Consider the following 69,380-nt stretch of genomic DNA (forward strand, 5'->3'; position numbering starts at 1 on the left):
AGTTCTCCGTGTCATCAACTTCAGCTCCATGTGTCGTGTTGATTCTGAGAGGCTGCTGGGGGCTCGTCCCTGGTCTGCGCCGTCGCTACGAATAATTATCATTATTATTTCCCTTTGTAGATCTGAAGAGCAGAGAAGAGAATTTCGGGGATCCGGGCGCAATGCTGAGTTCTCTAATCTGATTAGCTGATTGCAGTCCCGGGAGAGAATCCAATGAAGTTGCAGTGCTCCAAGAGGAAAAATTTCGAGTGGTTGAGATGGCCGCACCAGGGAAGTACTCGGCTTGGGAAGAACGGGGTTCAACGATGTCGGCGCGGAGCCTGGGGGACCCCATAAGGAGTCAGATCGATTGCGTTAGATGTCCTTGGTCAAGCTCCCCGGCGTCGCGTCGATCTTGAAATGGAGGATACTGGAGCCTCGTTTTGAGGGCCCTTTCTCGAGGGTCCTCTTCGTGACGCAGCTTCTGAAAACCCGTAGAATTTTCAACTTTCACAGTATTGTTGCAGTGAAATTCAGCTGAGGCAATCTGAAATTCCCGGGATCGCGGTCCGGAGCCGTGGCAAAGATCTGGCAGACGAATTCATTCAGATAGAAAGACTTCGGCCTGCATTGAGCTTCTGCGGAAGTATCGCTTCTCCGGGGGCTCTCCGCTGAGCGGAACTGCAAGGAGAATCATTATCGGACAATGACGATATTCTCAATTCCACGGCTTGACCGTGTCTCACTGCGATAATTTCTGCGTTTCTTCACATTTTCGTTTCTACATCGACGCCAAGAATGCGCTTCTTTCCAACGCGAGAATCGGGATTGCGCTCCGCTCAGGCAGAATGCGCGCAGTAACTCTCTGGCAAACATTTTTCGGGGAGGCGCTCCCGGAAACGTGCGAAACAGGTCGCTGGTCCTCGAGTTGTCGGGCTCGGCCAAGCGCCCGGTTTCGGATGAGAGAGGATCCAGGAGCGTTGCGCGGTTTCGGATAAGTCTAGATAGCGTTCTGTAAACAAATGAGGACCCTGTTGTGAATTCTGTGTGCGTAATTCATTGCGTGGGAGCTGATGAGTTCTCTATCGTTCGTACAAAAGCTCCTGCTTACATGATGAGTGAAGTTTCGCGTAGAGCGTCACCGCAGGGAAGTCTCAGCAAAATCATCAGGGGAACTTCCTCTCCAAATCTATTCGAGAGGAAAAGATAGACGGTCCGCAATCTGTTTCCGGACGCTGTCAGGTTTCCCGCCGCGTCGTCTGTGACGTAGGCTTGACGTCCTCATGAGCTCCGCCGTCAACAGTCGCATGTTCAGTGTCAGATGTTGGAAAATCCATATGGCGTAAGAGACCATGCCCGACTGCCAGCGATACGCTGCCGCTCAAAGATTCTCAAATCGTCGCGGAAACTGCTCGATGTGTCTCTCATCAACCGCAGATTTCTGTTCGACGTCGTGCCCGCTCTAACGATCCACGGACCTTTTCCCGAGATTCAGCGGGGGCATTACGCGAGCGGGAGGCTCACAGTCTGCTGCCGCGAATAGAAAAATTCTCGAAGCGAGGAATATCGCGGGCCGAAATCGCAGCGAGATTCACATTTCTGTGAAATGGTTCCGTCCCTTCTGCGTTTCGAAAACTCCCAATCTGCAGTTGGAGATCGATCCTAAACGAGCCGATAGCTCTCAGGACAAACATTTGAGAGAAGAAAACAAGATAAGCATCATTCCAAAAATTACGTCGCCTGTCACAGAAACTTCTCCGTCCTTGATGGAGATCTCTCATCCCATTCGAGATTAAGGACTTGTCGGGAGAAGTCGGAAGAGAGGCGTGTCTGTTCGTTCGTCTGCTCTCTTGCTCAGAGGCTCCATTTACCATCAAGAAGCTTCTTCGAATGTTCCTGTTTATCTCCAAGAAAGGGATGGATCGCTTCTGCTCGGGCTCCGGCTCGTGGTAAATACCCGCTCTCAGGAATTTCATGGTGGAGAGCATTCCGGGGGAGACGTGAATTCTGGGCGTAAACGCCGGAGAAGCTTGCGACTCGGCCGATCGAGGAACGGCATCTCCGGTCTGCATCTAATTTTGCCGCTGTGTCTGCTTCACTGCATGGACTCGAACAAACTGCCCTGGAAAAGAGAAATCCCGGACGTAGCGACACAACTCGGATGACATCAACCGGGAATCTCTTGAGCCCCGGGATCCGGATAGCAGGCAATCTTGGCCCGGATTAAGGCGCCGAGACTAGCCATCACCGTTTTTGACCTAGGTCCTCAGGTACCGGATCCGGCTCCGGCTGATATTCACTCGCTAATCCCGGTTTTGCGGCATAGAAGCTATGGTTGACATTGGGCCTCGAATTCCACTGCTGCCGGGCACGGCAGCGTTGTGCATTTTGAATACAAACATCTCCCCGCCGGCCCGGGAAAATTAAGCGAAAAAAAATTGCGCGAGCTGTGAATACGATGCCCGAGAGCTGACACAATGTGAGCGGACCCCCTCCCTTCCTCCCCGGAAATCGGCAGGGGAAGAGATCAGTCTGGTTGCGTGGTTTAGAAGGCCGTCATTCAATTGGATGATTCACGGTGCTCGGCGGGTGGGATTTATTGTATGTGGGTGCTTCGTTCAAACCGGACAATTCCCTGTCTCGAGACCCGTTTTGTTGAGATAGACGAGGGGAGCAATGTGAGCTGTCGGGGGTCGGGCCTCCGACGACTGCGGAATGAATCCCGAGATTACTCAGGAGTAGTTCGACCTCTCAGGGGGAAATCGACTCCGAGCTATTAGAGGGCCTACCCACTCAGCACTCCGTTCAATAAAAATCGATCGAGAACCACGAGCCTCCAGACTTATTTGTGCTTGATACAAAACTCACTGCTTCGGAAAGAAACTTCGAGCACATTTTTCCAGTCGCGATAAGTTTTGATGAGGTCCGATCACTTTACTTAGCAGAGCGGAAAATCCATCTCGATCAGGGTTCACCGTTTGAAGTTTGATACAACGCCCACGTGAGAACGCGAGTGATGTTCCCTTAGATTGCGGTGGCTCCGCGACTCGAGGGCAACGCGGAGATAAAAATGAGCCAGAGCCTTTTGTCGTCTTCGTTCGAGCGAGCGGACCTGCTTTGCATTTGAATATCGTAGCTTGAAAAGCCGGTCGCATCGGATGCTTCCTCGGGTGTAGTCTTCTTACGCACTCCGAATCCACAAAAGGAATCGGCCGATGTTAATGAACACATGTCAGGAAAGAGAAATCTACGCACTACGGATTTAATGTGACTGTTTTCCTCTATTCATGATTCGCTAAATGTCAACGAGCGGATCAACTGAGAGCGGTGATCAACTCGCGCCACTGGAGCGAAAGAAAGTACTGGATTTCCGTTCATTCGTCCTAGTTACCAGAGCTCCTCCCTAGTGCCTCCATTCATCTCTGCAAATGACAACGATACTCGCTCGAGACAAGAGAGATATGCGAACGATGAACCGGAGAAAAATGAGATGAAACGAAGATACAAGCCGCTAGACGAGTGAGACATAGCACTCCGCCGGCCGGCTAGAATGTGACATGTATGCGAGGCTACTCGCTTGCGAGCGACGAAGATATATAGCGATTCATATTCAAACGATTGTATATGGACGATACGCGCGATAAGATTAGATTTACGGACGAGTGTATTTCGGGGGAGCGCTTCCGTGGACGTATCGGGTGGATAGATGCGCAAACGACGACGGACGCGGCGTCAAGGGGCCGGCTTTGACAAGAGCCAGTACACTTGTCCGACGAGGAGACCGACCGACTGACTAATGTTTCCTCATCGTGAGATTGAGTGAAAAATTCTGCCCACGGATTGGAATGCTGTCATCGAGTGGATAGAGTCTTCGACATCGGACGAATCAACTGCCCATAGAGAACCCCAGCCGCGGGCAATCTCCGATCGAGGCACATAAAATTGCGATACGCCTCTCGCTGGTTTACCGAGGATGAGATTCTGCGGCTTTTTACGTGCTCTGGGTATAATCCTATTAAGCGCGCATCAAAACACGCTGAGAATCCAGACGGGAATAGATTCCCTGTCGGCTTGTTTTCGCAGAGCTAGCTTGATCTTCAGATCCCCCCTCCGTGTAATATTCGGATAAGCCACGAAGCAGAGATTTTTTAGCGAAATCCAGACACACTGGGAATCGGAGAGCCGCTCCCTGGATCCGGCCGCTCCTTTATTGGCGCTGAGATTCAAATTTGAAGATGGGGGCAGACAGTCCGCGTGGAATCTCGAACGAGACTTGCCTCCGCTGAGCTTGTTGCATTTTGAGCACCTTATTCTCATGATACATTCTGAGAATAACTGGTTTGGAGCCGCACGCGAGTTCGCAGCAGCCTGTGAGCAGGGCTCAAACATTCACTCCACAAGCACTCTGGGTAGGGAGAGGAACGAGATTGTCAGAAAATGCGCAGAGATCTCGGCTCCTTGCCGACAAGGCCCCATGTCCAGGAAAAGATTACAGCTGTTGAGTTTTTCATCCTGCTCGGACTTTGAGCCACTGTCTTGCTGCCGCTGTGTTATTTCTGTTTCGTCCTTCCCTGCCCCTAACAAAGCATTTTTCCCCGTCGAGTCGTCGGAGACCCTTGCCATCTCGGTAAGCTGGACGCTTCCGGGACGAGTCGAGTGCACTGAGGAATGAGCCGAAAACGTCTAATTGTCGTTCACTGAAACTGATTCGCGGCGTTGCGATCCTCGTAGCGTGAAAACACCTAACTCTTCATTCATTCATGCATTTGATCACCGTAGGAAATGAGCTACCTCATCTCAGCGGACTTTTGTTTCACCTGAGAGAAAGAAAAACAATAAGATTCAAGACATTCTAGGGTGTGTCCGTGGCCGTGGAATATCATTCCATGTGCGATAGGGTATCCTTCCTTGCCGGGAATACTCATGACCCGGGCCCCGTGGAACCATAAGGTCACACCTGGCGGGCAACGAAGGGACTGACGTCACGTCGCAGCCTCAGCGGTGCCTGGTGAAGGCTCCGATTCCAAAAGTAAATCCTAAAGGGAGTAGAGCAATAAGTTCCGTCGTGACGCCCTTCGGAACTTGTCGATCGCGAACGATATCGCCTGAGATCCTTTGCGGTGGATGTCGGTCGGGAGCAAAGGTACAGCGCGATATATGCCTTCACGAGAATCATCTCCTTCCCCGCGCTCAAGTCAATCATGGACGCCGTGCCGTTTGTTTTTCGAGGCACTTCGCTCTCAGAGCTTTCAATACACGCAGCTGTCCTAGTTCTCCCGGAACTGTCAGTCCCGATCCGCGACGGGCTTCGAGCTTATCGAGAACAGTCTGTACGAGGTTTCGTACACGAAAGCAGGCTTCCCAACCGGCTCTGTCGCTAATTAGAAGTATTGGGAATCGATGCTGAGTGCGGAATGATTCGATGTTTCGAGTAGGATCCTGTCTTCTGATACGTGTTCGATGTTTTTATCGGTCCCCTCAACCCGACATGTCATCGAAACCTAGATCCGATATCTCAATTCCATTGAGCTATTCTGTCCTCGAATCGTCGCAGCGATCGAGAACCAATTCGACAACAAGGAGGCCCCTCGGGGAGGCATTCGGCACCGGAATGAGTCAGGCATACTCAGAAGTTATAGCTCAAAATTGATTAGTGTTTCGAAAAGCAACAGAAGTTCCCCTCTGAAATCGACTTCGGAACACACTTCGTGTCCGCTCTTCCCCCGATGCATCGGCGCCTTCGTTCGTATTGCGCGTTTCCCGCAGGTCATAGACCTCATCCAGTCGGAGCCGCAGAAATGAAGTCCGTGCTATAAGGAAAATTCCGCTCCATACCGAAAAAGGACAACCGGTCCATACCGAAAAGGACAACCGCTCCATACAACGTTGTGAAGCATTCTGAAATCGGTCCCGAACGTTTTGTTGATACCGCAATATCACCCAGTAGTCGAGATCCACCGAAGGTCGAATGTCAAAATAATTAGTCTGCAGAACACAGCTCAATAGACTCCCCAGAAGGAGTCTTTTTTGTGCTGGCTGCAGAGAACATTCTCGTCTCTGGCCAGCGAAGAAAGAAAACGAGAGCAGAATCTCAATCGTTAACCAGCCGAACCCGGGAAGGTCGGAGTGGAGCTCGGCCGCTTAAGTAGGTGAAGCTCTCTGAGATTCGCTGACGCGTTAGCTGACGTAATTACGCTCGAGATCGAGGCTCAATCACCTCCTCAAAAAGTTGCTCCGTCTGTGGTAAAGGTCGAGCGAACAAGGGATCAGCCTACTTGGAGCAGCAATCTTAAACTGTGCAGAATTCATTCGCCGCGCCGCCGCCGGCCGGCCCTGCCAGCGGATTTGCGGTGGCCTCGACGACGACGACTGTTGTTCGCCGGCTCGAATCCACAGGGAGAATGTGCGAGAAAACAGCGTTCTCTCAACAAAGCGGCTTAGGGTTCTTTTTTCTTCGCTGAATCGTTGACGCGTAGTTTCTCCCAGTGACTTCGCTCCGCAGCTTTTCGATGACGGGAGTTTTTCCCCCTCGCAGTTTCGGACGGATCGTGTTCGATTTCAACATCTTATGTTGTGTGTCCCGCTTGATCCTGTTCCTGTCCCTCGTTTGTTCCGTGTTCTTGAGCCGGATCGGCGGCGTTAAGGCGGCTTGGTCTCCTCGTCAGGAATTGTAAACAATAGGATCCTGTATGGGGGAAGTTCGAAATTTCTCCGGTGCCTCAAGCTGACTCTCCACACGGAGTCTCTGGGTCTCTCGGAGTCTCGGAATCTTCATTCGTCGGCCGCACTTATTCAACCGTGGCGTAAAAAAATATTGCCTCTGCGCCGTGAGTTGGCTGTCGCCAAATCATCGTTCATCGTTAGCGTCCATGATTTCGAGGATCAGAGTCTTTCGAAAAACTGGTTTATTCCTGTACGGGTAAAAATAGCGTCGGGGATAACACGACGGAGCTGTGACAATCCTGGAGCCGGAAGATCGGGTCCAGAAATGACCCGTTCGACCCCAGCGCTCCAGGAGTAATCTCTGAGCATCCCCTGCCGAGAGGAATCGACCAGCGGCGGACGGTCGAATGTGGGAGCAGCAAGTAACGCCGAGGGAATAATCGATACCATTCTGTTACAGATGCCTCAGGCAGACCGCCAGCTGAACCCTCTTCGTCGCTCGACGTACTGTTGCCCGGCCCAGATGCCGGGCGTTGTACCTAAGCATACAAGCAGACGTACCTCTCTTCCCGTTATCACGCTTGGCGGCCAGCCGGGACTCATGGTAAGTGAGATTGATGCAACAAATCTACACAACAAATTCCGCGGCACACTCCCACTTACCGCGGACACAGACACCCTCGACACCGTCAGAGTGCGGCTTGCTCCGTAGTGAAGGTAAAATTGCCACTGCGTAAGGCCCGAGCGAGCGACTATGGATCCAGCATACCGACGAGCATAAGTACGCGGCAACAGACCCTCAAACGCAAACATGCAGACCTACACATGAGGCGTTCGTCGGTTCTCCGTCAGATCGGATCCCATTTCGTTCTGAATCAGGCTCTTTCATATCTGAAAAAGTCTGGGGCTACCAGGTTGTCTCCGGTACGACCCGCTTCAACTGTTTGCTGGAGGCGAATGTGAGCCAGATGCCTTGTTGCTATAGAGCTGAAACTCGCTGAAGCAGCCATTGAGCTCGCTGAATGAATACGGGAGCTTTTATTACCGTCTCGATATTACGGCCTGTCCTCCACGAGCTCTCTGAGGCAACAGAAGCAGCAGACGGGCTGGAGGACTTTTCCGCCGCCCGCGCGAAATTCCCGGGCACCTGCACGAGGCTTTCGGCGGAACAGCTTCAACTCAGCTAGGAGGAAGGTTCATGGGGAATAGCGCTGCTATCCTACTAGGGGTCAATCTCTGACTGAGCATGATGTACATAGATGTCAAGGCCTATATCTGTCGGGTAAATCGACGGCATTCGTCGGGATCTTGAAGTTTTCGACGAAGAATGAGCTGGAGAAGCTTTCAGAGTATGGCGACCGTGATAGGCATTTATTTGCATCGTTCTCACCTGCGGATCGACCGCGCCAGCGATTATTGGCGATTCCCGAGGTGCATGGCTCCAGATCCAAAGAACGGTGGAACAGGTGGCCATGCTCCGTAAATTATGGAAAACGTCGGTTTGGTCGATGGAGCATGCTGTGGGCTCCCTACGCAAGTAGCCATTGGTATCGTCGAAAATTTACCGGGATCCCGCGACCCAGAGATCGAGACCATGGATGGGTCTAAGGATCGATAAAGGTATTCCCCCACGGGGGAAAAGATCCATGGATTCGGGAGGAAAATTTCGAGATGGGTCGAGGAGAGTTAAACACGGAGCTTGAGGAGGGCTCCGAAACCCACTCGACCTCCGGGTCCCGAGATATCCTGATCGACAGCTACTTCTTCGACACTTACGGCATGTTTTGCATGCCCTGCCATTCATGTTTACCGCAGACTTTGTAGTGGGTACCACCGATCCCCTTGACATTGTTTGCGTTATGGCGACAGATGTTCCTCTCGAAAAACTCCCTCCCAGGAACCGCGAGAGAATATTCTTCCCGGGGAAGACGTCTAGTTTGCGTATAAACTTGAACAGTAGATTACCCTCTGAGGTAACTGACACCTCGTGAAGAGGTTCTCATCGACGATTATGACCGGAAGGGTGTGGTTTTAGCGGAGAAACAGCCAGGACACGCAACCTTTGGAGCCATGGGTGCGGACTTCCCCTCTACAGCATCGGTCAGGAATAACGGTGAAGGGCTCAATACAAGCCTGTCAGATCAAGCGACCGACCTTGCAGAGTTCCCGCCCTGCCGTTCCCTCCCCAAAGCCTCTAAGGAGTCTTTCGGCCAACCTGCGAGCTTGTTATCAAGCCTTGAGGTTGGCCCGCACACTTTAAATACAAGCGATCCAAGCTGGAGAAGATGATGATGATAACGATGATGATTCTGCAGATGATGACGCCGAGCAAGCTGCGGATGACGCAAAGCTCCTCGTCGGCGAGTGTATGTACCGAACGTTCGATCGCACTTGCCCATCCTCCTCGCGGAGCTCTAGTCTAAATGGTCTTAAAATAAAGACCACAACCACCATCCGGCGCGGAGGAGCTCTGCGGTAGGGGTGGCGCCAGCAGCGAGCTCCTTGGCAAAACTCTCTCTGAGGTAGGCCGGCCGTGATGTTGGTCCGGAGCCGAGTCGACGACTGCTTCTAAAACTACCTCCTCTCGAAAATCGCAGCCTTCGAGATCATTCCGCTGTCTTCGTTCACGCGAGCAAAATATTCCTATCTGGCTCTTCGCTTGGCGTTCGGCCCTGCTTTCCGGAACGTACCTACCTACCTACCGACGGACGGAGCTCTCCTTTTGATCCACCGACTGAGAGTAGTAGGTAGGCAAACGAGCTCGCGCGCCAAGACACCGCGATCTATCGAGTCCCCAAGCGAATCGTTTCCTTCCTCTCGCTCATAGGGTAATTTTCGTCATCCGAAATTAGCAGCGGCGGCGGCGGCGAGACGACGATGGCGACGGCGGATGCGAGCACGCGGGAGGTCGTTGTTGGCCAGCGCGTAGGAGTTTGACTCGCGACTCGTTGATTGCTTATGCAAATGAAAAACATCGTATTTTCGCTACACACCTGATTCATTCTGCAATCAGCGGCGAGCTTCTCTAATGCTGTCGGAGCAAACTAGAATCGCTGCCTTCGGTGGAAATTCTCACCGTCTGAGTCGTACCGAAGGGTAAATGATGGGAAACATAAACACGAACACAACGAGACGGCTTTCATTTCGTATTCCTCTCCTCCACCTGCTGTTGTTCGCCGTAAGCAGCTTCCACTACGAACACGTTCTCTCGGCCTGCTCAAAAGAACTATAAATACATACGCTTGGGACGAGGGGCGACCGACGATACCGTTTCGTCTGCGCTCGGCTTCGAACGCTGCCTTTTTCCGTGGAACGGAATCGTTTCTCCTTTCTCCTTAGGGCGTTTGTCGGTCCAAATCAAGTGATTGGAGAAGAAAACGGCGAGTAGCGTCTAATCTAATTGTGAATGAGAGCGTCGGCTCGCTTCTGTGAGCACACTCGTATCCGCTGAGAATTGAATCCGGATTCCCGCTTGCAGAATAATGCAATCGACGTACATAAGTTCCAGTCCTAATGTTTATGGGAGATTTTTTTTCTTACTCCTGCATTTGGATAATGAATAGTATTTCCCCAAAAAAAAACGTACATCCGATTGAACACTTGACGGTGAAAATCGCGGAGTTTGAGCTCACCCAGCACATCCGACCGCAACCCCACTCCGGAGTCCCGTCGAATCGATGCGATCCCAGCGGAAGACTCCATCGGGTAAATCCCTTGCGTACGCACGGAGCCGAGATCTCCGAAAGAAATGTCATTCATTCTATTTGCGAAAGATAGCTCGGTGCAGCCGCCGTGAGATCTTGTTTGAGGTTGAGCTCGGTCGTGAGAGCTCCAGTCAGCGGCCACCTGTGGGCTCGCCTGTTGTTATTTTGGGCCCTCGCCCGCCCTTCCTTTCTGGGGTCCACTCTTTCGTCTTTCCGCTCCAACATGGCGTACCCCTGTGTTTTTATTGTGCCAAAGCTGTCTCTGATGCGACCGTAACCTTCGAAATAGGCCTATTTGCCGTCGATTCGTAGTTGGCTAGACGTCCCGGGAAGTGGTCGAGGGAAGCCGCGTGGTCAGTTCCCTGCAGCGGGCGTCTCGGCCCCGCAGGAGGACGCCTGACGTCACAGCCGCTGAGACCCTCGCTTCCTCCATCAGCTCCTTGTAGCAAGCAGCTCGGTTTAGATTCCTCTCCTCTACATATAGCGGATTAGGGATCTTGTGGTGACGGTTTCTGAAGGCTGACCGCACCGGAATTCGCGCTGGTGCAAACCTCGGTCGAGAAGGACAGAGACGCAGCCGCGACGGGTCGGCCACTCGTTCTGTGAACCACGAAACCCGACGAACGAACAGACGGGACTCGCACGCTCGGCGGAAAAACGGACCGACCGAACGAACGAGCGGAAAAACAAAAAGACTGCTCTACAGAGAACGAGCCAGAAAAGTTGCCCCAACGCACGCTGCCAACTTGACGATCGGAGTGTTCTTGTGTGTACTCGTGGGCTCGCAGCCCGCTGCCATTGTTGGCTGTCGCCAGCCGCCGTTTCCCGAGGTAGAACGTTTGTGGATAGACAACGAGTGCAATCATCATCAAGTCGGAGTACCCCGTGTCGTGGCCGCTGTTGTTCAAGCAATTCCACACTCCGCTCGGTCCCCACGGGTTGCCAAGTCAAGCCGAGTGTTTGCCGACGCGCTTCGTGAATACTCGGGGAGCCACAGGACGGCCCTGGTACCGGCTGGGGCTGCCGCACGAGCACAGGTTCTCTAGGTAGAGTTTCATAGAAAGTAGTCGGGACGTCTGCGTGAGTGCCGCCCTGGAACCCGGAGGTTCCTGACCGTCGTTGTTGTTGTTGTCGACGTGCGTCGCGTCGCAGTTCCCGCCAATGTGACCGATCAAAGTGATTCTGATCGAATCTATCGTCCTCCGACGGGAGCTCTAAACTCACTCGAACGTCATCGACGCCGCGTGGTTGCGGAGTCGAGGTTCTGCGAAAGCGAGTTCCTGGATCTGCAAATCGCGCAAACCATGCTCATCATTTGCGCACGTTTTTCGGCAGACGGTCGACGTGAGCCGTGACGCGACGCTGAGGCGTCGATGCCATCAGCGCCATCGTAGTCGTCGTCGTCGTCGTCGTCTTCTTCTTCTTGTCCTCGGGAAAAGTCCGGGTCGTCTTCGTCGGAACTCGGAGCTCGGAACCTCGGAGATTTTCCATCTTGATCATCGTCACCTTTTGGTTGTGCTTGGATCGAAATTCGGGTGCGCCCATCGTTGGACGACGGCCGCCCTCGGGGCATCATCGCCATCACCATCATCATCATCGGATCGAATCATCAGCGAAGCGACGACAATTCTGCGCAACAGAAAAAGTCGCGGCACGATCGCATCGTGTCGAGGTTGCGAACGTAGTCGGTGTGAACGGGGTCTCTCGTGCGAAACTCGCTCAGCTCAAGCAAGTACAAAACATGCCAAATCGTACATAGCCGAGGCATCCCAGGCGTCAGCGGTCCTCAATCGAAGAAGATACTCTCGGAATGGATTTCTTGTGAACTTGTTGCCTCCTCTCTATCCGCCACCGTCGAACTCCCAGAGCAGCAGCAATAGATCAGCCGGGCCTCCGAGTCCTGTCTTGATCTTGGTTTTCCAAGAGACATGGGAGCTAACCAGGGCAGAGTCAAAGTCTACGGTGCTCAGTCCTCGTCGCTCAAAGTAAGATTTCGGAATTCCTCGCGGGGGAGGGAAGGCGCCCGGCTTGAGATTTATAGAGAGAGCGAGAGACATGGGGAAATTCGATAAATATGGGAATCTCTCCGGGAACGCATTCGATTCGGTATGAGCTCAGACGCGTGACAGTAACTCGGCGGATGTTGGCAATCCACAGAACCTGCGTAGCCAGAAGGACAAACGGTCCCCTCGGCCCTGCCAGAGGGGGTCCTCGGCTCCCTCGTCGACAAGTCAGGTCCCAAATGATCTGGCGAACCAGAGCGAGGGACCCAGTAGGGGCCTCCAGTCAGGGACGACGACCCACAAGAGTTACCAGGTAGCGAACATAATGTGGTGATCGAAACTTTAGGATCGGACCTCTACAGAGAACGCTGACGCACACAGGAACACAGTGACAGCAGACAATTTCGAATAGGCTTTTTAGCGTTAAGAAATTGATTTCTTGATCGCGATAATTTTCTTTCTTCATGTCAATGATGTCTCAATTCGAGGGTTTGAGATCGAGACCGATGTTCTAAATCAAATTTCAACCTTTCCAGAGTCTCGGGCCCAGCCTGGACCAAGCGCTGTTGACGGAGGCGCATGGGCTGATCACAGATATGCTCCAGGACCCACTGTTACCTCCACACATAACATGTGGACTCCGAGCCTTAAGCAGTCTGCTCTGCCCTTCGGGAGGTCCCCCCAAGCAGCGGGGGAGCCAGGGAGGGTCCCTGGCAGTCGAACTGAGACCAACTTGCGATCCACAAGAAGAGGATCTCCCTTACACCGGGGAGAAACCTTCTGCCATTCCTAAGGTTAGTCGCTTTATCCCTGCCTGAGGCGTCCCTCACGATTTTCTCGGTTCCCTCAGCCGACAATAGGAACCCCTAAACCCGAGAATCGACCCGTTAGCTCAGGGAAAATTGATGAACAGGAGGCGAGATGAAATCTTCTGCATGGAGTTGCGGAAAAACACCTGCGAGGCTAAGATGGGATCTGAAATTTGAGAATTGATCGAGGGCAACGGTATGACTGTTGCGAGTCGACGAACGCTTCTCCATGGAGCAGGAAGGAACAGTCCAGTCTCTCCCACCTGTAACGTGACTCATGTAATCAACTCGCGAAGGGCAACACCTGCACTTAGAGTCACCGCATTAGGAGCTCGGCGAGGCTTCTTCCCAGCCGGACGCGCTCTCTCCGGTCGAGATAATATTTATTAGGCTCTCCCCGGCTCTGTTTCGCCGGACTCGATTCGCGGGGGTTGCGGATAAAATAATAATAATGATACGGGTATTGTATGCCTCCGGAGGGATCCGATTCTGCCTGTTAGACAGAATTCGCGGAACCCTGCTCTGCTCAGGAGCAGGATTCACCTTCGGGTCGGAGGGCCTGTGTTTTCCCGCTTCGGTCGTTGACTGAGTCGGTCGACGTGTTCTCTCGTCGACTGCTTTGCTGTATGGATGCGTCACGTTTTCCAATCGCAACGAGTACCCTTGCACAAGAGAGCAGACTGGAATTGGTCGGTCAATGCGGTGCCCGTTAGAGCGTACAGGGAACGATTACGAATTGCGTAATGTCCCGTTCGATCGAAGAACTTTTGATCGCTGTTCTCCCGGAGACGCTCCTAAGGGTCCTCGATTTAGAAGATGTCGACAACAAATCCACTTCGATGACCGCTCACACAGGGTCCAAGTTCCGAGGGGGGATCCTTGCAAGCAGCCGCTGACCTCCGATTGCTGAAAACGATCGGTTGGATTGCGCATGCGATGTGATGAACAATAATCACTGCTCCGAGAATATTCGTATCTATCGCTTGGCAGAAGACTTTTTCGAGCGGAGCAAGCCGCCCGAGCCTCATCGAATGCCAATCGAAGGGAGATCGCGATCGGGGCAGGAACATTCGGTCGCTCCGCTCCATCGGAATTTTCCGTGGAATTGTAACCTGGGAGCGGGAGCGTACATGAAGGAGGGAGGCAAACCCTCGAACTTCCCGTTCGCTAAGCGTAGGGATCTGGGACGTCTTCATCATTTTTGAGACCTTGCCGACATTCCTACCGGCAGCGTATCCCTCCCCCCTCTTTGACTGGACCGCAGATTTCGCCCCATCCTGACGTATCGTTTGCACTGTTTTCGGTATCCCTCGGCTCATGATCTCTCTCGAACATGCCAGAGCTCAGGTTTGCGTTTAATTCCACAGCTACGGCGGCACCTACCGCCTTCACTTCTGCGGAGAATGTCAACTTCAACATGGACTACAACGACCTCCGCCACGGGGATGCCGACGCTAGAGCCAGAGCCTTCTCGCAAGAGAAGCACTAGCTTTAGGTGAGTCTTTCGGACTTCTCCAAGGAGTCGCTGTGCTTGGTGCCGGTCGAGGTCTATACCGGTGAATGCTCACTTCGGTTTGATTCCCTAATTCCGGAACGTGGAATGCTCATGGGTAGATCACGTGATTGTAGAAGCTTGCGGTGCGCTCTCATAGAATTCTCATAGGCGGAGCCGGATACGTTTCCGCCACCATACTTACGCTATTCCTGAAAATTCGGAAAAGTGCTCGAAATCGTGTTTGAGAACTTTTCGGGTATCTCTGGAGTCATGATCCACGTGGGATCCAATGCTGGGGGATCCAAGCGGGATCCAATGCTGAAGGACTCCCGACGTCGATTTGCTGCTTATTCCATCCGCCTCATACTCCACAATTCTTCATTCACGATTTTTCACCCAACAAACCCGGACTTCATTTTCTTTTTCCGATTTTTCGAAACTTCTATCTGCATGATCTGACTCTTGTCATTGGGCTCGTGAAGAACTAACTACTATGCCTCCTGATTGCGAATTGCGCCCTATAATACACATGCTGCGATTTTGGGTGGAGTACGGAACGACAGAATGGTCATCAGGGAATGCTTTACGGTCGAGAGGAGGTGTCACCGATACCTTCGGATGAGATCGACTTCCCGGGTCCGAGAGGAAATTAATGGGAAAATACCTGTTCTTCTCTTTTAGTGCTGCGCTGCGTTCGCCCTCATCTTCGCTATGTCCTCCGGGTGATAGAAATTCGTTAAGTTTAGAACCAGGGTGAGTTCCACGTCCACTCTCAGCTATTTGACCTCTGTCCTCTTGTACCTGAATTCCCTCGTTTCTCTTGCTCGAAACAACGAGCTCCCGGCATTCCCGAGCGTGGTCGCTGCTCGTTCGGTGAGGGTCGGCGGTCATTACGGATTGAGAACCGCAGATCGCATCAGTATGTATCGATCTATAAAATGCTTTCCGACGTGACTCGCATCCTCCGGCTACCGACAGCTCCGGGAAAGATTTGCTAGTGCGCGTTGGCAGCTGCGGTTTCGTGGGTTAAGAGTCAGAGGCTGTTGCTGGCTTTGTCTGTCATTAGGATGCCGTCTGTGTTTCGCTCTGAGGTCTCCGACGGAAGTTACGTGCTTCGATTCCAAGAAGTGATGATTCGCCATAAGCGCCGGTCCAGATTGCCTTGATTTAAGTAATCGAGAACTCCCCTTTCTCTCGAAACCGTAGAATCATTGTTCGACACTGTCGGTGCCTTCAAAAGCGACTATTTGTTTACCGGATCACTGACCCTCGGTCTCGTTACGCTCGCCCCGGCCCCTTTGAAATTCAGCGGAGCTTCAGAGCTTTCATCGAGTAAACGTCATCGATATCGTTCTATGGTTTTCAATACCGGTCGATGTTTGGACGGTGCTCCGCTATGCTCGGGGCAGCTCACGGCGGCAATGGATTCTCTTTATACCTATCAGCGGGCATGCCGGGTCGGACGGAACCGTCGGTCTGGTGATGTGATGAATCATAATATTGAAATGTCTCCTCGAAAATTGAAGGAGTAACGACGAGGCCGAATCTCCCTCGAGTATTCCGGAGGGCGCGGTTGAATGTCGACAGGATCGACTTCGATCTGAGGGACAGCTCAACTTATTAGAGACTGTGAAACGTGATTCACTGACTCCCGACGGACACGAAAGAGATCGTTTTCGACTAGACCGAAGATCCGAGAGCCAACGATCAGACATAATCTGCAGCCACTGCGGTCGGAGAAGCAGCTTTAGTCAAACAATTCCAGAAGAGCCCCCAATCAAACAGGTAAATAAATCATCATAGCGACCGTCAACAAGTGCACCTCCGAGCGGAATTCACCCTCAAGTGTTGAATTCTGAGACTCGAAACAGAACTTGAGGTACTCGAGTACCCGGGGGCATGCCCACTGAACTTTCGCGCTCGTTCGTTTCAGAACAAACCGCCAGAAATTTCCTCGCCGTCACCGGGCGTATTCCATATCAACGGACAAGTATTCGATGTGATGTCCATTCGGAACGATCCGCTATTGGCCACTTTAGGCGATTGGGATTTTCAGATATTTGATCTCAGTGAAAAAGATCCCAACACCATATTGAGCAAGGTACGTGTCCCCGCAGACATAGAGCGGGAGCTCTCCTCCTGACCGTATCGCCGAATCGGATTCTGTTTTGAAAAGCCGTTCGATCGAGTTTCCGTTCCCCGTGAGATATTCCATAACATTATTCCGCTCGATAGATTTGAAAGGCTCATGAAGTCATGAGTCCATTCAAAAGATCGAGGCTTGCCAGACATGGCAGCGCTCGAGTCGGCCACTCGATCGCTCCGGTCCATCAACAGTGGTTCCTTATACGAATTAGTCTGGTTCTTTTCCCAGTGCCCGGGCGAGGCAGCCGTCGAAGTCTAACAAGATGATTCTCTGACCGTTTACAGATGTGCTACAGAATCTTCCACGACACCGGCCTTTTCGAGTCGTTTAAAATTCCGGAGAAACAGTTTTTAGCGTTTCTGCATGCGGTCGAAAACGGCTACAGAGATAAGCCGTATCACAATCGAATGCACGCGGCAGATGTTCTGCACGGAGTAAGTCTCGATGAATCGTAGAGGTTTCAACTGTTGCTCATTATTCTTCGTAGAGAGCAGCTCCGAGCCGGAATAAGGAAACCGTCATTATTTGAACCCTGATGATCCTTCTCCTGTCAGACATTCGCGAGAGCGGTTTCCTCGTTCGGCCGGTTGAGCCGCGAGGGAAAATGTTCATTTGAACATGTTCCGTCTCGCGTTAATTTCGAATGACATCTATCTTGGGGAGCTTCTAGAGGCTTCGGAGGCGATAATTAATTACTTACGGAGAGTTCTCCACGCTAGGTGTATCACCTGACATCTCAGCCAATCCCAGGTCTGGAGCAAGTTCCAGTCTCCGATTCCAGTCAGCCATCCACCGGTCAAGATTCCCCTCTACATCAAACCTACTTCGGTGAGTGAGTCATGGATATCTATTGATTTATTTAGGTGAATTGATTGACTCGGACCACACGGTTGATTCCGAATGGACTCCTCCTCCTACATGTGCCTGGATTTTTTCCCTCGATTCGCATAGTTCATTGAGCCCCGCTTTTACAGCGCAAAGTTGTCCCAGCGAAGGGAATCTACCTTACGGAATCATGGGCATAAATTTCCCGGCCTTGGAGCTCATGGCTCTGTATCTGGCCGCGGCCATGCACGATTTCGACCATCCAGGTCGGACGAACGCTTTTCTCGTGACAACTCACGCCCCACAAGCCATCCTCTACAATGACAGGTACGTGCGGTCGTCCATCGTGCAATCGGCTTCCCCGTCCATCGAGTCAACAAGCTCTCTCAGGGGATGACACCGTCCTGACCCGGTCAACGGAAACGTCTGCCGTTCCAGTGCAAGGTCTCCCCACTTCTCTTGAGGTCCGCCTACGCGGCCGCAGGACTCAATCAGCCTTTCTTTGAATTACTCATTCCACCCGAGAGAGTTGAAATGCGACGAATCTTCCTGATACCTACTATACTAGTTCCGGGCTCTTCCTTGTAGGTCCGTCCTGGAGAATCATCACGCGGCGGCAGCATGGTCGCTTCTGATGAGTCATTCCGAGTACGATTTTCTGTGTAATCTCGACAAAGCAGAGTTCAAGAGACTGCGATATCTCGTCATAGAGTGCGTTCTAGCCACAGATCTGAAACGTCACTTCGAAATTCTCGCAGAGTTCAGCGCGAAAGTGAGTTCTGCTCGCAATGGAGGGCAGGATGACATTCCACCCCCCAATTCATGGAGATTGATATTGGCCGAGAATTTCCGAAGATAATACTCATCTCGTCCCTAGATGAATATTACGGACGGGAGCGGTCTCGATTGGACGAACGAGGCCGATCGTCTTCTTGTCAGCGAGATGGCCATCAAACTTTCCGATATCAATGGGCCGTGTAAAAAGCGAGATATTCACGTTCGGTGGACGCATCGTATAGTTGAAGAGTTCTATGAACAAGGTAAGCAGAGGGCATGCGCTCGCATTGAGACAACAAGCCACCCCTCGCAGTTTACCCCATCAGTCGGTTCAATCTTATCATTGGAATGCGTCCCCGCAGGCGATGAGGAGCAACGACTCGGTCTCCCAGTATCGCCGTTTATGGACCGATCTCGACCTCAGCTTGCCAAACTTCAAGAATCGTTCATCAAGCATCTCGTCGCACCCCTTTGCAATGCATATGGCCAGGCCGGGCTCCTGCCTGGAGAATGGGTCCTCGTGGATGGTGATCCTCAAATTCTCAACGATAAATCGGGTGGTGAGTTAGAAAAAAGAGAGACTTCGGAGAGCTCATTCCATCCCGTCGCTCAATCCGTTTCCCGAAACTGTCGGAGAGAGCTCCTCAGTTGTAGAGACTCAGGCCAAACCCTTTACAGACGATGATGCTTCGTCGAGTGACACCAACCTCGACGATGATGAAAACCGAGAATACGGGAAGCCCAATCCAAGAAGAGCGAGCCAAGTTTTCTGCGTCCAAACCCAACACCTACAGGTGACTTTCCAACATCCCCCGGTAGCACTTTCTCACAAATTTCCTCTCGATTTCCGCTGGTGCCCGTTCCAGACTCGCGATGTTCTCTTTAATTGACTTGCAGGACAATTACGCGCATTGGATCAAGGTCATCGAGAAGGAACAGGAATCGACGTCGAGTCTCCAAGAAGGCGAAGAGGGCGAAGGGGACGAGCCTTAATCTAAGCCATTTCTCATTGTGAAGTGATCCATTCCGAAAAGAACACCTCACGCCCCTTCGGAAAAATCTGAAGCACACTGAGAGACTCCCTCCGTTTTCACCGTCTCTCGACAATCCGATAGGTGGATAGCGATTCAGAGGAGAAATCGGATTCGTGTGAAAGTTCATCGATGACAACACTGATAGAGACGGCGTCGAGAGCGGGGAGCTCGAATCCCTCAGTCGAAACACGAGGGAAGTGTGATATCGCCATACTGTTTTACGCTTTGGCAGCGGAAGGACCAAGAAGAGAATATTGTCAGCGGGAGCGATTATCAGACGCTGGAAGTCACCGACGTGTACGCAGTCAATCATCAACGGACGGACCTTGGAGCGTGATTGTCTTCGTCATTTGTCTGCAAGAATTCAATGCTTAGGAGTTCGCTTTTGATACGCAAGGAATTGGAACGTGCCACAGGAGACAAAGGGATGCTACCACGCTTGCGGGGGCTGATTGTGGGGGCCTTGAGAGAGAGTAGGGGAACAAATATTGCTCTGAGTCGATGGGGAAAATCTAGAAAGGCCAAACATCAGGCTCGTCTGTTGAACAGTCACTCAGACAGTCAGTCGGCCAGCCCGACCATAGCACGGCTCTTGGAACGTTGGATGGATAGAGAGCAACGATGACAAAGAAAAGTTTTGGGTAGCGAGTTGATCGTATTCCTTCGAGACCGTCTTTCTCATTAAGGTCTCGATCGTTGAAAATGAGCCTGACGGCTGCACAGGCGATTTTGAAAAATCTCAGCCGGAGGGCGGCGTCAAACGAAACTTTGTAAAAAGAGCCCGACGGAACACTAGGTAGAGATAATAAAGTTAACGCGCAGCGTCTCCTCGGTAGCGTTGCACGGATGAATCGTCGAATTTTTCTCACGAAAACTTTGATCACAATTTAAGAGGTTGCTCCCGAAGCGGGCGACATTTCGAAGAGAAGAAGAGCTGAACATTCATAGAAACTAATGAGGGCGGAAGAGCGATTTCGGACCCTTGGATCGTGATAGGAAAACACTGACGTGAAACGAGAAGGAAGGTACAGTTGCGCAAAAATCAAAATATTCACATCATACTAGAAGACGACCGACAGAGCACAACTTCTGGAGGCCAACCGCAATTGTTCAGTCCGAGTCTTCTTATTGTACCAGATAGAGGAGAGGAAAGACTGGAAGAGAGAGAACTATAAGAGAAAATGTCACTGAACATGGTCATTGATATTGATAATAATTATCGGTATACTTATATGAATGAAGAGGATGATAATGATGATGGATCGAATCCCACAAACCCAGAAGCAAATCAAGCGACGGAAAGTGGTACGACGACTTCCGGGCACACTCGGGCTCGATGAAGTTCTGCTCTGTATAGAAAAACAAGATGCTCCGCGGTTCTTCTCTTAGTTTTGATCCCGTCCTTGGAAATCGCATCGTGATTCCGAATTTCTAATCAGTATCAGGATCCGCCAATCGAGCTCTGACGGGCCTGTTCCCAGAGAGGAAGGGTGGTCGATTCCGAGCTACCCGGTCTGCTGGTTTTGGGATCTAACGATGCGAATTATTGAGCAAAAGAAATTATTCGAAGAAGAACTTTTGATAGGACCACACGACACACGACCGAATCGATGTAACCTGTTTTATACTGTTGAATCGATGGAAATTTTCCACCGGCCCTGGAACGATGGAATCGGAGCGGATAGACGAACTCAAATCGAAGGATTCGAGGAGACTTTCCGAGAAATGACGAGTGAATACGACTCGTCTACTGAGCACTGTTAATAATTTTTTGAGGAACCGAAGGGACTTTGGAGTAACTGCGACCGTTATCGTTGATCAGTTGGAACACAGTTTTTTAGACCAGCTCAGAGAAAAAATGAAACTATCATCAAATTATTTGAAGGGTATCAGATGAGCAACACTAACCGGACTATCTGATCTCTGTCGAAAGCGAAGAGAAAGGAAGCGAATAGATACCCATGTGAAACTATCATGTAATGTGTGATGGGGATGTTGAGACAGGAACAAATATCGAAGCATCCTTATGACAGACGAACTTCTTAATTAAGAGAATTCATTAAAACAAATTGAACTGTTTGTCGACTGTAAAGCCAGGGCTTTTCTCTTCCTCTTCTTGTAAGCAGATTTAGATATGGCCCGCAATATTCGACGGCGGGGAAATGCGAGGGCAGTACGAAGCAGAAGACGATGAGCGATCTTATTTTTCCATACAAACACCAATCCAAGTATTTATTCTTCATCATCATCATCATTTCCATTATCATTGTGATGGTCGTCACCATCACCATTCAAGTTCGAGTCTGGATCCTCAATCGAAATGTTTCATAGTAAAAATCTCATTGAATCTACGATTGCCGGCAGAATCAGTCAGATCCGTGACAGAGTTCGTCGAAAACAGAGTCTTTCTCCGACTTTTCCTTCGTTCTAACTTGGCAACTCCGGGAGAGAAAAGACACGATTCCTCATGTGTTCCATTAACGAGGGGATGAGAAGGATGAAACATTCAGGGATGGTTATCGAGATAATGAAATGATTCAGAGAAAGATACTCTCGCAGTTTTTTCTTTCCGCTTCCCATCGAGAGAAGTTTCAGCTTTCATTTCGGGAGAACGACCGGGACAATTTGGTTCCTCAAGGGGAGAAATCTTCTGGTTTTTAGCGGATTCGCGAGAACCATCTTAGTCGACGAGACGCCTCATAAAGATAGAAAGAGCGAGTGAAGAAGTCCAGAAAGACCGTCCGATGGTGAGCATCAGAAAGAGAAGATGTCCAAGAGATTGCGGAAGTGGACGAGGAATTTTTTGGAGGAGTCTCAAAAAATCCTCAGCTGCTTCACCTTCCAGCTGCTTGGAAAAGTCTAAATCCCTACTGTCGTGTTTGTTGTGTTGTCTTTAACTCATACAGTATCGTAGATCGCGGTTTTCGCCGGTGTATGCGAAAGCACTGATCAGACCAGTGTCTATCGATTCGTACATTACCATCATCATATTTCGACAAAATTTATTACACTATTTTTCACATATCAGCTCGCCTAAGCGGAATCCTCTCGACAGCGGCGCTTCCGACGCGGCGTGGCGCGTTCGGGATTTCGTTGCCGGTCACGCAATGTCACGCAATAACACGTATCAAAGCGGAGTCCCGAGAAAAAAAAACATATACAGTAATATTACCATTTCACAACAAGAGTTGATCCTCAGATTCAACATCCACACATTGTGCTCCTCGTTCATTCAGGCACGACCTCTTCCGATTCAATTCTCCCTCGTTCTTCTCGCGCATCGAGAAGTTCACTGAGATTCCCGAATCGTGAACTCTTCGGCTATCTCTGCAATTTCCCATTTCAGTTTCGCGACGGTCGGCATTTCTCTTCATGGAATGATTCGAATCGGCGACAATGATTTCACGGAACTCGAGCGTGACCGATGCTTTCGTCGACCGTGCTAGTAATTGTTTCTGTTGTTTCTGTTACATCTTGAACTGTTTTCGGTCCCTGTGCCTTCCTCGGGCACCGTTCGCCGATTCCCTATTCTGACCCCAGTCGCCGGCAGAGAACTGAGCTGACACCCTCCCTTGACACCGAGATCGCGACGAGGCCGAGTTGGCAACAAGTTTTTCCTCGTGAGGAACTTCCGCTTCGAAGAGAGAGTCGCTGGCGAACAACGAAGAAACACATGGGTGGATGAAAATATGCAGTAGGAGAAAAACCACGCTTCGTCTACACCACGGCAGCATTGTCAACCTTCTGGTACCGGGACCCTCGTGGCTGAGACATTGACAGCTGGTGGAGACGATGCAGTGTCGAGAATCGACTTGTGGCTCCAACGATGCCCGATCGGCACTTGAACAAGGTGAGATGTCCGTTCTCCCGATGGATAGCTCATCCTTTACTGCATCGTTAAAATCATTTCCTCTAAAACTCCTCCGAAAACAGAACTCTCACTGGCCCCGTGTCCGGCCCTTATGGTTGCCTGTGTGGATTTTGTATTCTCTTGTGTAAATGCCTCAGGTAGATTGGACACCGTTCCGCCGTCGCCTGATCATCTATCAATGTACATTTACGGGAGCGAGTCGCGTACGAATCTCCCGTAGCTGGCTTGGTTTGTGTTTGTGGTCACCGTTTTGATGTAGCTATCGTCGTTTTCATCGTCGTCCTCGACGTCGTCATCATCATCGTGTGCACAATTTCGACGAGAGGGACGACGATTGAATTTTACACATCTCTAACACTATATTATACGGATGCAGTCCGGTTACCATCAGCGGGTAGGGCGGCCCACCAGACTTGGGTAAGCTCCACCAGCGATCGACGATAGCGCCGCTGTAACGCCCAATGGTGCACCTCCCATCGCTTGTCCCACTCCGATGATTTGACCCGTCGACGTGGTGGGGAAACCCGACGCTAGTCCCCTCGATGACATCTGCCTCTGTTCCTCGGCTGAATGTATTGCGGCAGAACTGCTCCCGACCATTGCACCTGCGGACGGCGGAAGAAAAAAAACATGTTAGATACCATGGTCACACGATGAGTGTTTGGAGGGGAGGAGCGATGGATATCCCGGACTATTATTCTGAGATGAGATGATGATCACGGTTTCCGAATGCGTGGACAGGACAAGACTTTTCAGGTTAAGAGGGAACATTCAATTTTTCTATTCGCTCCACCCAGAGCGATATCGATGAAATATTCAATCAAGACCGTGATGACCCTCTCCAATCGTTTCCACATTGATCGTGGCAATCGTGCTATTCGAGCTCGAGATGCATCGGAAGAAAGTCACTCAAACGGACTGATAAGATACGCTAGGCGCAATCATATGGAGCCGTGCAGCGTGTGCACCGGCAGAAGGCGAATCGGAATCTTCAACTTTTCTGGAAATTTAGTGGATGTGGAGCTCTGCATTGATTGTGGACGCCAGGCGAGCTGTAATCGAGCTGATAGTTCTTGGTTGTCCGCAACAGCGAACGCCTGTGGTTTCTTCGAGCTGAATTCTTATTTACGTTAAAAAACCAAAGAAGATCTTCGCCGTGGAACGCGTCACGAGGTTTCGGAACAGGTCTCTGTAGAATATTCCGCAGAGACTGGCGATGGACATCAACTACGTTCCCCCAACGAGCAAGCCGACTGAACAGGACTTGGGGAACGAAGTACCCTACAACGAGTCGGGTCCAAGGGATCATAGAAACGTCGGGCGAGCTCAGCAGAAGTTTTCGCTTCAATCATTCCTGTCATTCCCCTCCGAACTCCTAACATCGAGTACATACGACCGATAAGTCTATGTAATTGAAAGCTCCAATCGGATGTGCTTGGTAAGGAAGGGTGCTGTCGAGAAAAAACTGTGAGCCCTCGAGTCAGAATATATTCAACTGAGCCGACGACGCAAGTAGCCGCCGGGCCGAACAAATGAACGAGCGAACGAACGAACGAGCCGGCGAGCGGACGACGATCGCTTCGCACACCCAGGCAGCGATACGCACAGTAAAGAGAAGGAGGGTCGACAACCCTCTTGGACATCTGCCCGGTGCCGCTTGTGGCGGCAGCGATTGTGGTGAACAACAACAGGAATGAGGATTTTTCTCAACTCTACAAGTTCCCCTCGAGAACCGAAAGCTACGAGTACACAGCAGCTCGAGAAAATTTTCAGAGTAACTTCTGACGACCGGGTCTCCGGACGAGCGATTCCTCTGGGGGTTTCGACCGTCGCTATCGCCTCAGCCTGCAGGACAACGGAAGACGTCCGTGTCAACAGACGAATCTACGTAAACAGATCCACGGACAATGGGATGAAGAACCATTCGAAGAGGAATTCGAAGAGTCCTTCGGAATCGCAGTATCGCTAGTTACGAAATCCGGGATGAAGCGGGCATTCGTCGCAGATTTCGTGGGTGATAGTCCGCGGCGCATACTGCTGAAAAACTGTCTCGCCGTTGTTGTTGGAACGCCCCGATCACGGGGTATTCCGCTGCGTCGCGACGTTTCCAAACAACTTCACTGATGTTTCGTGCCCGTCGAATTCGATACGAGAAGCGAAGTTTGCTCGAGCAGAACACAACAGTCGAGAAGGAATGGAGGAAATTCCGACCGGAATCCGGCACCAGAGATACTGAGCGAAGTCAGAACTCCTCAACCTCGAAGTTCACAGAGCTCACTGGAATTCCACGAACTTTTTCATGGGGAAATCAAGCGACCTCCAACCGATTCCTGAACGTCGTCACAATAGGAAAATGAATGGAGACCATTTAGAGAGGGCAAGTGCCAAACTATCTCCGTCAAGGGAAGAGATGCTGATTCCGATTGTCCGGAAACCTCCTGGTGGATCTCCTGACGCAGGAACGGGATTTTGCGGGATTGGTGAGTCCCGAATCCGAACGCGCATCGGATGAAGCGCGGACGACGAGGGGATGATGGGCAATTGGAGCATGACCAACATGCTCGAAAACAGGCCAAAGACCTGCATAGATGATATCGACCACATCGCCAGTATCTTACGAAGACGGTCGCGGTACAAAAAACGTCTCGTCGGACGAATGACAGGCATCATCCTCCTGCTGAGAAGAATTTGAAACCTGGGATTGGATCGAGCAGAGCTTGTATGGCCGAGCCGTGGACTCGAGTACAGGCTTTACGTCTGAGCTCCATAACAGGACACCGCGGCCGGCGCATAATCACCGGCCGTTCACGTGAGATTATCTCGGTCCTGATGAAAGAGCCCATTTCTCTTATGTGTTCATGCAACATTCAGGCTCCTCAACTAGTCAGCTGTAAGACCGGGATGAATGAATGAAGGAGTGAATGAAGGACTGTGGGGTTCCGCGGCGGCCCTTAATTGTCGATTGGAACAAACGACGCGACCGAACGAGCGCAGAAGCCGACCGATCATGCGATTGTCAAGTGGCCTACGTCAGGCGACAGATGAACGGAACGGCTAGTCTGATAGAACTACGGATAGATCGAATAGACCCTGTTGAGCAGCACATCCGTTGCGGGGGCCACGCGCGCGGCATACGCCCGTGACGTGTACGCCCGGAACAATGCCGGCGCCGTCAAACAAATGGGACAGCGCGCGCTTGCGTTGTCGTCGGTGTTGAAGCTGTTGTTGTTGTTGTTGTGGCGGTGGTGGTAGCGGTGGTGGTTGACACCGTCGGTCTCGGCGTCGTTGCTCACTGACCAGCAAGAGCTCCGTCGTAATGGATGACAATCGTGTTTTCTTCCCACTTTAGAATCGCTGCCTTTGGGAAGAACCCGTCGCCGGAATGAAGTCAACAGCCGAATTAGACGAGTTCCTTTTCCAGCCCGTCTTTTCTTTCACGCGTCATTCGGCTCGCTATCCGCTCGCCTTCGTCTACTCGAAATTCGATTATCATACCTCGTGGAGCTCTCCGGCGCTTTGTGGAAAGTAGGGTGATCGGTGATCGGGTCACCCTCACGGAACTGGTAAGCACCCTCTGCCTCGAGAAAAAAATCACGAGACAGCTGCTCGCGGATGGTTTTCAGAATCATCGCCATCGAATAAACCGCCTTCTCCGAGAAAGGAGGGAAGCCATCACGGACAAGACTCGTTGACTCCGTCAGATAAACACAGTCGACGAAGTCAACATCACTTCAAGACACGACGAGACGTCGTCCTACGAGACAAACAGAACCCAAGTCATTTGATCCAATCAATCGCAGGTCCCGACAAGACGGGAGAAAACAGCGGCGCATTTCGTGCTCCCGGGTGCCGAGCCTCGGGACTCGGGACCCCGTACCGCAATGAGTGGATTCTTCCGAGGTTGAAATCAAAGAAGATCGTCCCCAGAAGTCAAGACGGGAATTTTCCGAGAGGCTCTCGACGCCGTAACCGATCCATATTGAGCGCAATGAACGACGAGCTTGTACAGCCAAGAAGAGCGTTGTAGAAACGAATACTTGAAGATAGCTGACGATTAACAAACAAAGCGCCCCAATGAGGGCAGGCCCATCGGCCAAGCGGCTCGTTGGTAAGACTGCTGATCAACGTCGCCGCCTCTGCCGCCATCGTCGGGAGCGACACACACACTATCACTCGGTCAACAATGGCAGGGACAGAGGAGAGAAATCATGTTGCACTTCGAGAAAGATATATCAACGAGAGAATACGCATAGATGCTCACGAGCGAAAAAGGTCGGCCCACCCTGGTTGCCGGAAGACGGAGCGAAAATCTCCGATCGACCGACCCCCGGTCGGTCGTCGCGAAAGCCGCCTGAGCAGGCAACACACGAATTATTTATTCTTGAGCTTCGATAGATTTCCGAATGAAGTCTGAATAAAATCGTGAACGAGGCAAGGTCGCCTGAGAAGTAACGAGAAGCAGCAGCTGGCCAGCTCCATACATCGTTCTCATCGGGCTCCTCGCTTGCAACTCGGCTTGCGATAGACTTCAATCTCAAGGCTCAAGTACGAGCTGTATTTTGGCTTCGAGGACGCGAACAAGAATTATCGGTGTCCCGAAGTTTGTGTCGACTACATTGCTGGATCGAATCTCTGCGAAGGGCGCATAAATCCTCGGCGAAAAACGCTCTCGATCGGATACATCTTCCGAGAATGGGACTTCCACGAGGTTCCCGGCCAAAGTCGACGATGTTGGATACATGAGTTAGGATCTTGTGCGAACGAAGCTCCCCTTTCTTCATCTCAGGGCTCAGCTCAAGCCGTCTCGAGTCTTACATCGAATTAAAATTAGCTCTAGAATGCACGACCTGATACTGAAGGAATGGAGGCACACCTCGGTACTCAGGAAAATTCCCCGAATTTCCCTGGGGCAGACTCGTCGCAAAAACGTCCGACAATATCGACTGCCGAAAACGGAGGAACCTTGATCTCGACACGTGTGGGTAAGCATCACTCGCTACTCCTTCCGTCCTACGGAGTGGACGAGCGAGCGAGCCAGCCAGCGGGAAAGAATAGAAGAAAGGTAGAAGAAGATCACTTACCGCCCATGGGTGCGGCGAGAGGCCTAGCCATCTGCATTCCGGGAGCGGATGCCTGCTGCTGTTGTTGCTGTGGCGGGACGGTAGGGTCGGCAGGGAACCTAGTGTTGCCAAACTTGAGCATATTCCAGTCAAAGATGTAGTCGTACGTAAAGCCCTGTCGATGGAACAGATTACGGAGGAGCTGTCGCAGATATGAATAGTCGGGACGCTCGTCGAAACGTAGCGATCGGCAGTAGCTGAGATAGGTGTTGAACTCGGAAGGGAACATCTTGCACAGGTCCTCGATCGACGTCGACATCTTCTTTTCCGAGATCCTTTCGTACTTCTGGCGTTTGTTGTTGGCCCGAAGCCCTTGCCACGGCAACGAGCCCCGGTTGAAGTACATCAAAACATAGCCGAGAGACTCGAGATCGTCGCGACGACTTTGTTCAATTCCTAAGTGCGTGTTGATTGAGGCGTATCGCGCCGTTCCCGTGAGGTTCTTGTTCTCCTTGTAGGCGATGTGTGTCTGCGACCGGGAGTCTCGATACTTCTTGGCGAGACCGAAGTCGATAATGTAGACGACGTTGCCCTTCTTGCCGAGACCCATGAGGAAATTGTCGGGTTTGATGTCTCGATGGATGAAGTTCTTCGAGTGGATGAACTCGATGCGAGAGATCAGCTGGTCGGCTAGCAACAGAACGGTTTTGAGCGAGAATTTCCGCTGGCAGAAGTTGAACAAGTCCTCGAGCGAAGGTCCTAACAATTGCATCACCATCACATTATAGTCGCCTTCGGAACCGCACCACTTCAGCTGAGGGATACCGACACCGCCTTGCATGCATTTGTAGAACTTGCTCTCAATGTGCAATTGGGGGTGTTTCGTTTTGACGCACTCCAACTTTATGGCGACCTCCTCACCGGTTGTGATGTTGGTGCCTAGATAGATGTCTCCGAATGAGCCCGAGCCGATTTTTCGACCGAGACGGTATCTGTTGCCGACACGGAGTTCCATGATAACTTCAACGCCGCTTCAAAGCTCGTTCCCTCAGTCAAGCAATCGACGACGACGTCGTCGCCGTCGAACAACGGCTCGCCGAAAATGTAGAAAATGTCTGTCTGGCTAGTGACTGGCTGGTCGGCCAGCCACACTGATTCAACTCGCCTCGACGACTCGACTTGCAAGCTGGACGTGCAGAGCTGATCGTCGACGTCGTTGTCGTCACCAGGTCGGTCGGTCACTCGTTTGCCTGGTCCGTCGGTCGGTCGGTCGGTCTTTTGGACGGACGGACAATCTTCCGGACGGACAGACGGTCGATCGGTCGCTCAGTCAGTCGGATGGTCGGCAGTGAGTCAGTCAGTCAGTTGACTGAAGTCGCCTCTTCTTCCACGAGCTAACTACACAGTTTTCATGCAATAAACACGAACGCAATCCTGCCCCGTTGTTGTTGTCGTAAAGCTTTTGCCGAGAGGCCGTCTGTGAGAGGCCGTGTGTGCTCGTTTGTCTGAATCTGTGTGTATCCAAGTGATTCACACAAGTTCCGAAGTGAGCCAGCCCGATCAGGCTCCTGGGCCTGCAGAATTCCCGACTAGGCTACACGTGTTGCAAGAGCAGCAAGAGTGCGTTCTCCGCTACTTGCTGCCTGAATCCTCGCACACTGAACAGCTAGCGAAGATCACAATTGAACGAGCAGGAGGCCCCACATCGCCATTTTAAGCACGCCTTTTCGCTGCTCCAGCACGGCTGAAGAAGGCTCCGAGATGACCGACACGTTCTTGGAGCGACCGCAGCGATCAACTACGTGCACTTGGACAGCCGGAGCGGTTCAAGTTTTTCCGATGATCACGAAATCTCCACCGCGAACGACTTGCTTCCTTCCTAGATGATGACTGCTACGTCTGGCCGATGGATGAATTCTCACTTGGCCCAAGCCGAGCCCCAGAATGGTTCGGGCGCTTCGACACGAAGCCCTTCTCTCTCCACACCACACACACACACACACACAACCTGCGAGATTTCGTAAGAGCTCGCGCTAACTCTGAATGGGCTCGAAAAATCAGCGACGAAAAGAAAAAGATTCTGACGGAACCCTTGACGCTCAAGGTGATCGATATGCGAGCGGGGAGCTGGAGACCTCGCCACGGGCTCCGATCTCACGAGCCGGTTTTGAAAACTACAGCGAGGAAATACACGGAAGCTCGTTGCGCAGCCGCCGATCGCCGCCACCGCGCGCCGATTGTTATGAGCCTCCGTCGGGAGGTCCTTAAGCGGAATCCATGTCGCATGCCGTATCTCGAGACTCGGGCATCGAGGTCCTACAATTCGGGGGGGGGGAATCTAACTATTGATTGCAAAAGGAACACACGCAAAAGGAAGACCAGACTGACGGCCGATTCCTGAGGCGAGCACTGAAGCTCTGGACCGGTTCCGGGCGGAAATTACCGCGCCAATCAGATATCTAGAGGGAAAAAGCGGATATCGAGGGATTCGGGATCCTTTCGCCGAACAGTCACGGAACGGGATAAACCTCCGTTCCTCAGAAGGACCTGCAATCCTGAACGATGCCGAAAATCCAAATGCTATTGAGACTGTCGGAATGTGTGGTCTAGACTAGACCTCCAGACGTCTAGACTGCGCTACAAAAACAACAACCGCCTTTCGGATACAGTAACGATGAATTTCACTTTGCTCTGCTCATTTTATTTCGCATTCATTTAATAATCACCGAGTATATATACAACTGGAAGCTATTCAGACAAACGTAAATTCAATGAGCTGTACGCACGTGCCTCTTGAGCTTCGTTAGGTGAGCGACGATCTATGCATTCCAATGTATTGAGTGAGTGAGGCTTAAGCAGTCCTCAGCGCGCTAAAGTAACTTTCTGATCCGATGAGAGTTCCGCGGAAAATATGTCCTGCGCAATCAGCTTTTTTTCGAAACCCCGAATTTCTCCAATTGTGACGGCTTCATCTCCGAATGAACATCGATATCGTCTTGGGTGGAATTCCGGGCTCATTTCTAGATCATCTCTCGCGAGTCCTCCAGAGTCACTGTTCGCTTAAGTTTCTGTTTCGTACAATCTCGAGTTTCTTTCTGAGTCTCGCAATGTTGTGGGTAGGGGCCCCGGCACCATCCTGTTTCCTCGAGTAGCCTCGATATCTAGGGACGGATCAGACCCGTCGTCCCAGCGAAAATTTCGTTTCGAACTCAGCTTATGATGATTCTCCTCAATCGCAAACGGAAAATCCCATGGGTGTACGATCGCAGTGAAGTATCTGAGGCGTGCTCGTTGAGATTTATTGATGCTTGCCTTATGACCCCTGTGCCCCGATTATCACCTGGCTCTAGCCGTTTCGATATTCCTCGTCCGACTCCGGGACCAGGCGACTTCGACGTTACGTGAGGAGTGGGCATTAGAGAGTTTTTCTTTTCGGGTGCAATGAACGAAAAATGTGTGATTGACAGAGACAGTTCCAATCCCCTGATCGATGTTCTTCTCGTGAGGTGAAAGCGATTTCCTTCGAACGGAATCCCCATGGAAATGTGCGAGAGGGAATGTATGAAGGGGTAGGGCCAGTCAAACCGAGGAATGGAATCTGTTCCACGCACCAACCCGAACTCATCGAAACCGCGCACCAAAGTGGAGCAGCCATCTTGCGGTGATACCGCTCGGATGGTATCTCTGACATCGGAGCTTTCGGAGTCCCTCCTCGATGCTGAGCACCGTGGGAAGCTCTCCAGGTCCGCTTGATCAGAATCAATCGATTATTATTGGTTTGAGAAAACCTCAACGAAAACACTAGAGCATTTTTGAGATCGGCGCTCAGTAGAGATAAGAAGGGAAATCCATGGATGATGAGTTACGCGGTCATGAGCCACATCCGAGATCGGGAGGTGGATTCAGTCAGCTTGGGAAAATGGTAGAAACTATAAACATGGAAGCGTTGAAAGTGACGGGAACGATGGAGACGAGGGGACGGGGAGGTGAGGGTGAGCCTGTTCAGCCACCGTGCAATGTTGACACGAAGAGTATGGAGTCATTGTTTTGGATCCTATAGTCTTTGCCGCCCTAGAAGCAGGAGCGAATAATTCGAGATGTTAATCAGAGCGAGCGTTGCAGGCGATAGGTCAAAGGATAAGAATCTCCAGCGGTATACCACAAACCTGAACTTCTCCCCTAAACGCTTACCAGGAGTTCCCAGTCGATTTCATTGATGAGCACGAGAATTCCAGGGCGACTGAGGGATTCGGGAAAGAATCACATGATAGTCTAACTTGACATCGACGGCAACCACGCAGATTATGGTCACCGCGAGATGGGGAATTATATTTGAAGTGAGAGAATAGGGGGAGATACGATTAGGTAGTCCCGACAAGGTACTCACACACCACTACCGTCCGCGTGAATGAACATCTCAGGATTGCCTTTCAGGAGATTCTTCGCGAGCCATTTAACCAGGAGGTCTATCGTCCCTGCAAGAAGAAGAATCATATAGCAGGAGGGAGGGATTTCATTGATGACTGAATGTCGGGGATTCCTGAGGTTGGAATGATGATATTTCCTTGAGAATTTCTCGGAGCTTTCACACGCGGCGAAAACTCCGCAATCTCCCTCGATACACTGAACCGCCTGAGCGCGGACCGCGAATCCCCTACCGCTATCTTTACATGAAAAACGGTTTCGAGCTCTAGATTGAGGTTGTTTCGGATTCCCGTAAACCGCGTCATTCACAAGCGCGAGGTCAGGCGATTATACTTCGGGTCGGGGCTGTTCAAAGTTCGAGAGACTTGGCGTCAGTCCCATCGAAGATTCATCTCCACACGGGCTGCGTGATGACGCGCGTTTCGCAGAGGCGTGAAGCGCATGTCGACAGGAGCCGCTTAGCTATCGAGTTTCGGGAAGAATGCTAGAAGTCGGAAGATCCGGGCGAAGGATTGGGAACCTAGGAGTACTCGCCGCAAGATTTCAACCCGAAAATTCCGATATGCGAGTGAAATCCGTACCCAACAGGTGTCACCAGAAAGGCGCCCTAAGCCAAGCGAGACGAAAGCTAGAAATTGGGCGCGCACTGAAGTGAACGGCTTTTCCCAGACCAATTCTTCGGCTCCATTCTTTCCAGGAATGCTTCTCATGAGGGAGCTCCTCCTAATTACATTATTTTCATCCGATTCAATGCGTCAGTGACAGAACAAGAATCCGATACGTCACTGGAGTGAGGTGCTATGGAGCTTCGTTTTATGAGTTCGGAGGAAACCGTTGGAGGGAGTTAGCTTCCCGACCGTATAGATTGTCGAGGTAACGACGGAGTAGATGTACGGACTTACAGGGCCGATCCTGCGGTGGAAGGGAGACACTCTGTTTCTTGCGACTCTCGAAGAGGAGTTCAGCTCCTCCGGCGAATTCGAGACTGATATCACACATAGTAGTGCCGAGCGATTCGAAGTACGTTCTCAAGTATCCAGAGGGTCCAACGCGGTCATCAAAAGGGGATTTCAGAAAGCAATCCGGCAAGAAATTGCGTTCAGAGTAAAGCTGACAGAGCGACGGATTTCAATGGAGCTGGCAATGAAATTTCTCAAAACCGAGAAAGAACAGGTCACTCTCGATGATGATCTTTGCTGGTACGGCAGCGTCGGAGCCGAGGCGTTCCGTTCCGGAGCCGACGGGAAGCGTCAGATTCAAATACTCACGCAGCTTTGCCATGGCGGTCCAGAAATGTCCTTTAGTTCCTCACCGTGCTCTACTCAAAATGAGCTCCGGGCAAAGTGACGATGCCGGATCGAAATGTATGCTCTAGTCCGCATCTACCGCCGTCGATCCCCGTAAGGAGAACGTGCGGTCAGCTTCCTTGAATATTGCGGCAGATCGATTCTTGGACTCTGGCTCGTAAGCGCGTCGGAGCGTGGAGGAGCTGGAAGAATTCGATATTTGACCCTTGGGCGAGTCAAGGTCGCCCGAAACCCTTCCGCAGTAGAGAGCTCACGAGCTCGTTATGATTGCTGGCTTATATTTGCCGAGAGGAGACTCGCACTCCATCCCCATTATCATCATTATTATGAGAAGTGAAACGGAACGTCGCGAGAGTCATTTATCTTCGACGCGCCACATTCATGACTTGCTACGCCAGACATCGTTAAATGTCATTATTTGATTCGTGGCTCAGTCGCACGTCACTGAGTGCGACAATAATTCTAAATACCCCAGAAGATGTCGATCGGTAGAAGCGACTGACATCCATGGCAAGGGTTTGACAACGCACGAACCCCGTAAGTTCCATGGATCTCGCTGTAAAAAAAAATCCTCTCCAATTATTTGGAAAGCGAAGATAATCTGCTTTCTTGCGACGGAAGAAAAAGTTCTTTCAACCCGATCGGCTTAGCGACGGCGGGAACGACTGCGATGCAGGGTGCCGGGCCCGATCGGACGTCATGGGGCAAGGTACACGAGGATCACAGACAGCGAGTATACCTGACACGGCACAGAAGAATGTCAGTGCGACAAATGACTCGGCTCTCAATGAATATCTAGCCCCAAATATCGTTCTCACTCAGACGTGTTATCTGGAGACTGCGGTTTTCAATGGCGTCTTGTCAGAGGGATATAACGCGCTCCGCGTCTTATGAGTGAAGGGAGGACTCACAGAGCTTTGGTTCATATATTTATTAAATATCTTAATCTCACTTGCTATTCTCAAGGCAGCGAAATTCGGTTCCACCTGATAAATATATTCAGGGCGGTAGCGCCAGGTGTTCTTCGATTAAGCGCTGCCGAGTCATACTTGAAGGTGCGGGTTCAGACCACAGTCGGTTTGAGATTCTCGTGGAACAACTCCCTGTTCGGGAGCTTTTCCTTCCGTCGCCGTACAATTTGTATCTACGTCATAGAGCAGCTCATTTCAGAGATTGGAGGACTTCGACGACCGGGGGAATGATTGTGAGGTACTTCTGGGTCCTCGAGATCTTCATGGGGGACAGGTTCTTGCAGGAATTTGTGTTCGGTCCGAACTTGGCGCAGACGGTTTCGAGCAGATCGCCGGCGACTCCAGCGATCACTCCCTTAACGTAGTTGGCGTGCTTGCTGTCGCACGTCTCCCTCGTCGCCGCGACCACGCAGGCCTCGAGTTTATGGAGACCGCTGTCAAGGAACCAAGTGAAATGTCATAATCATTCTCGCACGAAGATCGGTGATTTCGAGCGTGAATTTCAAATTTTTCGGTGATTTCAGCGCGAATCACTGTCCAGAATACGGATCGTGCGACGGCATTGGAATCTTTAGGAACAGGAAGAATCTTCAGATGAACTCACCAGCACATTTGAGCGACTCGCTCTTTGGCGGGCACTTGCGTGGCTGCTTCCGTGGCTTTGGTGGCGTCCATCATACACTTATTCAATTTACGTCCGTTCTTGTTGATGCATGGTACGTATTTGTAGTAGTCTGAAAAGACAAGAGCGTGACCAAAAACCCGCATCGGTCTCACCGAAATGATTATCTCTAAAGTAGGAGGCATGCACGGCCGTACATACCTTTGTTTTTCGGTCCGCCAACCTCACACTTCAGATCGCTTTCCTGGGTAGCACCTTCGATAACCAATTTCGATACTCCCTGCGCCAGACCGGTCACACAGTTCTTGTTGTGCTCCTTCAGACACTCGATAGCGATTTTCTCCTGTCTGAAGTCAAGTTGTGCTCCCGTTACGGATTGTTCCAAAGGCAACGTTACATGGTTTAGGGTATAAGCTGGAAGCTCGCGTAAGGTAAAACGGTACTCACTCGCAAGCCCAGGCCACCTCGCTGGGTTCCACAGTAGCGGTGGTGTTTTGCGCGAAAAACAGAACTTTAGCAGTGCACTTATCCAGCACGAAGGGATCGCAAGCCCGGGGGGCGGCGGCGATCAGAGCACCTTGAGGGGAATTGGAAATTACTCAGGGTTTCCGGAAATTCTAATTCACCCATTGTGGGTAGTAGGAGTCGCTCATCGCGGCCCGAGGTTCGAAGTCCCGTCGAACACCAGCGGCGAGGTGATACCAGAAGATTGGTCGCATCCGCGACGGAGCACGAAGCTCCTACTTTGGCTCAGGATCCAGCCAGAGAAAGGAGCGAGAGATCGTCGTCGGATCGCTGGTATCTGTGCCGCGAGTAGGACCTCCGTGACTGAACCTTGGCAAGAGGACCGTCAAACTTTCTCTAGCACAGTGTGTCGAGCTTACCTGTGCAGACCAGAGCAATCAGAAAACGGTTCATGATGGGGCTGTTGAGTTTGGAGTTGGCAACGAAGCCGGCTCCTTTATATACAGCAAACATGGAGCGGCGAGGGCAAAATCCTCTGACGGCATGTGCCGCGAGCCACAAACCACTTTTTCGGTGCTCGACCTCCTCTCGCAATCTGCATCGAGAGTTCCATCGTCCGAAGGTTTGAAGACGATTCGACATTGTATTCCACGAGAGACCACAGAAGATAAGCCGCGAGTGAACTTCCATATTTTCCCTTAATATACATCGCCTCGATTCACTCTAAGGCTCACCGGGAATGCACGTCTAGAACAACGTCGGGGAGAAAGCATGGAAAAAAATTGGAAGCTCTGCTCGTTAAATACGACATCGAATATGAAGGAAATCGTACCCCATATTCCAAAACTTCGAAATCGATGTAGTGTGTGATATTCGATGGTCTATTGTCCGTTGTTTCATTGGGTTTTCAGGGTCAAAGCGGTTCGGAGGAAGCCTCCCAAGGCTCTGCATCAGACTGTAGAGCTGGAAGATTTCCATAGGCAGCTATCCGATTGGGATTCCCGAGTGCATAGGTGCAGAATTCCATCCGCGCAACCCGGAGCTCCAAATAGCTCGTCAGTCAGTCTTTCGAGTCTCCTCGGGGGAGGAAGGAGAGGGACAGCTCTCAATAATAGGGAATCGAGAGCTCCATGAGCTCCGGCTGCCTACGTAATCGTTCCTCGTCGGTGTGGACCGACACCTTAAATCTAGCGTACCCGATATACGTTTTCGTTTGAGCTCTCCTCGTGTTGATTCCGAGAGAAAGTTCCCTTGTATGTCGTTCTCCATGGTCTATAGCTGGAGAAAATTTGCCTTAACCACGTCCACACAATACTCGTCAGGAATGACTCTCGATTATCTGTGTCCTCTGTCTGAGAATGTCGCTACGAGGGACGTTTCCACAGGGAGACTGCGCTGCTCGTCATCATTTGTGTCTTACAGCCCGGAAGCCTTTCCTCGATCTTCCGATCGATCTCCCAGGATGGCTCGGAACGCTGTAGTCTGTCAGTCAGTCGGTCGGTCGATCCGTCAACGATCTCTCGAACTTCGTTCGATGTATCCGCGACGATCTCGTCGGATCTTCGTTTGCGTCAGAATCGGACGAGCGATTTCTCGAAAGCGCTTCCGGCGGCTGCATGGGTCGTGTCTAGAAAGGTCTCGATTGATTGAGCGAGGTCCTGCGGCCGAGCGTTGGTTAGGAACCGATAATCGTGCGATTATCTCCGAAGCTGAGAGTCAATCCCCGGACGCGATCCACCTTCAGCTCAGGTCTCGAGCTAAAGGGGGAGGGAGTCCGCGGGAGGGAGGCGACTCCGGTCTCCAGTTTTTATCTCTCGATTTCCTCGCGAGCTGAGGAAAATTTAAGAGGGATCGTTGCTGCTATTGACGTGGTCATGGGTTGCTGAGACGGCGAAAGGGTCGGATTACGCCGGATTATCAGAGGAAAGTGTCTGATTCGGAAAAAGGCGAATGTACGCGGAGAGAAAGTATTCCTCGTGAGGCGATGCCGAATTTCGGCGACGTCATCTCGACTAACCCTCAGTACGGCGTACGATGGTGTTTTCGTTTGTCACGATCTGAGCAGCGTGTCAGTTGTTTTCAGGAAAGCTTCCATGATGCTCTTAACTCCTCGAATTTCGGAGTTGATATCGAGCTGTTCGACGTTGGTTTTCATGAATTCATTCCTTCCATTCCGTCAGGAAGAGGTAGAAGGATGACTCAAGCCCGATTCGTTCCCCCGACGGAATGGGAAGCGCCAATGGAAAATTAGTTTCACTTCCGTGAGAAACGCGGTGTCTCACAGTTTTGACCCCACGATCTCTCAGATATGCGTAGTTCGACAGTTTTCACGAGCGGAGTGAGGAATTCGAATTCTTCCGAACTTAGCCGATCCTCCTTTGATAGATCGACTCTCGACTGGATCGCACAGACTACAGAGGTTTCTACTCGAAGATTCGCATATTGATTGAATGAGTACGAGATGATGATTAATTGCATTCGAGAAGTCAGATGATTCCGTGCGACGGGACGCTGTTGCAGCTCCCTGCTCCGAACAAAGATACGCCAGAAAATCGCATCTCCCTGTGCGGAGCGAACTTGAGGAAAGCGATCAGAAAATCATTATCCAGGAACGCTCTTCGGAGACAAGCGACACTAGACTGTAATACTCCGCAACGAGAAGTCTTGCTGAGATTGCTTTTCCTCTCTCGATATTTGGCGCTTGTTGCTCTTTCGGAGGTCTCAGGGCAATCGGGAAAACATCTATCAGTGAGGTGGACTCGAACACACTCATCAAGATGGTTCGAGTGAGTCAGAAGCTGTCCAGCTGCGAGTCGCTGGATTGCACCAGACTGATGTTCAGATCGGTCTAGATTGTGGACTGGAATTGATATCGATTTGCCTACCTACTCCCGACAGCCCCAAAAAATGAAAAAGATCGCTCTTCTTCAATTCCTCTCGATATTGTGATGTCTCTTTTGCCCGCATTAGTCGTGATTCCTCATCCCCGCCCCCTGCTCCCCCTATCTCGTCAGACTCCCATGACTGCTGAGGAAGAAGAATAATTGGCTCGGACTCACGGTCGCCTCATCGAGGGTGATTGGATTCTGTATCGAGGATGATATTTCGAGCGAGGGATGAAGACAGAATAACGGTGCTCGTCCCCGCTCGCGAAGTGTTACCAAGGTCAAACCGAGTGAGAGTCAGTTCACTGAGGCAATACCGCATCTCGAGAAAAACGAGTGATAGTCTACATAGAGGCCTTGCTTTCGATTTCCGAATTTCACAGACTCTCCGAGATCTGGCACGTTCCGAACGATGGAGCAATAGATGTAATTATTATCGGTAGCCGATTTGGCGAGTTCAGCTGCATATAGACAGAAATGTTTCGCTCCGCATCGCCTCGGCTGGCGAGATAATACGGAGTGTGTTTCACCGACTGGAAACTAGCTTCGCCGACTGGCAGAACATGTGCAAGTCATGACATGATGGCATTTTTTTTCGGGTGTCGGAGCTTGATCGGTCTTATCGGGAATGATAGACGGTGCCGAAGAAGGTGAGCGGTGTCAGGCGGATTTCCCACCTCTCGCGTGAAGAGATACGAGGAGGTCGTCGGATGATCCGAGTTTCCAGACATGTACGAATAAAGGTTGGTTTATCACTCGATTACCTGATTTTCTTTTCACCCAGTTACCTAATTATCTCCGCTGCCAAGCTCCATAACGTGCGGGCCTTATCCGATTAGGACTGCGTTTGCTTTCTGGCCTGCCTCTCACCCGAGTCGCTCGCTCATTCCTGTCCGCGAGCCGGTCCATCAGTCGGGGTGGTTGGCATCTCGCTCGGAGGAGCTGTTCGATAAGTTGTGTGAGCGGGCAACGTGGCGATAAACCTGCGTTGTAAAATCGCCCAGAGCATTCGGAGTAAGACTACAGCGTCCTGCAATCCGAACGTCGGATGTTTAGTTCACAGAATTATTTTAATTCTCGAAGATCTGCGGATGTGAAGTTGGCTCAATGCCGCTCCACGAGCGACGCTGAGACGCTCCCGGTGTCTTTGACGACGTCGACTCTCGTTTTGCAGACAGATCCGATGACATTTCACTTTACTTTCACGAAATCTCCCCTTCTAGAGGTAGAATTTATAATTCGATCCGATCGATCTATTCGGACAACACCGACGAGCATGCTGTTCTTCTCCCTCCGATTCTCCGATCGCCCTTTTAGGAGGTGCGACGTCGACATCGACTTGAAGAGAGGGAGCGGTGACGCAGTGAAGTGACCGGGCTCAGAGCTGCCCGGCGACTCATCGACCACTGCCGAGGGGAATACTGCGGAGTATTTGTTTGCAGAGGATCAAACACTCTCAACGCCTTTCGGATCGCTTGACGTAAGTTGCTATCTTGAGAAGGTGCTTGAACTCGTACGTGAAAACATGAGCCTAGAAAATACTGAATTGAGCTGACGTGCGCTGGAAACCAACAGACTCTTCGATGTGGTACTGCGCAGCAGATTCGATTGATGGGCGACCTTCCCGCGAAAGACCTGATACATAGCCACGAAGAAGAAGGAGCTCACGAGCCCGATCAGCGCGGCCCTCCAATGGAGGAGGAATCCGAATGAGCGGAAGGGGTCTCCTGTTTCCCTGAAAACCTCGAATCCGAGGCTGTGGAAGTGCTCGCTTTGCTTAGACACTTGACTTATCGAAACATATTGAGAATCCTGCCCGGGTTGAGATAAATGGGCTGATGAGGAATGTCTAAGTTTGTCGCTTGTTATAGGATACCGTGGATAAGAAAGGTCCTGCGGAAGACCAACGAGCATCAGCGCGGATTGGTTTCGGAGGATCGAACAATTATCGTTCATCAGATTCACTTCTCGATCATTTATGATTTATCATACACTCCTGGTCCAGCGGCTTCGGTGAGCCCCTAGTGATCAATCTTCATCCGCCCGTGATTTTTCGTATGTTCGCCGCTGTCAATTACGCGGGTCTTAATTTGGACGATGGTGATAATCGTTCGCGACAGACTCCCTGAGATGAGGCGAGGAAAAATTAGCGACTGAAGAGTAATCAGAACCTTCCACGCCCTCCCCCTGCCAGCAGCTGTTTTCCGTCCAATCAGAGCTCTGTGCGCTCGATCAGCTTATTGGGAATTGGGAGCTCGCGTGCACAGGTATCCAGTTCCGCTTTGACCTCAAGGCTTGCCACTGAAGTTGAGTTGAGCGAGAGCGAGAGTTGGTCACGAGTCACGATTAGAAACCAGGATTAGGGATCCGCTCTCTATTTCCAGCCTCAATCCCGCAGAAAACTCGCAACGATCTGCAACTCCACGGGTAGCTATGATTCGCACTCCCGGCACCCCGTCCGCAGGGAACGCGTCGATTTCGCGAGTGGAGTCCTACAGGCAAGGTCTCTTGCTGTTTCCAAAACGTGACTTCGGATGCGCTACGAATCACCTCAGCTCGGCCTCGACCCGAGACTCTGGACCAGGCGGGATATCGTCGAGCCCTGGAGCGCGTGTTCTCTCCGTGATATGTCATTCAATTGATAACATTTGACTTAGAAAGCAAGTCCCACCAAGATGTGCTCGAGGAAGACTTGAAGCTCTGGGCGAAAATCGGGGAAACGGGGCTTCGACGCGGGAAAAGAAGGCAGCACTCTTAGAGGGTATCCTTTTCAAGCTTCCGATACATCCCGAGAGTTATGTCCGACGACTCGAGAACGGAAAGGGAGCCCGCGGTCCAGGCAAACCAGGAATTCTAGGTCCATATTTCGGCTCATCCCGGAAATCTGATCAGGAATGAGTGCGAGAGAATTTATTTTCCAGGGATCCTGCTCTAGCGGATGAACCCTTTACGAGAAGTTGAAATCTTCCAACGGAATGCAAGGCAGGCTTCCCACTTCTGCGCAGCAACACGCCGGTAAGGAGTCGCCGTACATGCAAAACTGATGTTTTTCTCAGCTTTAAACGTCTCATTCCCGATCGGCGAGGTTGACGTTGCGACAACGCATGTTTCGCACAAAAAATGTGAACCTCGCTGTCCGATCGACGATATCGCCCATATCGATTTCCATGGAACGATATCGATCTGAAAAAACTGCGACGGCATAAGCATTTTCCCATCCAGTGTATCTGATGCTGTTCTCGAAGGCTCTCCCCGATCGAGAACTCGAGTCTTGTCAGTCTTCGGAGCGAACACACAGTGAATTGTGTCGAAACTCTTATCAAGAGACGACGCGTTGACGTCAAACCCATTGATCAAGCGCCGACGTCACAACAAGACGTTTGACCATCGAATGCGTATGTTCCGCAACTCAATATCATCGATGAGTTCGATGCCAGCTTGGGACGTCGCGTGCATCTATTTATTTTCGTGTAAGAAAGGAGTATCTCGCTGTGATCATCGAGTGTGTCCTAGAGGGGCCTTGTAGGGGCAGCTTGCCAATCGGGTTCAAGGGACTCAACTTGAACGCTCGAACGAATCTGAACAGGCTGAAGTCGATTACGTTTGCTCCATTTCTCTTATCTTCGGATGCTTTCGCTGTACGGGCGCCATTCCTCGTTTGGCTTGCGCAATTCGATGGATCCCGCTAAGGACGATCGGAGACGCTCACGGTCCCGTTGAAAATCCGATGCGTCACGTTCGGGAGGCGTAGCGTCGGCGTTGCGAGCCATGTCCGAAGGCTCATAGACCTTAAACTAACCGAGTGAAAGTCTCGGCGCTCATTGATGAAATCGATGCGGGAAAGGGCGGAATGAGTAAGGGATCCACAGCGTGGAAATCGGCTGGACGATAGACGGTTGTAGCGGATCGATGATTCGATTCCGAAGAGCATACATCGTTTAGCGCCACCAGAAACTCGCCAAAGACTTAAAGGAAGGATTCAATTCGGGGAGTCCCTTCGACGGATTGCCCCGCATGTCAGATACTTCGCCTTCCCAATTCTCGAGCGTACCCCGGGTCTCCCCATACGGAAGCGAGTGCTCGTCGACAAACTCTCCGCTGCTTACTCGTTCCATTCTGCTCGTGGCGAAGCTGCGTTCCGAGCACTCGCACCTCTCGCTACCTGCGACAAGTTTTGATAGAGAGCCTCTGCAGGTGCGCGGGATCTTTCGCCGGGTTTCGCTCAGATGTTGCGTTAATAATAGATCTCACCGTGCCTTCAGCTACCGAGATGCTGGAAAGCTCCTGGAAGCTTGAGGTCTCCGAGGGACGCGAACTAAGGGAGTCGTCCACGTGACTCTCAAACAAGACATGGCGAAGTCCGACGAGCCGCCCGGGGATCTGGGACCCATATCACTGAACTCGCACGAGCGAGACCAATATTTCTCTTGGACTGCCGTGACGAAGCACACTGTGGGTTCAGAAGCGGGCTTGGTATTTCCACGTCCTCATCTTCCGAATTGCGCAGCTTTTCGCCCGAACCCTTGCAATGGGCCGTGGTCACTCGAGCTGCTCATTCGAAGGCCTCAGCATCAAGAGCTCTCGCGAATTCTTCGGCCTCGGGGCTCCGCGAATGCGACGACTTTTCTCCAAGTTGCGCGAGGGACTGAGGAATGGCGCGAAATATTCATTCGCGTCATCATGTCGCATGCCGTGCTGCTGGAAGTCGCTCAAGATGAATCATCTTCCGGAATTTCCGCGTTCCTCGAATCCGCTGTTGAGGACAGGGAGATCCCTAGAGAACAGTCTTGGCTTCGAGATATTGGTCCGCTGAGTCTTCATTTCATCAACGAAATTGGCAAAATTTAAGTTCTCACGACTCCTGACTTTCAGAAAGTCATCGAAGAGAGACAACGATTGAACACCGGGAGAGCTTAGGAAGTGATTGGCGGCGCGATCCACCGATCATTGTCCCAACCCACATGAGGCGCAACGCATTCAAGGTCTCCTTCGAGCATGTAGGAGGAGCGTGGGGGTGGTCATAAGCATCCCTCGGGTTAGACCTCTTTTCACGGAGAATTTTTCTTCCAGAGGGTATCCCGGGGAAAGAGCGGCAAGAATTTTTTTTTTCATCAACGTGATCCAAAAAAATCACGTTAAAATCGATGAGGTAAGGGTCGAGTTAGAAAAGGTCGGACTGAATGAAGGGGAGCATACGCTGCTCTCGAGATCAGAGAGGGAGTGAGCCCGGAAATGGAGGGGGCATCCGTGGAAGGTGTCGGCGACGGCGCGTGAAACCTTAACGCGGATCTCGAAAGATTCCAACCGTCAAATATGTTTTATTCACTCGCGATGATGGGCTCTTTGTCGAGCCTATACACAAGGCTACTTTGACGCGTATTCTCTGAATGTGGAGCTATGTACCTCAGTGTGAGATCCTTCCTCTCGCAAAGTAGAATTACAGACCCACAGGCTGAAGTACATCTGGTGTAGAATACCTGGAGACGACCAGGGCGGATTTCATATTCTGATGTCTCAGGTAGGCTCTAACGCAGTCTCGTCTCTGAAATTGTACAACGCGCATGTTGACCGCTCACTAGTTTAAACGCGACCGAAGCGAACGGTTGTCGTAGAGACTGCCGAGCGTCCGATGCTTAAAATAAAGGATATATCTCTTATAAGGCGTTCCTGATAAAAAAGGCCACGGCTCCGAGTGGTCGAATTGTCTTCAGATCCTTTGAGCTTTTTGGATCCCGAGAACAAACTCGACCAAACGGGTCCAGAACATGGAAAATTAAAATGATTCGGGTTGAGGGTCCACGTCAGTGGCGGTCTCGAAAGAGGGTAGAGGAGACCATTCGTATTTTTCGGGGAGCAAGCGACATCGAGACCGACTATACGGATATTGTGATAGTGATACTGGTTGATATTCCACGGGAAGATATCCAGAAGCTTCCCAACGATGTGTCGGCTCCTCTGGTGATTCGTCGAGATTTTCTCGTTTGCGACACCTCTCGGGTCCAGCTCAGGCTCTGCATTCGATCTCGGACAAGGCGCCCGGAGGCTCCCAGATGAACCGGGGTTCCAAAATCACTCGCGACATGGGGAACGAGTGCGAAACTAATTCGCAGCGCTCGCGACCATCTGCGTGCTCTCTCGGCCGGTCACGGCAATCAATCGCAGCGACTGCATGAATGATTTGTGGAATGCTCGGAGATCTTCTCAGCAAGACTACGCCCAATGAGAACCCTCTTAGAATTTCTCAGCCCGATTAAAAGTCCATCACGCAAGAAGTACTCAAGTTACAGCGATCCAAATCACGGTCGTCGATACGGCCCATGGCGCGATCGTAGCGCGGACACCTGTGCTCTTCGTCATTCAGCATCGATGCCGACGTTATATCGCTCAGGATGGGCCCAGCTGCTGATAATTTAGTCAGGACTACGGGAAGCGGCATTATGGGGCTGCCTGGAAGGGGGAAATCCGACAGAGGAATCCTCCCGACCTCCACACAGTCAGCGCGGTCCGGGGAGGGTTCGAATTCGTAGGCAGAATGATAGGACAATCGAGACGATCTGCTGATCGCTTTGAAAGGATCGTCAAGTCGATCTGTGGACGGCTCTCCACGAATCGGAGGTGTACTACTTCGGCCGCTCAGAACTGCAGCACGAGAGGCGGAACCCGCGAAGAGCGGGACCCCGAAAGCTGCCTCCGAATGGAAGTCGACATCCAGCACTAAGACGCGAGCCGTCAGAGCAGCTGTTCAACAGCAGATGGTCCCTCGATATGGCATTCATCGATGACGATGGCACGCGTGATGAGCAGACCGCCTCTACAGTAGCGACGCCTAGGCAGAGATCATCATCGACGACGACAGCGGCCATTTTGTTTTCTTTCGCACACAAGTATCGAGTTTGGTTGGTTAGGGTGCAGTGGTATGCTGATCTTAGGCGGGTGAAGTTGAGAGTCTGGTACGAACAAGCTGGCTCTCCGATCCACCGAGTGGACAAGCGTGACATTCGGAGAAATCGTGACCGTCACAGTGTTAGCGAACGCTTCCCGGACGGCTTGAAGAAGATCTTGCCGCGGGGCCGTCCCTGGCCTCGAAGGTTAGTCTCTCACCTGTTTACTGGGACAGTTTATTTTTCCTAGGCTTCGAGTCATCGTCTCTATCGGGGTCCTCTTCTCAAAGTCGTCGAATTCCGCCGAATCCAACGTTAGACCTCAATGTGCAACGGGCCAGTGACCTCGAGCCCTTTGAGGAGTGGGCCATGGCCGGTTGAATAGTTCATTCTGAGTGAGTGTGTGTGTGTCTGTCGCGTGTGAGTGTGTGTCGATACAGATGTCTGAAAAGCGGACTGGTGTGTCTCGAACTTCGGATTAACACATTCGGATAATCTAGCCATTTGCCGGCGTTAGTCGCCCTGGTCCCTGGCTCTGAGATCTTTCGTTGACGTACTGCAGGAGCAGAAGTCGACTGCTGCTGTCATCGGGCTGACGCCCAGCGATTTTCCGGCGCTGCGTGCCACGAGCTCCGGCCTCGAGTTGCACATAACGTCCGGTCCGAGCGACCAAACGGCAGTCCACCACCAGATGGACGAGAGGCTCGCCGACGTTGACGACGTCCTCGTCATCGGTACTTGCCTCGACTGCTGCCGCTGTAGCCGTTGACGGAAGTATCGTTGTTGTTGTCGGTAATCTCTACCTCACCGCCATCTACCTACTACAGTGTGTGTGTGAGTGCGTCCGTGAGTCCGGTCTGTCGGTAGGGCCGTGAAAAAGGGATCCCGAGTTTGACGGAAGAGAAAACCAGATAAAGGCAGATAAGAGAGAGACCTACCATCGGAATGAGTTGAGCATTGAATGGTGGTGGTGGTTGCGGCGGCCGCGGCGGCGCCGGCAGCAGCAGCTTTTGCATAATAACCATGCGAACCAGTTATGAAAAGCGAGAGAGATGATCATCATCAAGCTGCTGCTGCTGCTCATAATCGAGCAGTGATATATCGCCGGCCGGCGAATCTTGATCATCGCGGTGATAGTGTGCGGTGGAACCACCTGAAGTGATGCTGCTGCTGCTCCTTAACGCTAGCTGCCCTTCTAGCCAGCCAGGCGACTAGTCAGTGAGCAATTCCGATGTGTCATCGTCTCGTTGGAATTTTTCAGCGGTTTCGTAGTGTTCGGCTGCTGTGTTCGCCTGTCGTAGCTCGTCTTCCGTTCTCGTAACGTCTGCGGCTCGCTCGTTCCTGGCGTGTAACTAGCACTCGCCCGCCCGCTCGCTCGTTGTCATTCTAATTAGCATTGACTCCTTATGACGACGACGCTTGTAGTTCCCGCGAATAGCTCGGCGAATCATTGAAGAACTCTCGCCATGCTGACCTTCCGAGCTGCTGACCCGGCAATTCTTGACCCGAAACTCAAGAAATCTGGAGAATAACGGAGGGACGGATCGACTCGAGCTCCAGTTCTCCAGTCGGATATCAGGGGTGATGACATCCTCTCCTCGTCGTGAAGTATTCGCGAGTGCTATGCGCTTGTCGTCCGAAAGACGGCGGCGGCAGCAGTGGTCAGTCATTCGGTCGGCCGGCTGGCCGGCCGGTCAGTGTGTTCTCGAGTGTATTCCCGAATATCGTCGTCGGTCGAGGCAGAGCACGAGCTGCCGGTTACCAGCGACAAGCTAGCTGTTCAGCTGGGAGCTGTTCTAGTTCTAAATCGTCGGGCTTTGCATCATGGCTCAGCTCTCCGCGGACATTGGCTGCCGGGATGGATCCACCCGGGCTCGGCATGAGGATCGGAGCAGGAAAAAATTAATTCGTTCATCTTCGCAAACCATGAATAGAGCTCCTCGTGAAACTCGGCAGATCATAGCGCACAGCGCTCTAGGAAGACCGTAGAGGCTGAGGCGGCGGCGACGATGAGAGAGGTTCTTGGCGGGAGAAGCAGGGGAAAAACCTCGTTGAAGTTGACCTCACCATCGGCCCATTCAATACGAGGAACCGCTCGCCGGTTCCATTCGTGAGCATTAATTGCTCTAGATCCCGAAGAGCGGCTTTGTTCCTCCATTTCATTCGGAGGAAAAAAAATCCTGTTGGATTTGTCAATAGGAGCTTTCCCTCGGTCTTCACTGGCGTCTTCCGTTCCCGAGACTCGATCCGGCCGACTCGAGTCGCGGATTGCGGAAGGATGTTCTCAATGCTCGAGTTTTCTCTCGAGAGCAAGCTCAGCCTCGAAACATGGGGTCGGAGCGGATCGGAGTGCTCGAGAATAACGGCGGGAAAATCTTATATGGAGACGAGCAGCGAAGCGATAAGGAACTCTGGTTTCGAGCCGATAAAGGAAGGTATCATCGGAAGTCGAGCAAAACGGAAGTCGTATAAATTTCTTGGGAACCTCCGCGGTTTTCCATCGCTCACCAACAACCTTGAGAAGCGAAGGTTCGAGGTCCCAGAGACTCGCTTCATAGTTCAGTCAAAGGTAGCTCAGTAGTCATCAAGAAGCCCGCAATGAAGGCTGCGGCAGAATCGATTGTTTTTACGCAAAGAATCGCCTGGATTTTGAACGAAATGCATGGAATTGAATTTTGAATGAGGGTCGGAGGGATAAATCCTTCGCATTGAGATTGTGATATCGATTTCGAGCTCCGATATAATGGCCGAAGGCAAGAGGATAAGATAAGGGAGTCTCCATCCGCTCCATCTCACGAAACCTGTGGGCTCGAGGGATCGACTCATGGAGTCTCGCCCCGGAGCGCGATTCCGTGAGATTGCGAAACTTCCAGATTCTCCCCGGACATCCGTAGCGTTCTCCCGGGCTAGCAGACCCAAATGTCGGAATCAATTCTACTGCGGCGTAAGATGATCCATTCCCGACGGAAAATTCTGACGACGACCATTCCCGATGGGACGGTGGGTCTGCAAGGTTTCTGTTCTGGGTGGGGGAAGCTCAGACCCCACAGAAGTGCCATATCGTGTCAAACGTTTTGGGCTTCAACCAGCACATCCGCAACGATGCAGTCAGAGACGTTGCCTCGGACCGGTGTACGAAAAACTGGCATATTGTCAATCCCGGCTTGTGCATGCCCCCCCCCTCGTCTGATTTCTTCCTCGATGAGTCAAGATACTCGGTCTCGAGCCTTGGCATGTGTGCTGCGTCGGGAACGAAGCTACCGCTATCAGAACCTGTTTAGAAGCTTGACCAGTTCGTGACATTCCGTACCTAGTTCATTTCTTGATAAGTCACAACCGACGATCGAAACCGCGAATAATCTCGATGATGATCGATGGACTAATTCATTTTCTTCTCATCTCTTTTCAGAGCGATGCAGGCCAGAAGCCGGTTCATGAGCCCTGCAGCCTACACGGCATCGGTGGGGCCGTGAGCGGCTGGACACAACCTTCCAGGAGGGAATCCTGACAATTTTAGTCTTCTCTCAGTGTACATAGGCTTCGCGCGAGTCAGGAGAACCCCTTTGGACCACGCGTCCCTTGCTTTAACGCGGCTGGCCTCGAAAGCTTTAACTCGGTCTCTCTCCGGAAACGAGAGAATTCACGCGCATTTACTGTATAAAACAAACGAGAAAGCCTCAATAGGACGATCACGTTAAGAGAATATATCAACGTTTGAGTGAGATCCCGTGAAGAGGAATGAGCTTATAGCCTACCGACTACATCGAAGATCGACACGACGACCATCATCTCGTTTACCCCCCCCCCACGCTGATAACGGTTGACGACATCTCAAACCAGACAAGATGAGTGCAGGACCTGCTAGCGTGGTGCGACCTGCCCCACCTCCCCTTCAGACAGTGCCCGAAACCGAAGCTCCTCCAGTTTCCAGTGGGGTACGAGAGTCTTCGTCATCTGCCACCGGCGCGTCCGGAGCTGGTACAGTTGGTGCAAGTAGCGGAGGGGCTGGTGGTGGCAGTGGAGGAGGGAGCATCACGAGCGGAGGAGGCTCGACGAGTAGAGGAACAAGCTCAAGCAGACCACAACGATCCGACGAACCAATTGTTGGGAGATATCGCTTGTTGAAAACTATTGGAAAAGGGAACTTCGCTAAGGTGAGTCAGAAAATCCTCTCTTACTCCTCCGTTCGCTATAATCGTTCATACCCGATTCCCACCCTCAATCGAAATCGCCAGCCAAGGCTCAATCTACGGGCAGCGGTCTGAGCCCCTCTACATGCAGATATATTCGAGTAATCGTCAGTAGCTATACTTTTTTTTCTTTTATGATTTTGAGCTTTTGGGGGTTAGAGCCCCCGACACGTAGGGACGCTCGCTGCGTCCCTGCTGAAACGACAGAGGTCGAGCGCTCGAAGACGCTTTCCGTCCGGGCGGAAGTCGGCGGACTGAATGCGTATTTATTTATATACCTTGATCAAAGTTGAAGAAAGCGGAATATTCGGGGAATCGGAGACGCCACGCCCTATCGCACTCGCCGCGACGCCTGACACCATCTGTCACATTCTGAGCGGCGGAAACGCATCCGTGAAAACGCTGCTCCATGTTTCGACGCTTATCGCAGCGAGCTGAATTCTCATCAGTCCTAGATTAGAGCGGGAGCGGAGAAGAGGACAGTCAATCAGTCAGTCAGTCGCTTCTTCAAGGAGAAAATATAATCGGAGAAGTAGTCTACGAGCCTGATTTCTGAGCATCGATCGATAGAGGGAGGCGACTCCGGCGCCGCCCCGCCATTTTCAGACCTCCAAGACGACGAGGACTCGGCATAAAATAAGAGAGACGATGCAACGGGGAATAATTCCGAATGCGGTAGGCACAACACGATGCACAAGGACCCGAAAAACTCCGGGAAAACCGCCGACAGAGCACTCCGATGCCCCAACAATTCTCGGAGCATCCTCAATGAATCGGTCCCGAATTTCTCGCATCGCGGAAAAAATATATGCTCGTTCGTGGATCGGGTTCAGTTCTCGTTGTGCCTTGTTTTCTCTAGCTTATATTTTTTCTTCTCCACGATCAGCTGGCGGGCGATGGGCGTCCATACGGTTTTATATTATGATGATCAAACGACGACCACGCTGCTTGAAGTACATGGAAGCGATGCGGCCGCTCACTTGTTAGCTCGGTGCAAGCGGGAGTGTTTGACAGCCGAAGTCTGGCAGGCGGTATTTTTCTTTGTGCTGATCAGAAGAAGGGAAGAAGCGCGATCGGCAAAAGACACGAAACAGGTGGATAAATCGATCTCGCCACTGCGGGCTGGAGGCGAGCTGGCCACTCGGCTTCGCTTCGCTACCTGACTAGCCGTTATGGCTAGCTTTCGATAGTTTCTTCGCACATCCTCGTCCAGACGAAGATCGGGGGATAGGCCGCCGCGCGGACTCGGCCAGCTCCATCTAAATCGTTCGATTGCGATGGGAGCCACATCGGTGACAGAGTTGAGCCAATGGCGAGAGCTTTCGAGAGGCTTTAGAGGATTTCCTCTCTCGCTGGTCGATCCGCGACCGTCTACCCCTAGAGCCGGAATTAGAAATCCAGTCGTTGCGAGAATCGATGATCATCACCGTCCCTTGATTTAGCGTTCCTCGTTTGCCCGCGATTGACAACGGGGAAGCTCCGGAATAGAATGGGATTTCTCGAGCAACAGGAAAGTAGCGGCGCACCTGATCAGTGATAGGTGTGGGAACGTCCACAATTTTTCCTCGGAACAACACGATGCCCCCAAGGTTTACGACTACATATGGACTAAAGCAAGCCTCTCGAGGAATCGCCGCTCCAGAGCGGGGAATCCCGTTTCCCTCGGGGATGCTCCTCTTCGTCTCCAGAGCAGTCCAGCGCTCCGTTCCACAAATGCTCGTGATAAGGCTCGACGAAGGAGTTGAAGCCGACGGATTAGCTCCTAGCCGTTCTCGTGCTCGGAAGCTCGCGGGAAGTTCTTCGTTGACACAAAACCCTCGATATTCATCACCATATCTCAGATTCTCTCAGTCAGTCGGCTCGGGCAAGGTCGTCTTGTGAATGTCCGTCTGCATTTCCTCGGTGATTTTTTCCGCCTCAGGCGCGGGAGGAAAAGCGGGAGAAGGTCGATGGGCACGCTGTGTTTTTCTCTCCGTCGAGCACATTTGTTCGTGTCGAGCGCCCCGGAGTAAGTATGTTCTACCCAACCATCAAGTCTCTTGCTTCGACTGCAGGGAAGAGTATTCAGTCCGTATGAATCGATTCAGGACAGTCGGATGCTATTCAAATGAACCGAAATATGGCTTGAAGATGCGCTGAGAGTTGCCTGATGATCTAAAGACGTCCAACTCGAATCATCCGGTAGATCGCCAATTCCGTATCGCTCCACCGGACGGCTCTATCCGTCGATACCGAAGAAGATGACAATGATATTTGATGTTCATGTCGATGCCGATAGCTGCTGCGATTGCGAGGAGCATTACCATGCAATCGAACACTTGCTACGCTCACTTTGATAGGGCAGCACTTTCATCATCTATCTGCCGACGGTAAACGATCTATTCAAACCCAGATCTTTTTCTTCCCGGGCTCTGATTATTTCTTGGCGATCTATTCCGGAACAGTACCCGGGAGGTAGGGGAGGTAGAACCCTGGCTGTGTGGTCCGGCCCGAAAAAATTATTTTGAAGTATTCCAGAATTGATTCTCGTCTCACGCAATCAAGCCCTTCCAAAAAGGAGCTCTGTCCCAATTTACACCTGTGGAAAGATCAATGAGGGGTGATTTGTGTTCGATTCCAATTATCTTGAGATGAGTTTTTTCCTCCTTCTCCTCACCTCTCTCATGGGAACAAACTCATGGACTGGGGTAGATGACAGAGGCGTTCGATCAAACTCTGTTTTGAGGAAGTCCGTGAACCTTGTCGCGCCTAGCTTGAATTATTTTGCGAACCCTCCGTGGTCCGGGTCGACGTCGGCGTCTACACTGTCCGACGAGAGAAAGAGATATTTTTCCAGTCGCGTCGAAACGATTCAATGAGGGAAATTCCTGCTGGCTGGGCACTGCCAAAGATCGGGGCGCGCTGCTCCGTCCACGCCGGCTCTGTCGTTAGGAGCGTGACCGCAGTGCTCGTCGTCAAAACGTCGCGGCATGGATCGTGACACAAAGCTTCTTGTGAGTGACTCGTTGGCCTGGGAACCGTTTTCGCCGTCATTGCGGAAGCACTTCTATTCTTGCTCCTCTTGAACGCTCGTGGGAGTTCTTATGTGGGTTTTTCTGGTGACATCGCGGTGGGCTCTAGGAGTGCGAGGGTTTTCGTTTGGGGCTCTCCTGTTCCGACTGAGACGTCTGGGCGGCTTAGTCGGTCCGATGGGACTTTTGCTTCGTACGTGCATGATTCTGCATCGACTCCGAAAATCAGCCCTGTCGTTCTCGGTATCTTCGCGATTTATTGAAATCAGCTTCTCGATTGGCGACATTGTGGAACACGTGTTATCTCGTCATGCATCGAGACAGCGATATTGGCGGAGAAATTCACCGGGACCCTCTGTCACTGACCCGAGGCTAGTCGGTAGATGATTTCAGCGGCTGGCGGACGGGAAGAGGAGATGCTTTAAGCTCACGGAAAGAGACCGCGGTTCATGTACGATGCAAATAGTGTGCCACTTCAGGCTATTATTAGAGCAGTATCCGGCTCGTTGCGGCGTCCTCACAATCCTGATGCATATTTCATTGCGAAGAATGAATTTCTCCACAAGCTTCCTCTCGCAGGGGACCGTGACCGGGGACCTCAAGTCTCTCTCGTTTCATGTAGGTGCCGTTGGGATGGGGGGAGCGTTCAATAATTTTGGAAGTCTCGCTCCCATCCGGCAAAAAGCTCGAAATCAAAGAGATGGGCTTTTGGATATTAGATCATGACATTCGATCGATGTTTGGCTCGAATGTAGTGTCGAGACGGAGATGTGCGTATTCCGTTCGAATAACTATCTCGACGCCGACAAAGAGTTGAGGGGACTCGAGCGCCCAAACTCTCAGCTCTCTCGCTAGGGAACTGAATGGACCGATCTTGGTTGGATGATCTACAGGCCGTCTCAATGAACATCTCGGAGAGCTCTCACGTTTTTTTCTCGCAAGAGTGGCTGGGAATCAAGTCGCTCGAAGTTGTTCCGCAACCTTGCCATACGGTCCCCGCACTTGAGGAGTCAGCGTTCGGCTGAACGAAATGCGTGGCCCGCACTGGTCAACGTCGACTGTTTTTGGTGAACGTGCAAGCGTGATGATAATTTTTGCCACGAACCGCTGGTGCTCTACCCACGTGTCGACCGAAGATCTGCGAAACCGACTGAATATCAGTTGACGTATAGTACACCGCCGCTTTTCCCCTCGGACTCGCGCTGATTGCTTACTTCATCGTAGCCAAGTCGACGGGTGTTTCGATGCAGGACTTGTCACTCAATTCCTAGAATCACGTCTCCCCTCCGCGACTTTCCAAGAAAAGCGAATGCGAGACATACTACCAGACGCGACCAGTCTTGCACGAAGCTATCGCCGACCGACGAGGGAGCGGGGAGACAGGTGTGATGCTCATCGACCCATCGGACCCGAATGACGATCTGTGCGAAAATCCGCCAGATCTTCGGCCGCAGCCTCATGATCCGAGCATTCTCGGGCGTGCGGGATCTGCTCATCATCGAACTCAAGCTCCGTCTGCGAGTTCACTTCCGGGAGCTTGGCATGCGGTTTTTCGGGCGTCGTCGCTGTAAGAAATGCCAACTGAACGACAAGCTCCGCTTGAAAAAAATACAATCGAGACCTGGTGGACTGAATTTACGGAAGTCTAGCATCGTTGATACATGCGTAGTATATCCGATCGTCCAGCGAAAACGTGAGAATACGACTCGTCGAATTCTCCTTGTCGGGACAGCTCCAGCGTTCCATCCTCCGTATGATTCATCAAAGCCACTCGACTGTTTCCTCGTATGATCCCACTTGTCGTGGTGGAAACAGCGACCGGGCGGCGTTCTCGACTTTTTTAGTGCAGCTTCATCACAAAAATTCATCGTGCCTATTCATTCAGCTATTCATCCTCATAAGCATAAATATCGCATCATCCCAATCCGTGGACAACTACCGGTATCGCTGTCGCCATGGCAACGGGAGCGATTCGACCGTGAGCCACTTCGGAAGGCGGTTTTCGCTCTGGACCCTCCATTTGTTCTGAATCTCGACGCCTGGTAGCTCATAATCGTCCGATCTGTTCAGGAGAGCGGAAAGAAAATACACAGGAGCATCAGCTGAAATCGTGGAGACCAGAGAGAGACTAGAGATTCAGGGATGCGTCCGGTCATGAAAATCGGGTTAACTATGTTTTGCTCATAATATTCGACGAGCCTGATCGATCGTCTACTCGTCGGAAGTTATTCGGTTCTGTCGTGGGAACTCATTCAAAGATTATGTCGTCTCTGTCCCGTATAGTCGCGTGATTATCCCCCGACAATGTTTATGTTTCCATCGGGAGGCTATCCTCAAGCAGTCTTCTTCTTTGGATCCGTGGCGATTCTAGCAAATCTGACGAACTCAGCCGCCACGGCTCACACAGGACGACAGTCTAAGCAGCGAGCAGGCGCGAGCTTACTCGACGGCCCTCGTGTCTCATAAGATTGGAAGTCGCGAAAGGAATAGAAGTGTGGAAGAATCCTCTTGAGCCCTAACTCTCCTGTCCGAGGAGAGGGTTAGAACGGGTGATTGATCCGGTCCGACAAAGCCGCGGTCGACTCGAGAATCCTCGAGGCTCTTCCCCGCGAGGGGGATATTATCGGGGAAGCCCGAGTACAATCGACAGCTAGAACCTTGCAAGAAATCGAGTTAAAGGGGATTCGGGAGAAAGGACCGTCGTGAGTCGCGTCGTCACGCGCTAACGATTCCGATTAACTGCATGGATATATGTTCCCAGTCCGCCGAGGCTTTCAACGTCAAAAATTTCCGCGTTTCGAAAGTCATTCGAGTTTCGAGATCTGCAGCGTCGATTCTTATCAAGAGCCGATACCGCGAATTCGGAGGGTGGAGGCCTCTATCAAGGTCTCGGTGGATAAACTGAAACAATGACGGCAATTCCCTTACGATACAGAGGATCCACGAGAAGGGGCTCCCAGATCGAGAGCACCCATCGATTCAGGACCCTGGCGTGACGGGGGCATCCTTCTGACCAAAAATTCCGAGTTTATCACCCAACCTCTTGCAGAACCAGTCAGTCTTTATCTCTGAATGTATGCGATACAGAGTCCGGGAGGGAATCTAGCGCGAAATACGGAAATATCATACCATGATTCGAGTCCCCAGCGCCAATGACAACGAGCAAAACTTGACGATCTCTTTTGTCCGCTTGCAGGTGAAACTAGCACGTCATCAGCCAACTAACCGTGAAGTGGCCATCAAGATCATTGACAAAACTCAATTGAATCACTCTTCGCTGCAAAAGCTCTTCCGTGAAGTCAGAATCATGAAGATGCTTTCTCACCCGAACATCGTTAAACTTTATCAGGCAAGTACTCGGTTCCGGAATCCTTTTGCGAGACGTTACAGAAAACGATCCAGCATGTACCACTTGGGGGATTAAGGCCATAAGAATTCGCATAGGACCGTGATAAGAGAAAGTTTTAGCGATAAATACGGGAGTAATATGTTTCCCGTGATCATTTGCTAGGTTCCCCATATGTTACACCACAGATTGTCATGGAAGGCCGCAAAAGTTTTTGATTTGCCGTTCCCTGTTTTCGCTAAAATTCTTCATGAGCACCCTGGCAGGCTCAAGCGCTGCGCCCCCTCCGACGGGCATGACACTGCTGATTTTATTAGTTACAGTATTGATAAAATTCAGTAATGCTGAGGATAGCTCTGGGGATTCCCATCAAGGGAGAATCCTCCCGAGCGTCGTCGCAACCAGTTCACCGATCGCTCTCAAGATCTCACCACTGTATCTAATTGTCTGTAATTACCGTGAATTCGCCGACTTTATAAAGCCGTATGTCGAACGTGGTACTCCAGTGATGGACGCGCATAAAGTCTCCCGAAAACTGATGTCCCTGAACGATTCAAAAATCCGATGCCGTGACCATTCGGTGAGCTGGACGCTCTCGCTCATTACGACAGCCTTCGCGGAATTTCTTCGTGGCCTCGGCGGTTTCGCGGAGCCGCGGCACGAGGGGAAGTGAGGAGCCACTGCGGTATCCCCCGGGATAGTTTCTCATGTAATCGTGATGATCTCTCCTCCCTTTTGTGTCATGGCTTACAAGTAGCTAGATATCAATCGATCGCGGTCTAGATTATTCTAATGACGCAAGTGCCATCGATGGATAGGCTTTCCCATGGAGAATATCCGTTCGTGCAGCCGAAAGCGGCCAACGAACAACGGTTGGCAGAACGTCACCGTGCTCCCTCCCAAGCCATTGCAATCCCAGGCACTCTCACATCTTCAGATACCTACAGAATCACATAAGCGACACGGTGCCTTTCCCAAAGCGAGGTGTTTTTTCGTGGCGAATGTGAGTTCTGCAAAGGGTAACCAGAAACGGCCTTGTCAGAAACCTAGCGGGATACTTCGAGTTCCTGAAGGCCCACAGAGCTGTTGACACTGTTTCGTCTGCCCAGACTGGGTTCGAATGAATTCATGCCGTCGAACAAGGAAAGGGAACTCTGCATGTACGTAGTTCTTACGCTTCATTAGGCGATGTCGTGACCATTCACAAACTATGCGGCGTTTTGGGTGTACGATCTAGAGACCAACTATGGGGAGTCTGGCGGCAGCGATGACCTTTCAATCGCTATCTCAACCAGGTTCGCCGTTCCTGCGGAGGTTTCCCGTGTGAGGATCCGGCGGTCCAAACCGCGAGCGGGGCGTCCTTCTCGAAGGCATCCGGCGAAGAGGAACGAAGGAATAATGTAGTTTTCTCCGGACGATTTCAGGTGATTGAGACAGAGAAAACTCTGTACCTCGTAATGGAGTACGCGGCAGGTGGAGAAGTTTTCGATTATCTCGTCGCCCATGGCCGGATGAAGGAAAAGGAGGCGCGCGCCAAATTCCGCCAAATCGTGTCGGCAGTTCAGTACTGTCATCAGAAGAAAATCATACACCGTGATTTAAAAGCCGAAAATCTTCTGTTGGATGCTGAAATGAACATCAAAATCGCCGACTTTGGCTTTAGCAACGAGTTCGTTCCAGGGCAGAAGCTGGACACGTTTTGTGGCAGTCCTCCGTATGCAGCACCAGAGCTTTTCCAGGTGGGTTGATCGGAGAAAGAACCGTTATCAAATCCGGGAAAATGACTCAAATTCTCGCGAACGGCTCCCCGGACCCAAATTATTCACCGGTCGTGGTGGCATCTTTGCAGGGCAAAAAATACGACGGGCCCGAGGTCGACGTGTGGTCTCTGGGGGTTATTCTCTACACACTCGTGTCGGGCAGTCTGCCCTTCGACGGAGCGAACTTGAAGGAACTTCGCGAACGAGTGCTCCGGGGGAAGTATCGCATTCCGTTCTACATGTCGACAGACTGCGAATCCTTATTGAAGAAGTTCCTGGTGTTAAATCCTCAGAAAAGAGCGACTCTCGAAACAATCATGCGCGAGAAATGGATGAACCTTGGGTAAGTACGACCGGAAAGAAAATCGAGAGAGAAGATATCTCCGCGCGCTCCCGCCAGATCGAGACAACGATCAGCGGGCGTTCCCGGGTCGCCTCGAACGACAATAACCTTTTCACTCCGAATTGCAGCTTCGAGGATGATGAATTGCGGCCGTATCAAGAACCTCCGATAGAGTTGAATGACCAGCGACGAATTGATGCTTTGGTCCAGATAGGCTATAACCGTCAAGACGTTGAAGAATCATTGAAGGCTCGAAAATACGACGATGTGATGGCCAATTACCTGTTGCTTGGGGGAGTCTCCGAGGGCGGGGACTCAGCGAACGCGAGTCGGTCCGGCAGTTCTCTTAGCTTGAGACAGCAAGCTCAGGGACTCCAGCTGCCGATTCGGGACATCCAGAGTTCGAGCAACAGTTCACATTCAGGCGGCAACGTTCAACGTTCGGTCTCTGCGGCGACCAATAAGGGCGGTGCCACCCGTCGACTCAGCGGAAGTCCTGGACAGCAATCCGGGCAGAATAGTACAACGGAAGGTGTCCAAAACGGATCAAAGAAAACTTCCAGGTGGGTGGCCTGGAAATGTCATACCTCACCGTAGATTCGACCTCTCCCTAGCTCCCCATCGTGCGACTCGAGCATTTTGAAAGGGACTGCCGTCGTCGTGGGAGTGTTCTCCCACCGATTCCTGGCGAGTTCCCTGCAGGGAAACGCGATGGTTTCGAGCTCGGACCTGTCGCGGGAATCGTCTGCTCCGACAGTACATATACCTGCCTCGATTAAGCATTGTTGTTCCGTTCGCAGCCCATCGCGACCAGGTGTCGTAGGCTCAATGCGCGTGAAATCGGCCGCGGCATCATCTGATAGGAGTGAGCGTGTCTCGTTGGGTGGTTCTGGAGCCTCAAGAGACTCAAACCAAGGCCAGATAGGACATACGGCTAGCCCAGCCAACGCCAATACCCTGAGCCAACAAACGCATAACGGACAACAGAACTCGCGAACACCATTGTCCGTGTCAAACAGGTGGGTTCCGCAAGAGGAGAATGTTCCGCGAGAACGGGATTTGAGCTCGAAGCAACGTCTGGCCCATGCGACCTCTTATCCTGTTACTCGTCAGCTTTCCTTCCACGTTTTCGGAATGCGAATATCCGGAGAGCTGAAGGCGTTTCTCCGAGAGATTTTTTTTTTTCAATATTCTCCTTCCGAACCCTTTGCTTCCCCGAGCTCTGTCTGATTTTGTTCCGTTTGGGAAAGAAACCGAGAATGTTTTGATGACCTCAAATGATCGAATGAGCTGTCGCTGGCTTCTTCGGGCCACCTTCGTTGACGCCGGGTGTGATCATCAGAAGCCAGTCTACGGAAGTCGAGCATCGTAATGAAATTTCCTTCCCACATCCCTGTGCTGCTTTTTCCGTTAGCGAGCTCTTGATATCCCAGCGAATTCTCAGTTGCATTAGTGCTTTTTCGCGAATCTGTGTAGGAGACTGTACCCGGAGTGCCTAAACTAGGGGAATTCAGTCAGTTTCCGTTTACTTTCGCTGTCAGGAAGGCTGGAGTTCATTTTTCGCTGTTTTTCCTCGTCGAGATGGGCACTTCTCGATTATAAGAGACCATGTCGGAAAAAAAAATTCGATTCCTGGGAGAAGCCCACGTCGTTTCTCCGCGGTAGTCGGACTGGGAAGGGGGTTCCTCCCTCTTCCATATTGTACTACTGGAGACGCATTTAGAATATAAATTTCATTGCTGCTTCGTATGCTAGAAACAGCGGATCAGAGGGTAGGAGGAGGAGGGTACCGGCTATCTTTGGCGCGCTGTTGCGTCATTGGATAGCTTCATGTCCGGTTCGAATTACAATTCCGGCTGTTCTAGAACTAGCCGGATCTCACGCGGAGCTCTCGAATCCCTTAAATAGCTCCGTGAATTGAACGGATACGTTCTTTGTGAACTGGGACGAATTCAAGCTGATCTCTATAATAATCTCACCTCGGAGTGAAAGCCCGAAACACCAGCGGTCGAGGATCAAGAAATCATGAGAAATCGACGCGGGAGTTCCCCCAGAGTTGAAGTCTTGGAGCTAGATCGGGTCGCAGATTCAGCCCTCGGATGTAGAAATAGCGCAGATTCAGAACCTCATCCAGACCCATGAGGGTCGGAACACAAATTCTACTTACGATATCGGCTCGTAGGTTGAGACTCACCGAGCAGTGGATTACAGAGCGAGCGCTGTCGTTGACTTTGGTTTCGGCAGTGAGGCGGATGGTCACCGACGCGACTCATCCGACTCGCGGACGAAGCGGACGAGCTCCGTTGATAGCTCGCCGCCTGCTGGGTGAGTCTCGGTACTCGAGAAGCCTATTCGAGACACTCACCACCCTCGTTTCCTTCTGTTTCCCTGACCCCGTCTCTTTTCCGATGCCCTGAATGAAGCATACTTTCTCGGGAATGTGACTGCTGCATTTTGCTAAACCTAGGACAAATACATGTAATGGAGGGACGAAATTCCCTGGAATTCGAAATTTGCCGCATTCCTAATTTTCGACTGGATCGATCGAATGGCTGATGATGATCGAGGTGCTGGCCACAATTTGAGTTTTTGGCTCGATGTGCGCAGATCGGCTCCAGTTCGAAAATTATCTCCGCATGCGCTTCCCGACCGAGGAGCTCAAGAATCAAAGAAAACGACGCAAGCCAATTGGGTTTGTTTGTGCGATGATTGCAAGCAGCTCGGATAACGGCGCAACTGAGGGAGCTGACGCAGCTGACACAAGAGGAGATCAGGACGATTCGCCAGGATCGACTGGACATGGCTTTCTTCAGGCCATCCAGGCTCCTGCCAGCCAGGGGGGGACGTTGAATAGAGGTCACACCAAATGCGCCTCCGTCTGCGTTAATACGGTCACGCCGGTTACCCCGCCCGCAAGGTAAACACATACACAGACGAGATCGAGAGGGAGAGCCACCCCTCCATGTGAACGATAAACAAGAAGGCAGAGAATCATCAGGTTGTTGGTCTCTCCGTCGGGGATTGCGAGAACGGAATCCTTGGCGAAGTGACCACGACAGTGCTGGAGTGTGCATCCGCGCAATCTGCAGAAACCTCAGGCGAGGATGAACGCCGAGGAACATCGAGTAGCCCGGGGTTGGCATAGTTTCTCGGCGGATCTCGTTCGCAGTAGATTTTCACCACAAGCTCCGGATGCTTCTTCGGAGAAGAGTTCCACTGGAACATTCAAAGGGAACTCTTCTCGAAGAACATCCGATAATCCTCCATCCGGGCTCCTAGTCCGATTTTTCGAAGAATCACTGAGATCTACAATCACAGTTCCCTCACCTACGATTCTTAACACTTATCTCCACGATAGATCTTCGTAGTCTGACTGAGTTTCTTGAAGTTCCCCACTCATCCATTAGTATTCCTCATGCTGATGAATGATACATTTATCATGAGAATGGCTTTGTGTTGAACTTCCGACACAGGAGTGTGTTTTTGAGGTTGACCACACATTTTGTCCTAAGTCGTCGCTCTTAACCAATGATAATCGACAATGATGATTCCCCAAGCCACATCTCCGTACGGTAGACAAGGAAGCCGTTTATTGCTCGAACATTCATGTTTCCGTTGCTAATTTCGGCATATCGTTGCAGCGTGGGACCTCTGGCGTCCCTAGGTGGAAAACCGATCTCCTGCCTGGCGTCATCCCCACAGGATCCTCTACAAAACAGGCAGCCGCAGCCAGCCTTCCCCAGAGGTAAGGACCCTATCATTTCCGTAAGAGGGAATCTCTCTCCCTTTCCCCTATCCCGGCGAGGAAGAATTTCTGGCTTTCCCTCATCCGTCTCGGAACCCGTTTTCCGTCGGTGAGTTCACGAATCTATGTATTCATCCGTGTACGCCCTTCATCGGTTTCTTGGCATTTTTCAGGTACGGCTAACCGTTCAACGTTCCATTCTGGTCAGAACCGGGCAACGGCGAATCGAAGTCACCAGGCCGAAGCAAGGTGGGCCAATCAGAGTCAGGACACGTCTGCAGCTTCGCATCACAATTCGAGAGGCTTTTTCTCGAAAATCAGTTCGAGGTTCAGCAAAAGGTGGGCGAAAACCTTCAGATGGACCCAGTCCTCTTTCGAAAACCAGTAGGCCGGGAAGAAGCTATGCGACTTCGTTGAGCATCAGCACAGAAATGTGCTCCACGCGCGCGCTCCCTCACGCGAGCATCGACTCACGCTGTGACTCCATATCCTCCCAGGCCTCCCTTCCCTTGTAAATTGTTATCATGCTTCCGTACATCGTTTATTCCACCCCATTAATGAATAAGATTATGGTACTTCCGCTCTATGAACATCTAGTGAAGAGGGTGGGAGGAAGGGTTAGCTGTCGAATCCGTGGGCCGACGATGTCGCCCCGCTGATTCCTGGCCAGCTGGGAGAGATCAGGAGCGCCTTATCCCTTTCTGAGAAATTCGGACTTTTTATTCGGAAATTCGTTAAACCGAACCTGAAAGCCTGGAGACGTATCTGCTCCGCCTCACCGAGGGTCTCACATTCTGTTCGTTATCGTGTGCGCCTTCTCAAAGTGGCGCTCCGTTCGTGAACCCGGTCCTTCCAGTTCAAGTGGTCGATGATCAGCTTATCTGAATCAAGCCACGATTTAGATAGTCAATTTGCCCTGAGAGTAGATTCGGGGTTTCTAACTCGACTCCTTGTCATTGCATTCTCTCGCTTTCATCGACACGGCGGATGTCTTCTCGTGCGACTCGTGACAACTCTCTCCAATACATAGTGGAGCAGGCGCTGCAACTCCAGTTTGCAATCTAGCAAATAGAGATGAAATAAGGTTAGATCTCCATTCAACCAGAGAAGAATTTTACAACAAAAAACCACAACCCCCATCTTGTTCTGCGAGCCCTACTAATACACAGAAAACACATAGAAAACAATACGGACACGCAGCGGGCTTGCTTCGCTTTTTCAAGCGAAGGAATCTTGAATGAGCTGCCACTCCAATCCGAAGGAGAGAAGGAGAATATTGGTGGAGGAAAGCTCTTCACGCAAGTGAATTTGGCTCCTGGAAGTTGAGAGAGTGGTGATGATGTGCTTCCGAGACCATGATGGCTCTTCTAGCAGGTTCCGCGCCTCGATTTGCTTCTTACCCTTCTAAAGTCTCCCTCTTACCCTGTCTTGACTTCGGCGGTTGAACTCATCATCTCAATCGATGAGCGATCCTGAAACCGATCGATCAAGCAGGCAGTCAATCTCGAGATCGATCACGTCTTCAAGTAAATATCTAGCCTAGCAAGTCTCAGATCGATCGATCCATCAGTCAGTCAGTCAGCAACTTCTTTTGTTATCAATCAAAACCGTCGTGGTGCACTGCTAGGCTCTGTGAGGAGAGTGTCCTTACACAACACTAGTCACCAAACTAATCAATTTAACAATCATCACTTGCTTGGTTCGATTCTCACGTGAAAATGGCCTACCATGCACTAAATCGAATACTTATCTCGATTTATCCACATCTTCTGTGACCGAGACTGCTTTCCCTCTAAGGTGCGTGTGACGCATTCTTATGGGGATGCCTACCGTCAGATCTCCCTCTGCTTTTTCCAAAGTTGATCAATCGTCCACCTTCTCTCCTCCCCGCAAATCTATGCAACTCAATTAAAAACATCCTGGCGCCGGCGGACCGTGAGCTCATTCCGATTTTCAAGCGCTCAATGCCATGAAGGGAATGATATACATTAGGAGAAAAGATATTAATTGTTAGATTCGCTGCTTGAGTTCTCCTCAAATAGACTTCGGTTGTTGAATTCTGAAAACTTTCAATTCGAGCTTCTTTTTTTGTGTTCTCCGTGATGTCACCTGTCCATATTTAATATCAAATAAATTTTGATTTAAATGAGTATCTCTCTGTTTTGTGATGTTTTCGGAGAACCGTCCCGTAAATTTGATTCCCCCTGTGTCGATTCTCTCCCGCCCCAAGAGGGCTCCGAAGGAACTTTTTTTTATTTCTACAATATTAAGTGAGATCTATTCGGTGATGGCTATCGGATCATCGCTTAGTTCAACCTTCTGACGCCTCCGTTTCACAATATCGGGGATGGGCATTCGATTCGTGAGACCACCGGTTTTTTTTCCTTCGTTTCCATCGAACGAGGCAAGGATTTCACGCTTTCGATGGCAGAGGTCGTTTCTGTGGATTCTCATTCGGAGTGGAGCACTGGGTCTAACAACTACTTGATCGATACATTCACTCGGATTCCGTGGAACTCAAGAATACGAACTTGCACAGATAATCCGAACACTGAAAATCAAAACTCCAAGCGCATGCTTGCCCTCTATTCTGACTCTGTGTATGATGTTTATAGACCACTGAATAGCGAAGATCAGGTGAAGCCTCGATCGTTGAGGTTCACATGGAGTATGAAGACGACGTCATCTCGAGATCCAAATGAGATAATGGCAGAGATCCGAAAGGTAGGATTTTTCGCCATCACGAATTAAGTCCGATTCGGGATCGCTTTCAGTCCCTAGATCGTAGCGAGATCACGAGAGGTGTAATTGGAGTTTCTGAGTAAGATTTGTTCTACAGGTTCTCGATCGCAATAACTGCGATTACGACCAACGGGAGAAGTTCCTCTTGCTTTGCGTATACGGTGATCCCAATAACGAAACACTCGTGCAATGGGAGATCGAAGTGTGCAAACTACCTAGACTATCTCTCAATGGCGTCCGGTGAGTTGTGATCCCCTCGACCTGAAACATTCATAACGAGTCGGTCGACAACCCAGATGTTTTCATCCGACGGTTCCGTCCTGATGAGAACTCACCCCGAGGACGGGGTAATTCCCCTGTAACAAACGGGTCTGACGCTAGAGAGCTTGTCGTTCGAGAGGAGCCGACGGAACCGTGGAAAGCCGAGCAGACCGACACGGCATTTGATTTTTGCCTGCTCGATTTTCAGATTCAAACGGATCAGTGGTACATCAATAGGCTTCAAGAACATCGCTTCCAAGGTGGCGAATGAACTCAAACTCTAGGAACGAGCCTCTTCTGACTCAGACAGCGACCGTTCGGTGGTCGGACATCCCAAATAGGCACGAGAAGAAGAAACGTAAAATTCGCGATCGGGCTCCGGGAAAGCGAGAAATTGTTGAGAGACACCATCAGCTGTAATCGATCAGCGATGTATTTCCGATCAGGAAGCTTCAGCAAATTAGGTCGACCACCGTCTCGCCGAGTCGGATAAATCGGTTGGAAATAACAACTCAACTAAGAACAATATCCTCTATTCTCCGAGAACATCGTCGCGAACTTCGAAGGAACGACCTCGAGAATACATGAATCTTTCAAGGTTCATCATAATCGAGCGAGATCGGAGTCGGCGTTGCAATGGACACAAGGGAGATAGGCAGCTGCCTTGAGGATACAGCGGCGGTGATCAGAAGCGTTGGATTCGGCTCCGCCATTTCAGAAAGCAATAACGTTCTGATGGGAATGGAAGTTGATACCGTGAGGAAGAAAATCATAGCAAGGAGCCCCCTATCGAGTTCGTTTCTTTTCATGCAAAAATGGTCGGGTCGAGGAAGTGATCGGCAACGGACACAGTCTCTTGTGGATCACTTTTCTCTGGAGCTCATCGGCTCGCAGGAGACGAGAGACTCCGATATTCGGGACACCGAGCGAGTTTTCAAAGCGCGAGTTTTCCGCACGGAAAAATCGAGTGACCTCACGCTGATAACGTGTCGCAAATTATCTCCGCAACGAATCAAGAACAATGCTATCGGCATCGACCGTAGTGCTCCGGGCAGCTGTTAGGATTTTTGAGTCCGAGACTCCGGAGAGGAGGACGTCGGTCTGGAGAGGAGCCCTCGGAAGTAGGCATAATAAGATCCAAAACATCGAAAGTGAAGTTCTGGCAACGAAGTTTCCCATGTGGGTTCTTCCCTCAATAAGAGTTGACATCGCAGCTTGATACGCCTTTGCGCTGAATAGAGAAAGTGATGACGAAGATGACGGAGGTGATGATTCTGAATGAAGGGGTGGGTGACGGGGATGAAGGCAGCGGCGGCCACATCTCTCCCACTGTGTAAAAACGATGTTGATATTAAAAACTTGATGCTTGTACCCCGGAAATAGTGGCGGGTGTTAGTTTCGACGGCCGCCAGCAAATCTCAACTCGAGACAGATCGTTTTGCGAACGCGTATCGTACAGGAGACGCTGTTGAACACGAGCTCTTTGCGACGACTTTAACGGCGAACGAATAAGACGATTGCAAGGACTATGACACGTTCGAGGAGACACGAGAGTGTTGGTTTCAACAATCAACAATTTAAAATACAGACAGATTAATAGGCATACACACAGAAACAAAGGAAGAAGTAAGAGAGAGATGACTACTGTCGCACAACAAAGAGCATCCAGCACATACAGAACACCACGCGATGGGCGTCGGCTATTCCTTTTTGAAGGATCAGCGCCGAATGAGGCACTCGGGATAATTAGAATATTTGAAAAGGTAGCACAGGATGGGTCCCAACGTGAATCAATCCTTGTCGTTCAATCGTTCTTTCGTCCGCGGAAGTTGCAAGAAACATCAACAACAAGAACAGGTTCGAGAAGCCCTCCTTTTCACTGTTACTCTCCAAATGTAACTCCCGTCTCACTTCCACGCGAAAACTTCCCTTGAAATCGGCTAGTGATTCCGCAGAAACAATACTAGTTCGACGGGTGGTTAGATGGACTTGATGACGATGGAGAGATGGAGAAGAATAGCGTTTGGGAAACGACGTGAACGTTTTCCATAGGTACCGGGGAGTTCAACAAATTGTGCTTAGCTACATCGCTATCTCCAAGCGATTACGGAATTTTCTGCTGGTAGGGAAGGATTAAGATAACGATGGATCTACTGATGTCGGAGATGATAATATTATTGATGATTGGTATTGAATGGTAACGACGAGAACCGGAGAGAAAGGGAAGAGAGAAAGTGTAATGTCTATTTCGTTCGAGCGCAAGTGATCGACACACACAAAAACACACACCGACACACTTATATGCGTACTCGTTTCACGTTGGTGATCTTCGGATAAATCATCAAGGGGACAGGAGCAATGGTTTGGGGACGTATGGTAGCGGACGATCATGAGATCAACAGCCACGGCGGTGTTTTTCCATTCGATTGGAAATCGAGTCCGCTGTTGCACCGAATCAATGAAAGAACCACGAGAAGCGAAATTTGATTCCGTGTCATTTCAATATCTGAAATTCAGGACGAACCGAGAAGCGAAGGTTGAGACGGGGGAAGAGCCGTCGTTAACGGCTCTGCGGTGGATGATTAGTGAGGAAGCCAACAAATTTCAACTTAGCTATTAAACGATATTATAATAAAGGTCCGAGAATGAGTCGATCCCGAAGACTTTTCATTTGGCTTACAATTAGCGAAAAAGTTCGGGTTCCCGAGCGCTGTCGCTCACAGATGATCAAGGGACACAAAGAGGAAGAGGTGAAGGTGGACAATCTTCCCCTCCATCGATGACTGATTTTCAGCATGGGCCCAGTGTCCAGTCCTGGCCACGGGAATATCCGAGGAATTCGCGCACTTTTCCCGGTCGGTTTCGAAGTTGGGACAAAGGTCTTCGATTCGACGTCGTTTCATTTCGTTTCGCCTATCCCACTCCGTGATATCATATGAGACAGCCGAAATCTCCCTCTTTCTAAGGAACCAGTATAGAGAGACGGAAACGAAATTTTTTTTCGAAGACATATGCCACACCTTCGCGTCTGTATACGGAAGCCAAAGCGGTCCCCTTGTTGTTGGAGATGTTTCTTTCTGATTTCATGCGTGACCGACATTGGCATTGGATCATGCTCACGTTCATCGACGAAACCGAAGGACTCGAATCGTACGAGACCGCTGTTGGAGCCGGAGCAGAATGTCTTTCTAGAAGCTCGCTCCTAGCGCCCCTCGCGTGACTGGTCGCAAATTCGAGTTGACATTTCGTGGGGAAGTCTAAAAAAAGGAACGGGTGCAACCGCAGAGTGCCGCTCCCGATCCGACTCAAGAATATAAAAAAAAGCACCTGAAAGAACCCCCTCTGAAACGGCTCTCTCTTCACAGTCACTTCAGGGAGGGGGCATGCATGGAAAGTCAACTATCGAAACGAATAATCAAGCAGCGATCGGAGTCATCGAGAATACCCAGTGCTATCATCGTACGAAGCTCCTCGAATTGAAATGTTCCTACATCAGAGCACACTACAACGGAGGAGACATCGATATTGCGTGCATGCCGATTGAGGTCCAGCCCGCCGACTGGGTAACCGAACCTTTCAGATCAGTATTCCTTCGAGCGAGATCAGTATTTCTTCCAAAGGCGAGCTTGGAAACTATGATTCAAACCTGGATTCTCGTGATACTGATGTTCGTGAGATGCCCTCACGGAAACTTTACGCCCAATGATGATTTTGAATAATGCAAGACAATGGGGAAGCCGATTTGGGAGCGATTCCAAGAGCAATGTGTGAACTCAGAGACTTACCAAAACGATCAGGATGATGAGACGCCCTGCGTCTCCGAAGATGCGGCCACACCAGGAGGCGGAGAAGAAAAATTACGGGTCCTCTGAGTGCATGTGCGTTTGCGTGGGCCGCTTGGATATGATCCATATCGCTTGCTACGGAGGATGTCGTGGCTCAGGAGGGTCCAACTTAGAGTATCCAAGGTCCGCCGTCTCGGAGTTAGCCTTTGGTTGATGACCTACACCCCTCAGTTCTTTCGGCCAATCCTCAAGGTCAGGAACCCGTTTCCTTTGAG

General features: G+C 51.2%; 5 protein-coding genes across 5 annotated transcripts; 2 read left to right on the forward strand and 3 right to left on the reverse strand.

Moving 5' to 3' along the window:
• The first annotated feature begins 12,274 nt into the window (after nt 1-12,274).
• LOC100899563 (cGMP-inhibited 3',5'-cyclic phosphodiesterase A) lies at nt 12,275-19,906 on the forward strand. The gene is made up of 15 exons (XM_029111767.1): nt 12,275-12,331; nt 12,504-12,664; nt 12,876-13,143; nt 14,526-14,653; nt 15,335-15,406; nt 16,180-16,438; nt 16,587-16,754; nt 17,084-17,233; nt 17,519-17,627; nt 17,774-17,951; nt 18,213-18,396; nt 18,502-18,664; nt 18,764-18,958; nt 19,050-19,195; nt 19,299-19,906. Exons 1-15 carry the CDS (start codon nt 12,275-12,277, stop codon nt 19,392-19,394), a joined length of 2,334 nt encoding a protein of 777 aa, XP_028967600.1. The 3' UTR covers nt 19,395-19,906.
• Nucleotides 19,907-21,722: 1,816 nt separating this feature from the next.
• Nucleotides 21,723-29,387, reverse strand: dco (discs overgrown casein kinase 1). Its single transcript, XM_003744454.3, has 2 exons — nt 28,388-29,387; nt 21,723-23,911 (listed from the first exon to the last, which is right to left on the reverse strand). The coding sequence occupies exons 1-2, from the start codon at nt 29,379-29,381 to the stop codon at nt 23,694-23,696; spliced, it is 1,212 nt and encodes a 403-aa protein (XP_003744502.1). The 5' UTR covers nt 29,382-29,387; the 3' UTR covers nt 21,723-23,693.
• Nucleotides 29,388-31,045: 1,658 nt separating this feature from the next.
• Urm1 (Ubiquitin-related modifier 1) lies at nt 31,046-33,962 on the reverse strand. The gene is made up of 4 exons (XM_003744444.2): nt 33,694-33,962; nt 32,754-32,841; nt 32,558-32,606; nt 31,046-32,437 (listed from the first exon to the last, which is right to left on the reverse strand). Exons 1-4 carry the CDS (start codon nt 33,788-33,790, stop codon nt 32,369-32,371), a joined length of 303 nt encoding a protein of 100 aa, XP_003744492.1. The 5' UTR covers nt 33,791-33,962; the 3' UTR covers nt 31,046-32,368.
• A 1,082-nt stretch (nt 33,963-35,044) lies between these two features.
• LOC100899845 (uncharacterized) lies at nt 35,045-36,621 on the reverse strand. The gene is made up of 5 exons (XM_003744455.2): nt 36,576-36,621; nt 36,139-36,268; nt 35,893-36,038; nt 35,674-35,803; nt 35,045-35,503 (listed from the first exon to the last, which is right to left on the reverse strand). The coding sequence occupies exons 1-5, from the start codon at nt 36,607-36,609 to the stop codon at nt 35,260-35,262; spliced, it is 684 nt and encodes a 227-aa protein (XP_003744503.2). The 5' UTR covers nt 36,610-36,621; the 3' UTR covers nt 35,045-35,259.
• A 13,146-nt stretch (nt 36,622-49,767) lies between these two features.
• Nucleotides 49,768-65,994, forward strand: LOC100900127 (serine/threonine-protein kinase MARK2). Its single transcript, XM_029111768.1, has 12 exons — nt 49,768-50,076; nt 56,320-56,472; nt 57,894-58,208; nt 58,319-58,572; nt 58,701-59,135; nt 59,373-59,591; nt 62,214-62,317; nt 62,491-62,656; nt 64,933-65,041; nt 65,157-65,299; nt 65,529-65,784; nt 65,919-65,994. Exons 1-11 carry the CDS (start codon nt 49,768-49,770, stop codon nt 65,602-65,604), a joined length of 2,283 nt encoding a protein of 760 aa, XP_028967601.1. The 3' UTR covers nt 65,605-65,784; nt 65,919-65,994.
• Nucleotides 65,995-69,380: the final 3,386 nt, after the last annotated feature.

This window comes from Galendromus occidentalis, unplaced genomic scaffold (assembly GCF_000255335.2).
Source record: "Galendromus occidentalis unplaced genomic scaffold, Mocc_1.1 scf7180000077468, whole genome shotgun sequence".
NCBI lineage: Eukaryota > Metazoa > Arthropoda > Arachnida > Mesostigmata > Phytoseiidae > Galendromus > Galendromus occidentalis.

Bases quoted from the DNA above. Each gene is read 5' to 3' on its own strand.
- Urm1 (XM_003744444.2), bottom strand. From the start codon at position 33,790: ATGTGTGATATCAGTCTCGAATTCGCCGGAGGAGCTGAACTCCTCTTC. The intron at 32,607-32,753 runs GTGAGTACCTTG...CGAATCCCTCAG, and splicing joins CACGCGGACGGTAGTGGTGT to TCGCCCTGGAATTCTCGTGC. The intron at 32,438-32,557 runs GTAAGCGTTTAG...TCCTGCTTCTAG, and splicing joins AAATCGACTGGGAACTCCTG to GGCGGCAAAGACTATAGGAT.
- LOC100899845 (XM_003744455.2), bottom strand. From the start codon at position 36,609: ATGAACCGTTTTCTGATTGCTCTGGTCTGCACAG. The intron at 36,269-36,575 runs GTAAGCTCGACA...ATTCCCCTCAAG, and splicing joins GATTGCTCTGGTCTGCACAG to GTGCTCTGATCGCCGCCGCC. The intron at 35,504-35,673 runs GTGAGTTCATCT...GTTCCTTGACAG, and splicing joins CGAGTCGCTCAAATGTGCTG to CGGTCTCCATAAACTCGAGG.
- LOC100899563 (XM_029111767.1), top strand. From the start codon at position 12,275: ATGGGAGCTAACCAGGGCAGAGTCAAAGTCTACGGTGCTCAGTCCTCG. The intron at 12,665-12,875 runs AGCGAACATAAT...AATCAAATTTCA, and splicing joins ACCCACAAGAGTTACCAGGT to ACCTTTCCAGAGTCTCGGGC. The intron at 18,959-19,049 runs GTGGTGAGTTAG...AGAGCTCCTCAG, and splicing joins AATTCTCAACGATAAATCGG to TTGTAGAGACTCAGGCCAAA.
- dco (XM_003744454.3), bottom strand. From the start codon at position 29,381: ATGGAACTCCGTGTCGGCAACAGATACCGTCTCGGTCGAAAAATCGGC. The intron at 23,912-28,387 runs GTAAGTGATCTT...CGCCGTCCGCAG, and splicing joins TCTCGCCGCACCCATGGGCG to GTGCAATGGTCGGGAGCAGT.
- LOC100900127 (XM_029111768.1), top strand. From the start codon at position 49,768: ATGAGTGCAGGACCTGCTAGCGTGGTGCGACCTGCCCCACCTCCCCTT. The intron at 62,318-62,490 runs GTAAGGACCCTA...GGCATTTTTCAG, and splicing joins GCAGCCAGCCTTCCCCAGAG to GTACGGCTAACCGTTCAACG. The intron at 62,657-64,932 runs GTGGGCGAAAAC...TGATGTTTATAG, and splicing joins AGTTCGAGGTTCAGCAAAAG to ACCACTGAATAGCGAAGATC.